The 72,089-nt window shown below is 39.7% G+C and overlaps 2 protein-coding genes and 1 pseudogene across 3 annotated transcripts; all 3 read left to right on the forward strand.

Moving 5' to 3' along the window:
- The first annotated feature begins 3,687 nt into the window (after positions 1-3,687).
- Positions 3,688-21,930, forward strand: LOC143627771 (putative indole-3-acetic acid-amido synthetase GH3.1; annotated as a pseudogene). The gene is made up of 3 exons (XR_013152640.1): positions 3,688-3,995; positions 4,081-4,182; positions 20,564-21,930. The product of XR_013152640.1 is annotated as a putative indole-3-acetic acid-amido synthetase GH3.1 (transcript).
- Positions 21,931-25,826: 3,896 nt separating this feature from the next.
- On the forward strand, positions 25,827-32,579 carry LOC143627824 (uncharacterized). The gene is made up of 8 exons (XM_077097551.1): positions 25,827-25,841; positions 26,975-27,094; positions 27,179-27,286; positions 27,362-27,496; positions 29,114-30,702; positions 30,806-31,683; positions 31,760-31,856; positions 31,955-32,579. The coding sequence occupies exons 1-8, from the start codon at positions 25,827-25,829 to the stop codon at positions 32,577-32,579; spliced, it is 3,567 nt and encodes a 1,188-aa protein (XP_076953666.1).
- Positions 32,580-69,582: 37,003 nt separating this feature from the next.
- LOC143627825 (uncharacterized) lies at positions 69,583-70,857 on the forward strand. Its single transcript, XM_077097552.1, has 3 exons — positions 69,583-70,356; positions 70,457-70,557; positions 70,658-70,857. Exons 1-3 carry the CDS (start codon positions 69,586-69,588, stop codon positions 70,842-70,844), a joined length of 1,059 nt encoding a protein of 352 aa, XP_076953667.1. The 5' UTR covers positions 69,583-69,585; the 3' UTR covers positions 70,845-70,857.
- Positions 70,858-72,089: the final 1,232 nt, after the last annotated feature.

Genomic DNA, 72,089 nt, shown 5'->3' on the forward strand with positions numbered 1-72,089 from the left:
ATCGAATTTAAGTTGGAAACTAGTAAATGGCTCAGCGTTGCGGCGGAAATATTGGTATACATTAACCTCCATGACTCGATGTGACGTTGATAAAACATAAAATTATTAAAGTCTGTCCTTGCGTTATATGTGATTTTAATAAAATTTATATCGAAACGTAGACAGAAATAAAGTTGTATTTATATAAAATTAAGTTGTCATGAAGAAAACATATATATAAATATATTATATCTGACCCTTGTGTTTTGGTTGTGCATCGTGTGAGCTCGGTATTGAATAAAATTTATATCGAGGCGTATGTAGAAAATTGATGTTTGTATTTGAAATTTAGAGTGATGTTATGTCGTGAAAAAAAAAAGTAAAAATATATTATATTAGACCAGGATCATTTTCAAACGAAATATATACCAACACGTATATAAACAAGCGCGACACAATGAACTTAAAACTTATAATATTTTCAGAAGTATAATATTAATTATAGAAACAAAATAGTACATAATCAAACATGTAAATGAAAGTTTCCTACGTAAATAATATTAAAATCAAACACTGAAAATAACTAACTCCAATTACCTACGTTAAAATTGAAAATACTTAGCACACATGTAAAAATCAATTGGTTTATTTCATGAATAGTTAATATTGTGAGATAACCACGATGTGGTTTTAATGTAATCCTTAAGACATTATGTTTTGAACTGGTGAGTTGATAGGTTCAAGTGACAAATTTTGGTCCAAATATACCGATCAGTTATATCTACAATGATGGGCAATGATCCAAGCAATGTGACTTAAACCCGTTTACGAGTCAAATAAGAACTAATGAGTTCACATTCTTTATTAGATAATAATGGGTTGAGATCAAATGAACCCAAACATACTAGTAAACATAATCAGAGATTTTTAGATGTTTAAGTAATAACAGTTAGTGGTTATGCAATTATTCATAACAAAACGTAATAATAGCAGATTTAACTTTTGGAGGTGAGTTCACACCATGTCGCTAAGTGTTAATGTTTTCTTTTGAATATGGTCTGTGTGGACAATATATGCTTAAAAGAATGAAATTATATAATTATGTTTTCTTTTGAATATGATCTATGTGCACAATATTTAAAATGTGACTTTTTTTACTATTTCTGTATAAAATTTGGATGCACATGTAGTTGAATGTAATGAATTTGACTTGAAATGAACATAGTCGATAAATGTGATGCGAAACTTCTATAGCTACTTAATATAGTTTCACAAATCTAACATGAAAGTTCTTAGACAATATAAGGTCGTTGTGGGATGAAAAACGCCAGCTTATGCCAATGTGGCACCCCCTTAATGCTGGTTACACCGCGTCGTGCTATTTAAAAGGGATGATGTTATGGAGGAGGCAACAACCATTAACAAGCATGAATTGGCGCTTTGGTGGCATCCTCAAGGATATGCAGTTAATTTGATACGGATCGAGTGATCACATTTCTTTTTCGATCCGAACCAAAGAATCTCTTAGATATGACGCAAAAAGGATCTTGGCAATTCCGTCAAGATCACTTCGTTAATTTGGAGAAGAATCCCCCTGAATTTGATTGTTTTAATGAACGTCTCGAGGGAATTTGATTTGGTTAGACAATGTGTGACTGGTAAACAAGGATTTTCACAATGTACGTAATGTATTGTCAAATATTCAATATGATTTCACAAGATCTAGTTTCGTTCAAGTAAGGGATTCTATTCTTCTACGGCCAAATCTCAATTTGTGGAAAGCTTTTGATGGCTTCCTTATGAAAACATCTATTTTTATTTGGGTATAGACGGTAACTCTGTGAGCCACTCACTAACAAACAATCAATCAAACGTTTTTTTATGGTTTTTTTCCTTTAATTCATCCATTATCATAACTAGCTAGTTAAAGCTTATTAACCCACAACGTCTTCGTTAAGGAATGAGCTAGTTAAAGTTTCACTATCTACATGACATTAACATTGATGTGATGCTTTAACAAACCCTTACAAATTAAACTACAACATATAAACATATAGCATAACACTTGATATAATATCCCCACGATGGATTTTAAAGAAATCCAATACATCTTGGAAATCTATATCTTTACGTCTAGCTTCACGAGGAGTGATATTTAACACCGTAAGTAGTTAAAGACGTAGTGTTGCCGGATTTTTTTTTTCTTTTTCTTTTTTGAAAGCCCAATCTTATTAAAAAGAAAGTGACCAATTACAAGAAGCAATGTATTGTCCAAACTTACAATACTTTATAAGGGAAAGAAACTCAACCTACCAAAAAAACATACACAGGTAGCAACTCAACCAACCAAGGAACTAGAACTTTAACATTATAAAGGAAAGTTATAAAGTTGAATTTACATCACTTCTTTCAATTCAATTTCTTTCTATGTTTCACCCATAAAAAGATATAACCTTAGTATTGTTTATCACCTTGGTCAACGATAATAACCAAAGAGCTTTATTAACCTTCCCTTATAATGATGCGGATTTTAATTCTACAAAATACTCTAAAAAGAACTATAGTATGAATCGGGTTTATACATATTACATGAAGATTTTCAATTTGTGAGTCTAGCAAGTAGGTGGTGAGAGGCTGAGAGCTAGGAAAAGTAAATTGGTCAAACGCTAATTTTTGAATCCATCTAGATCAAATGGTTAAGGTGGCGAATTTTATTTTATTTTTATCATAAAGTAATATCTTCATCAAATCTACTTGTACTTCAATAAGATATTCGCCTTCATCACCATTTTGAAAATACTGTAATTTGACTACTTCGTTGAGGTTGTGTTTCAAATCATTATTTATTTATATGTTTAGAAAATAATACTCAAAAGGGAAAACTAATCTAAAACGATTTATAAAAGTTTTAGACTATTTTTTAATTATTGTTACGGTTATTCTCTAAAAATTTGATTTATTGCAATACACAAGTAAGATCTTCCTTCTCTAAGTAATTATTATTTTTTCTTTGAAGTTTTAATTTAAAGTTCAAAAAATATGAAACATGTTATTCATTATGAATGACCACAATGAACAAACATAATATCCAGTTACTTTTCTATTTAGAGTCAATATTAGTTAGAAGTAGTATAATTATACAAATGTGTGTAATGGTATTTGATAACATATGAATGAAATGTATTTCTCTTCGATCTCTTTTCTCTCTAGCAAGTGTACAACATTTTCAATTTTTTTGGAGTTGTTTGTAAAATTGTAATACCTTTTGTTTTAATGTTCTAATAAAATAGTATATAAACTGTATAACCTTTTTATTATTATTATTTCCGTTGAAATTGTCGGTTCGCCAGCAACCCATCGTTGTCCGCTAATACATCTCAGGGGAAAAGAGCCGTGTGGTCCGGTGCCCGGACAAACTCCCTATTCCAAACCCTAGCTGACGTGTCATTACCCCGGCCCCACCTGTCACTCTTTGATATACACATGATGACATGAATGGTCCCACCTGCCTCCTCCCCAGCTTACAACGTCAACACCTACGAAAAACATTTTCATGCAAACTCCGTCCACACCCTTCCAAAACAACGTTATTCCTTCGGCCAATTCCACCACTTCTGACGTGGCATCTCATCTCCACCCTATAAAACCCACCACCATCTTTCACTCCTCATAACACACAACCTCTCTCTTCCTATATATATAATTAACATGGCTGTTGATTCTGCAATCTCATCTCCGGCGTGTGAGAAAGATGCCAAGGCTCTTGAATTCATAGAAGAAATGACTAAAAACTGTGATTCTGTTCAAGAGAATGTGTTGTCTGAGATTCTTACTCAGAATGCCGGTACGGAGTACTTGAACAGATGGAATCTCCACGGAGCAACTGACCGGAAAACTTATAAGTCAAAAGTTCCGGTTATTACATATGATGATCTCCAGCCTTATATCCAACGGATCGCTAATGGTGATTGATCTCCCATATTGTCGTCTCATCCCATTTCTGAGTTCCTCACAAGGTTTCATTTTATATTATTATTAGTATATATTAATCAAAAGTTCCGGTTCATGTTGTTGCTAATGTTGAATTGTTTTGTGTGACAGTTCTGGGACTTCTGCTGGTGAAAGAAAGCTCATGCCAACCATTGCTGCTGAAATGGATCGCAGACAGAAGCTCTACAGCCTTCTCATGCCTGTCATGAATCTGTATGTGAAGAAGCGTGGATCGACTCACTGGTAGACGATCTACTTTCCTCGGGTGTGATTATGCAATTTCACCGATGGTTTCTCTTGGATTTGATGGATCTGGGTTCTTCCACCTACAAAACGAACAACACCGTCAACTTACCCCTCAGAAAGGGACAGAGGGTCCTCTTTGGGGTAACCCTCCGGTGTGAGAATAAGTATTTGTGGGTGAAGATAATAATATGTGAGAGTAAGGAATTTAGAGTGTATTGCTTAATAGCTGAATACTCTGTGATTGTATGTTATCAGGTGATATTTGATGATCCTTCCTTGTGGAGTTGATGCTGTATTTATATGCTAGGGTTTCCACTGATTGGGCTCAGACCCAATTAGGGTTTTGTTGGCCTCCTCCAATTGCTTGGCGCCACGTGTCCTTGGGGACACCTGGTGCTTTCTCATTGGTCGTAATCACGTGGTAGCACATGTGTCATGCTGAGTTGTTCACCTTTCATTTGGCAGCTGTCAACATCAGCATATTCTTATTCCTTAAAAAGATACCTTCTGGAAGGTTGTCTGACGTGCACAATCAAGGTTGCCCTAATCCTGATTTGGATAAGGACGAGGTTGATTATGTGCATGTGTGATATGCGCCAATCCTGAGGATGCGCGAGGTCTTCTCTTTATTCTCACGCGCAGATGTTTCATGCGCAGATGTGATATGCGCCGCGCGCTGATGCGCCACGCGCATATGTGATATGCGTGAGCATATGTGTGCCTGGGCATATGATGCCTGAGCATGTGTGGTGCCTGGGCATATGATGCCTGAGCATGTGTGGTGCCTGGGCATATGCTGCCTGAGCATATGTGATATGCGCCATGCGCGTAGGTTTTGGCTTAGTGCCTTCATAATGTCTTGATTTCAAGCTTCTTGTCTTTATCTTGTGGGTTGACCCGCCTTGCTCCGTGTTGAGGCGGGTACATACCTCTTCAAGCCCCCCCAGTCTAATGTGTGTCTTGTCTCGCGCGAGCGAGGCAAGATAGATGTTAGACTTAACAATTTGCTATTTTAGTAGGTGTTTTGTCTTTTTCTTCTTATAGTTCGTCGTTGCGCGAAGTTCTATCCTTTTAGTTGAAAACGAATCGTCCCTGGACGTGGTTGGTTGTTGCTGACGTGGTTCGGTGATGGAGACGTGTCTTGCCTTTCGTGTGCTCGAGGTGCTACAGTTGTCTTTCGTGTCCCCTCACATGCTGTCAGGGACACGTGTTGCGCTCGCGTTGGTCTGTTCCTGCGAGTGGTGGCGCGTGAACTCTGGCAGCAGCCGTATAGTTTCCTTTCATGTCCCCTCACACAGTGTCAGGAACACGTGTCGCGCTCGTAGTGGCTTAAACCTGCGAGTGGGGGCGCGTGAAGTCCGATCAGCACCCATTTTTCTCTCTCCTGGGCCTATAAAAGCCAGCCCTTAGAGGTTTTTGTATCCTTCATCTTCTTGTTTATTATTCTGAACTTTTTCTTTCTTTGTCTTCTGATTATCTTTGTTCTGCTTCCCAAATATCTGTTGTTCAGAAGCATCGTTTTTTGTTTGTCACCGTTGTATGTCTGATAGCTCAGACAACACAATCTCCCCCATCCATTGCTGTAGAAAATCATTAGTAATGTCTACATTGAAGAAGACCGGCAAGGGGAAGAAGGCTGCTGAGGGCTCATCGGAGGAGGTAGGGAGGGCCAAGGCCGTGAAGATGTGGAATGAAATCCCCTGCAAATTGAGGCAGGCTGATCTTGACAGCCTTATTGCCTCTCAGGGTTTTCCCACCCTGTTTGGCTGCATGTTGCCTGGGTCCGGGCAAACGGCGGCGAACCCGCCTAACGGCTATATATCCCTATATAGCCATTTTTTCACCCACTGCAACCTTCGTCTCCCGATGACAAGGTTTGTGGGTGCACTGCTTCAGTTTTATGGGATTCATATATCCCAAGTCCATCCGTTTGGACTTGTGCGCATGACTCACTTTGAGTTCATGTGCAAATCCCAGCGCGAGGAGCCCACCCCTCGGCGCTTTCAGTATTTTTACAAGCCCAAGATCCAAGACAGTTGGTTCCCTTTTATTCCTCGCAGTCAGAAGGTGAAGTGCTCCACTGTTTCATTCAAGAGCCTTCATGACTGGTCTGAAAGGTTCTTTTACATAAGGGCTGGTGTGATCCCCATCCGCATGACCATGCGCGCGATTTCTTCTGCGCCTGCGGATGTGGGTGTCCTCAAGAACCCAACTGGCGCCTGGGTTAATAAGCTGACCGCTGAACCATCCCCCGCCAAGAACATTTGTGAGGAGGCGCTGGTGGGGGTTGGTATGAGCAAGAGGTGGGCGGACAGCGCGCTTGAGCCCGTTATCCAAGTCGACGGGTTGTGTAAGTTTATCTCATTGCTTTACTTCTGCGCGAATATAATTCTTTTTGCTGAACTCATTTGAATTGTTTTTGTGCAGTCACCAAGGAGTATATCCATGCTGCCTATGATGAGCACATGGAGGGTGGCTCCGTCGCGCTTGGCGCTGGGGAGGTTGGTTTCCCTGATCGCTTTGAGGACATGTTCATCCCTGTTGATCTGGGATTTGTCTTCGACAGCGATGCGCCTGGTAAGCCTTTGTACTTATGCATTTTCCTTTATAATACCAACATTTGCTAACACTTCTGTTGCATGTATTGTAGATGCGCTCGAAAACTACGAGCTGGAGCTCGCGGAAGAGGAGGAGGAGGAGGAGGCGCCCCAACTAAAGCGTAAAGCTAAGGGGAAAACTGGCGCAGGGGCCAGTAAGAGACAGAAAAAAGATGTTGCCCCTGTTGTTCAGAACCCTCCTACTCAGGCGGGGGGATTTGGGAAAACCCAAGAGTTTACCACCAAGGTTTCCTTGTCTTCCCTGCCTATAAAAGTGGGCAGGCCTCCTGTCCACCTGAGGCATGGTGCCACCACCTCTTCCCTTCGCGCGGCGGAAACGCCCACGACAGGTAAACTTTGCTTTTTCTTTATGGTTCTATGAGCGCGATCCTTATAGGATTACTAATGAATCTTGTCTTACTCAAATGTTTGTAGAGCCGGCGACAGCGCAACAAGATGCCGAGGCTGCGCCGGAGGTCGCTTCGAAGTCCCCCGTTTTACCCTCAAAGAAGGGTAGAATGGACTTCATGGCGATGTTTGCTGCGCGAACGGAGTTGCGCCAAGGTACGTATTGCGCTCTTATTTTCTGACTCTTTTAGATCAAGTCCTGAAGCATTTCTTGTTGTTGATTTTTTCATAGAAGCCGTAGCTGGTGCACAAGCTTCTGGCGGCGCCCCTGGCGCCGTTGCCAGCGCTGTTGGCTCTGCTCCTGCTCCTGCAAGCGATGAATCTCCCCTCATCGGCATTACTAAGGAGCAGGAGGCCGTTTTGCGCGCTGATTTGGCGGCGTCGAGACCTCCCTCACCTCCTCCTGCGCACAGCCCTCCCCGCGAGACCGCTTTTGATTCTAGGTCGCAGGAGAAGAGGCCTATTTCAGAGGAGGGTGAGGAGTTTGAAGTTGAAGACTCCGCGGGCGCCCGCGCCAGCCCTGCTGCGCCACGAGGCTTCGCGGCGGAGCCTTCTCGTAGGGCTGGCGATGACTTTTCTGCTTCATCCCCGCAGGTATGGGTTATTTTTTGTTCCGCTGCGCGGACTTCCATCTTAGTGTTTTGATAACTTAGATAATTACTTTGCTTTTGCAGGAATCCGATCACATTTACCGCCTGAGATGGAATATTACTGAAGACAGCACCTTTCAGTCCATGGGTGTGTGTGCGGAATTCTAGGCTCATGCTGTGCCTCCAACTGAAAGGAGGTTCCAGGAGGACCGCGCTCGCGACAACCTGCTCAACGACCATATGTTTGCTGGGTCTGCCTTCTTTGCTGCCTCCCAAGAGCTCCGCTCTGATTACGTAAAAGTACGTGATGCTCTTGTGGAAGCCAAGCAAGAGGCTAAGGTGTCTGCTTGGCATCTTTCTGATGCTCGCGAGAGAGCTGAGAAGCTTCAAGCCGAGCTCAGTGAGAACAGAGCCAGTGCCAACAGCGCCTTCGTGAAGCGCGGCCATGAGCTTCAGGCTGCGCGGGAGAAGCTGCAGGCGGCGGAGGCGGACGCGGCCAAGTACTCGCGCCGCGCGCGCGAGTTGGAGCTTGAGGCGGAGGCGCGTGACCAAGCTCTTGTCCAGTCCATAACAGAAAAATCATCACTGGAGAGTGAGGTTGCGCGCCTGAAGAGGGAGCTGGCGGCCGCGCAGGCCGATAAAGATGAAGCCCTGGCGACGGCAGCGTCTAGCCAGGAAGCACTTGATGCTGCGCGGGTGGAAAAAGAAAAAATCTTGGCGGCAGCAGCGTCCGACAAAGAGGAGCTAACAAAGACTAAAGAAACTGTTGAGTTATTAAACTCTCAGGTTCCTGCCCTCGAGACGTCTGTTGCTGGCCTCGCGCAGGATCGCCACTGGCTGATCTCACAGGGCATGACTCGTTGCGCTTACGCGATGAAATACTCAGGCGAGTTTCAGGCCCTGGTGATGGATTGTAACGCTGCCGCGCGCTTGGTGGGCCGAGCTGAAGGGTTCACGGATGGTTACGAATATGGCATGTTGAAGAAGAACCCATCCGAGTACCCTTATCAGAGCAACGCTGCCTGCGCGGAAATGGACGCGATGGGGGAGAAGTATATGAATACTCTCATTCCCATCCTTGCACAGGTATTTTAACCTTAATGAGATTACCTTGACTTATTTTCTAAGTCTTTTTGTACTCATATTTTTGTTTATGATTTGCAGATATCCGCGCTTGCTGACCAGCCCGATCTCGCCGCGCTAAAGAAATTACTTGACGAGTGCGAAGGGGCTGGCGGCGACGTTGGCGCGGAGAATGCTGGCGTTGCTAGCGGGTCTGGCGTGGCCAAAGGATCCGCTCCTGACACTGTTGTGCCAGAAGACTCCATTCAAGATGAAGAACTTGACTATGGTCAGTTTGGAGATGAAGAGGAGCAGGCTGCGCCAGATGCTGAGGGCGATGATGAGGATGATGAAGAGGCTGATGTCAACGTGGAGACTTGAGAAGCCCTTCATGTTTTTATTTTTATTTGTAGTTTGTATCTCATCTTGTAAACTTGTAAATTTCAACGCTTTGGAATGAAATTTTGTTTTTCCTTCTTCGCATCTTGCGCATTCCCATTCATCTCTTTATATCGCATGTTTGCTTGTTGAATATAAGATATGCTTGCACGTTGGAATAAGAACAAGGTTGTAAGAAATTTATTATACTTAACCCTTGTCATATTGTAAGTGATTTTGCCATATCTTGATTATGTTGACACGTGTCTTGGCGCTTTCATTATTCCTTTTTGCGCGACGTTATCGCGCGTTTATGGAATTATGAGTTTTTTATCCTTACGCGTCAATGTGTTACTCAGCTATCCACTACAATTTCGCGCGCGACCCCGACCTGAGACCTTAACAACCATGTTTTGGCATTTGCTTTGCCTTAGTTGTGTTTAGGTGTTTTATGGTCAGGCTGCGCAGCATGCAGGATGGATGTTGTGAGTTGTTTGAGCTAAGGCTCACATTATTGGGCTAAGGCCCTGACGTTTTAGAGTTAAGACTCTTTAACGCGTTTGCGCATGTATGTTTTACTTCGTTTTATTTTGTTTTGATGTCAATACGATGTTGTCATATTGCTCAAAATTAATAAAGGGAAGTGTGAAACATGTATGCAAAAGATAATAGAATTGGGCTAAGGCCCTGACGTTTTAGAGTTAAGACTCGTTAACGCGTTTGAGCTTGTTGCTCGCGCATGTATGTTTTACTTCGTTTTATTTTGTTTTGATGTCAATACGATGTTGTCATATTGCTCAAAACTAATAAAGGGAAGTGTGAAACATGTATGCAAGAGGTAGTAGAATCCACATTAAGAGAAGATAGCGCGTATCATTATTCATAATGGCTTAAAAAGCCTTGATTACAAACTTGATATTTTTTACATGAAACATTTTCTAAGCTGTGCCGCGTTCCATGCGCGCGGGATCTTCTTTCCATTCAAATCTTTTAAAGCATATGCGCCCTTCCCCAATTCTTCTGAGATTTGATACGGTCCCACCCAATTGGGTGACATTTTTCCTAGGGGTATCGCGCGGCTTGCTTCATTGTTTCGAAGGACAAAATCATTTTTCTTGAAGTGGCATTCTTTCACGCGCTGGTTGTAATATTTTTCCAGTTTTTTCTTGTATCTGGCTTCACTGATGATAGCCGCCTCTATGCGCCCTTCAAGTAAGTTGAGATCCAACCTTCTTTCGCGCTCGTTATCAATCTTGCTCATCATGAGCACTCTATGGGATGGGCATCCAATTTCTACTGGAATCATTGCCTCTGTTCCATAGGTTAGGCTGAACGGGGATTCGCCGTTGCTGGTTTTGCTTAATGTCCTGTGTGCCCACAGGACATTAGGTAGCTCTTCGACCCAAGAATGGGATTCTCCCTCCAACCTTTTCTTCAGCCCATTTAACAAGCTTTGATTCGCGCGCTCCACTTGGCCATTCCCCTGAGGGTGGTATACCGAAGTGAAGATTTGGTTGATGCGCAATTCCTTGAGCCAGCTGGATATCTTCTTGTCAGTGAATTGTTTGCCATTATCGCTCACAATTTCCATGGGCAAGCCAAAACGGCATATGATGTGGCTCCAGATAAACTGCTTCATCGCTTCAGCTGTGATTTTTGCTAGTGGCTTGGCTTCAACCCATTTTGTGAAATAGTCTACTGCCACTACCAAAAATTTTACTCGCCCAGGCGCTTGCGGTAGGGGACCCACAATGTCGATTGCCCATTTATGGAAAGGCCATGCGGAGGTCACCGGAATCAAGTTGTTCTTTGGCCGCATGGTGTTTGGCGCATAGCTCTGACATGCTTTGCACTTTTGGATTTCTTTTAAAGTGTCCAAGTACATGCCTGGCCAATAGTAGCCTGCGCTCATTGCCTTGGCAACCACCATGCGCGGGCCAGCATGAATTCCACAGATTCCTTCGTGTATCTCTCTGATCACATAGCTTGCTTCCTCAGCATCTAGGCACTTCATGAGCGGCCCAAGATAAGAGCGTCGATACAATGTACCATCAAGCAGTTCATAGTTCTGCGGCTTATGTCTTATCTTCCTCGCTTGCGCGCGATCATCTGGTACCTTTCCCTCCTTCAAGAATTCCGTTATTGGAGTTATCCATGATGAAGGGGTTGTATGAGTTACCAGGACAGACTTCGCTACCACCGACGGGTTGCTCATTACTTCTACCCTGACATCTTTGCCAAAGTGATCAAAACTGGTTGATGCCATCTTACTCAGCGCGTCTGCAGATTTGTTTTCACTGCGCGGAATATGAATGATTCTGAAGCAGTTAAATTGCTCGCTGAGCTTTTTCGCCTGCTCTAGATATAGAGGCATGGTGTTCTCCTTGGCATCATAAAGGCCATTGACCTGTGCTGCTACCAAGTATGAATCAACATGGGCCTCTAGCTTTTTAACCCCGAATTTGTGCGCGATGCGCAGGCCAGCCAGCAGGGCTTCATACTCAGCCTCATTGTTGGTGCTCTTGAAGTCCAACCTGATGGCGTAAGTATATTCATGATTCTCTGGATCCACCAGTTTGAGACCTGCGCTTGAACCTTCATTGTTTGAAGCTCCGTCAGTGAACAATCTCCAAACATTTTCTTCATCATTGGCTCGCGGAGGGTCTACCTCGCGCTGAGCCTCTTCAATTCTTCCTTCAGGGACCTCGGCAATGAAATCAGCCAAGATTTGTCCCTTTATTGCTGGACGGGGCTTATAGGCGATCGTGTGCTCGCCTAATTCCAGCGCCCACTTTGTCAGCCTTCCCGAGAGCGCGGGGCGCCGTAAAACTTGCTGGATGTTGTAACCAATCAGAACTTCAATGGGATGACCATTGAAATATCTATGAAGCTTGCGCGACGCGTGTGTTAGTGATAAAACTAACTTTTCCATGATGGAGTAGCGCGTCTCAGGATCTGTCAGCACCCGACTCACATAGTATATTGGCGTTTGGATTCCCTTGCGATCCACCAATAATACTGCGCCGATGGCGCGCTCCCCTGCTGATAGGTACAATGTCAAAGTTTCACCAGGAAGTGGAGCTGTGAGCGCGGGCAGATTTATCAAACATTCTTTAATCTCACTGAAAGCTTGCTCGGCCTCAGGAGTCCATTTGAACTGACTTTTCTTTAAGCAGTTTCTCAATGTATTGACAAATGGGGTAGATTTGGTTGCATGGTTCGCTAGGAACCTGTTGATCGATACCAATCTACCATTCAGCTTCTGAACTTCTTTCATGGTGGATGGCGAGGGCATGTCAAGGATGGCCTCCACCTTCTCAGGGTTCACCTTGAAACCATCCTTGGTGACCATTACACCTAGAAATTTTCCCTCTAGTACGCCGAAAGTACATTTGCTCGGATTGAGCTTCATGTTAACTTCCTTTAGGCGCCCAAGGGTTTCTTCGATGTCTTTGAGCATTTGCTTTTCCTCCCTGCTCTTGATCACCATATCATCCACATAGACTTCTAGGTTTCTCCCGATTTGCTCGCTGAAAACGGCATCCATAAGTCTTTGATAGGTGGCGCCCGCATTCTTCAAACCAAAGGGCATTTTTGTGTAGCAAAAAACACCCTTGTCGGTTCTGAAGGCGGTCTTGTCCTCATCTTGTGGTGCCATTTGAATCTGGTGATAGCCTTTGTAGGCATCCAGGAAACATTTTAGCTTGAATGGCGCCACGGAGTCCACCTTTGCGTCGATGTTTGGGAGGGGGTAACAATCCTTTGGGCACGCTTTGTTGAGGTCCTTGAAGTCAATGCACATCCTCCACGACCCGTTACTTTTCTTTACCATCACAGGATTGGATACCCATGTTTGGTATCGTATCGGTCGGATGATGTTTGCGCGCAGTAGATCCTCAACCTGCTCATTCATGGCCCTCGCCTTTTCATCCCCCATGACTCTCTTCTTTTGGGCAATTGGCTCTACAGACTTGAAGGTGTTGAGAGAATGTTGTGCCAGGTCTCGCGGCACCCCAGTCATATCAGAGTGTTGCCACGCGAAAACCAACATATATGTTGTGAGCAATCTTTTCATTCTCACCCTCGTGTCGTCTGATATCGTTGCGCCAATTGTGATCTTCTGCTCCGGGAATTTTGGGTTGAGAATCCATTCCTCTGGCGCGTTGTCTGCCATTGGAAGTTTCATTCTCCCCTCCCGCGGAGTACTTGTGACTGCGCACAAATGATCTCGGTATACGAAAGTTACACCTGTTGGTGTTGGGAACCCCAACGCGCCGTGCGCTGGCGACGGTATGGCGTTGAATTGGGCAATCGTTCCCCTACCCAAGATCATATTGTGGCAAGAAGCGGTGGGCAAGACCAAGAAGTTAACAACTTCGGCTCGCTTGTGTTTCTCATCCCCCATAGTTAGCTCAAATTGTATTTGACCTAGGGGATGAATGATTTCATTGGAAACACCAGAGATCGGCGCATTCACAATTTCAAGCCTTGCTTGGTCTGCCGGATCCAGTTTCCTGAAACATTGCTCATACATTATGTCTGATTCGCTACCAGTGTCCACCAGGACTTTTGACACTTCGTAATTAGCAATGTGTGTAGTGATAACAAGAGGACTGCTGATGGAAGGGCCTCCCCTGATTCTTGGGAAGATTACTTGTTGCTCGCGCCAATCTCCTTGGATTTGCGCGCTTCTTTTTCTTGAAGTTTGCCCTTGCCTTCCTCCCTCGGCTACACAGATTCTTTTGTACTTTTTGCTGGCAGAGGCTCCTTCTGGTTGTTCATTTTCTGGTCTTGAGTTTTTTACCAGGTGAGCCAGCTTGCCTGATTTCACGTCCTTTTCAATTGCATCCTTCAAGTGGTGGCATGCATCAGTGTTATGCCCTGTGGACTTGTGAAATTCACAGTACTTGCCACTGTCTGATGGTCCCTTGTAGTGTAGTGGCTTGGGGCTTTTGAATTGGACATTCTCAGTGCTTAACACCTGTGAAGGCGTTTTAGTGAGGGGAGTCCATATTCTTGGCAGAGGTCTGCTAGGATCTCTGCCGCCTTCCCTCTTGTCACCCTCCCCGCGATTACGAACATCTTTTTGGGGCTGGGGTGAGCTTGGTTGCGCCTGCTTTTCTGCGGAAGAAAAACTGGTTGGTTGCAACCTGGACCATACAGAGTTCTGCTTGCCCCTCTTTTCTTTGCTGCGCGGTGACTCAGCTTGATGCGCTCTTTCTCTTGCCCTATCTTGGGCAATTTGTTTCTCATTTCTCGCGAAAACTCGCGATGCCTCCATTAACTTGGCCCATGTGGTGGGCATGCCATCTCTGCTTACGAGAGCTCGGCGGAGTTGATCACTGCGCGCGCCTTGTATAAAGGCCACGCGCAATAGTTGCTCAGTGATACCTCCGATTGCCAGAGACTCCTGATTGAAACGAGTGATGTAGTCTTCAATCGTTTCATCATTCCTGCGCACGCAGTGCATGATGTCATCAGGGTCGCGCGTGTGTCTGCGCTGCTGTACGAAGTGTGCTTGGAACTTTTCCAAAAGTTCCTCGAACCCATCGATTTGCCCAGTCGGCAAGCTCTCGAACCAGACACGCGCCGCGCCCGTGAGGCAGCGAGCAAACATGTGACACCATGTTGGCATCGTCCAGCTCTCTAGGTTTCCCGTGTTGTAGAAACCTTGCAAGAAATCGTCTGGATCTGTTGTGCCGTCATATTTACCCAAACCACTTGGCATCTTGGTTTTGTGCTGGATGGGAGCCTTCGCGATGCGCTCAGTGAACTTTGAATGTTTTACCAAGATGGCTGGTCTATACGGTGTGGTCACGTCCACCTGCCCTCTAACTGGTGGGCTGTACGGCATGTGCAGATCCAGATCGGCTCTGGCTCCAGGCGCCATGTTCACAGGCGCGCGGAGCTGTGAGCCTCCTGCATGAGTATCTCGCGTCTTCCTCATGCTATGCACCTCTTCATCACTGAACTCAGTGTGTGCAGTGTGAACAGCATGTCCTTCTTCCGGCGCGCGCGGCCTTTTTGTTCCATGAACAGTTTGCTTATCAAGCGCTTGCCGTTGTGTTAAGTCGGCTAGCTTTTTCTGCTTGACCATCTCATTGTACTTGTCCATTAAACGCCGCTGCTCGTTTATGAGCCATTCTTTAGGATCACTTGTTTCATCTTCTGGACCCATTGGTCCTTTTTGTTTCGCGCCGGCAAGATTTTGTAACGTAAGATCGTCTGGAGGAGTTTCAGTCTGGCCGTGAGGAGTTGTGATGAAGGGACGGTTACTGGTGGTGCGTGTAGAATCACGCGGCGCCCTCAGAAACTGTTGTCCCTCATTAACATCCTCACGTTCAATATCCTCCAGAACTTGATCAACGTTATGAACGCCAGAAACCATGGTGATTTTTTTTATGTATAGATCTGATGAGATCTGATTGCCGTTGTAACAGTGGATGGCGCCAATGAAGAAGCGTGGATCGACTCACTGGTAGACGATCTACTTTCCTCGGGTGTGATTATGCAATTTCACCGATGGTTTCTCTTGGATTTGATGGATCTGGGTTCTTCCACCTACAAAACGAACAACACCGTCAACTTACCCCTCAGAAAGGGACAGAGGGTCCTCTTTGGGGTAACCCTCCGGTGTGAGAATAAGTATTTGTGGGTGAAGATAATAATATGTGAGAGTAAGGAATTTAGAGTGTATTGCTTAATAGCTGAATAATCTGTGATTGTATGTTATCAGGTGATATTTGATGATCCTTCCTTGTGGAGTTGATGCTGTATTTATAGTGCTAGGGTTTCCACTGATTGGGCTCAGACCCAATTAGGGTTTTGTTGGCCTCCTCCAATTGCTTGGCGCCACGTGTCCTTGGGGACACCTGGTGCTTTCTCATTGGTCGTAATCACGTGGTAGCACATGTGTCATGCTGAGTTGTCCACCTTTCATTTGGCAGCTGTCAACATCAGCATATTCTTATTCCTTAAAAAGATACCTTCTGGAAGGTTGTCTGACGTGCACAATCAAGGTTGCCCTAATCCTGATTTGGATAAGGACGAGGTTGATTATGTGCATGTGTGATATGCGCCAATCCTGAGGATGCGCGAGGTCTTCTCTTTATTCTCACGCGCAGATGTTTCATGCGTAGATGTGATATGCGCCGCGCGCTGATGCGCCACGCGCATATGTGATATGCGTGAGCATATGTGTGCCTGGGCATATGATGCCTGAGCATGTGTGGTGCCTGGGCATATGATGCCTGAGCATGTGTGGTGCCTGGGCATATGCTGCCTGAGCATATGTGATATGCGCCATGCGCGTAGGTTTTGGCTTAGTGCCTTCATAATGCCTTGATTTCAAGCTTCTTGTCTTTATCTTGTGGGTTGACCCGCCTTGCTCCGTGTTGAGGCGGGTACATACCTCTTCAGTATGCAATTAACCTTAAAAAAGATTCATGCTTTAATGCATGCAAATTGAAAATTCTTTTGTTTCTCATGATATGGCTACTATTATCAATTTTATGAATGATATTAGTTAGTTATTATTTTAATTATATCTACTTTAGGGTTGTAATCGAGCTGACCCAACTTAAATGAGCTGGCTTGAGCTTGGCAAGTTCACTTTTTTGAGCTAAAAAATCAAGCTCGAGGTTGGCTTGTTTAAAGCTCAAGCTGAGCTCGTTAATTTGTTTAATTTTTGTTATTGTATATTTTACTTTTTTTCTGATTTTAATATAAACCAGAAAACTTATAACTTCATATGCTTTACTTTTGTTCTTTTTTATAACGCTTTAAAGCTCGATTGGAATAATATACGTATTATTTTTATTTTTTCTCATTTTGATATGATATTATTATATATTAAAATTAGGGTTTAATATGAACAAGCTAATGAACCGAGCCATGACTAAGCCTCGAGCCGAGCCAAACCTAGCTCGAGCTCAGCTCGTTTAGAAATTGACCCGACCCAAACTGGCTCGTTTAGATTAAAGATTTTTTTTCAAATTATTTCTTAGCGAGCTGCGCAGCCGGACTTTTTGAACAACCCTAATCTTGTTTGAATATTAGGATATTAACGTTTTATAAACTTAAATATTCTCTTAGTTTAAAGAAATATCTGTTTTTTAGCTATGTAGCATACAAATATTATTCAACAATACAAATTATTATTATTATTATTATTATTATTATTATTATTATATGTTTTGAATGTTTTCTTAATGTTGAAAAAATGTTGCTTTGTTGCGGGTATGTGCCTGGTCTAGATATAGGTCTTGGGTCCATACCCTTTTTCTAAAAGAAAAATCTTAATAAGTTTCACATTTTTTAACGTATGCCAAATGAAAATTCATTAATTTTTTTTATGTAATAAATATCTTTTATCTTCTTTTTATGTAATAAATATCTTTTATTTATCATTTTCTCAAATTCATTCATTTATGTACGCGCTAGTAAAGTTTTGTTTCTTTTCTTTTTTAAGTAACTATTATTTTATTTATAATTTATCTTTAATTTTTTTAATTTCTTTGTGAATTATATTTGGATATTAAAAAATTCACGTTTCCTAAGTTGTAGTATTTGAGATCTGGTTTTAGTTTTGAATGGTTTTCTTAAATATTAAAAGTGGTTAAAAGTTGTTGCTTTGTTGCCGCAGGTATGTCTGGTCAAGATAAAGGTCCTGGGTCATACGCCCTTCTTTTTCTGCATAAAGAAAATTTCGAAAAAATCTTCACATATTAATGCATGCAACTTAAAAATTCATTTATGTTCGTGTGTCAGTTGTGTTTTATCTATTTTAGTATTATTAATTTAATATGTAATTAGAATTTCGTGTATTTCAAGGCTTTAATAATAAAAAAACAATATGATTCATTATTAATTTTTAAAGAATATCTTTTGACTGAAATTAATTATTATGTATAAAGATACTAAATGAAAAGTTACCAATTTTGGATTTTTTATTCATAATATTTTAGATCTGGTTTTACTATTGAAAACAGGATACATTCTTTATTGAATTAGGACAGAATACGTGTGATACACGGGTGGTTAAAAGAATATAACAAAAAAATTAAACTTAAGAATATATATAATGGGTTAGATTATAATAGAAAGTATAGTTTTTGTAGGAAAGATAATAAGTAATCTTGTCTATTAATTTTGAACATGGATGGTTGAGATTAGTTTAGGTGGAAAACAAGTGTAAACACAAGGGGAAGGGTATAAAATGAATAACACATTTGTTGATTTTCTCTCTCCACATGCAAGGCACATGTCAAATTCCTCCATCATTTTTAAACTTCCATAACTTTTTTTTACTACGTTTTTATTGAAAAACAAATTCACCATAATAACGATTGTCTTTTTATCTTTAATATGAGTACCATATTGTAATATAAAAAATAAAAAAAAATTAGTGGGTTTTACAAATTGTGTTTTACAAAATTATGTTATACAATAGTATTTTTCATTGTGTTTTTTTTAATTGTGTTTTTTCCACTGTATTTTTTACATTGTGTTATACAATTTTATTTTTTATTGTATTTTTATCATTGTGTTTTTTTTCATAGTGTTTTTTTTCATTATGTTTTTTACATTGTGTTTTTCATTGTGTTTTTTCGAACTTTTCCGGCGATATGGTGGCGGTGGGTGACGGTTGTGGTGGCGGTGGGCGGTGGAGTGGTGGTGGTTGGAGATGAGTGAAGATATAATTGGGTTTTATGTAAGTGGGTTTTAAGATTAAAGTAAATGGGTTTTGATATTTAAGTGTTAGATTAAAATACTCCTTCCTAGCCTTCTTATGAAAATTAAACTTCTTATTTGAACCTAACCCTATGTATAATAACATACGTTATGATAATTTTCTAAAATGCATAGATTATATTAGTAAGAATAATTTGTATTTGTATTTAAAAATAAAGGTGGAAGGTTGTGAATCTTTACCAATTAAGAAAAAGAGAGGGTTACCATCAATTCATTTAGTTGAGTTGGTAAGCCACAAACATTTTAAAAGTAACGTAAGATTCTCACCAACAACATATTTTTTATTTTATCATTCATAAGGCAAAAATTGTAAAAATAAAAACTTGTACATTTGGCAGTTATGTGGAGGATCTAGTTATGTGAAAGTATTGTGTTATTTTAATAGTATAGGTAGATTGAGATATGATTTAATTAATCTAACTCAAGAAATATTATGCATATCACCACACTTTTATAAGTTTAATTTTAATGTTTTCTTAAATATTGAAAATATGTCACTTTCTTAAATATTATGCATATCACCACACTTTTATAAGTTTAACTAGATTTTATCCCTGTATTACGGGGGTTGTTTTACATTATTCGTTTTTAATATTTATATATGTATATTTGGATTTTAATTTTATTCATTGTAAGAAAGTTAATAATTAATATATTTGAGGTTTGATGATAAAATGATTTCACAAATAAATGATATGTTATAATATGGTTTAAAAGCTATATGGGTTTGGTAATACTCATTACTCGTTTATTTTATTTATTATAAAATTGTTTCTTAATTATAAATAGTATCTTTTTTTAAATAAAATAGGATATTAATCTTTAGTATATCCCAATTTTATATGATTTTCATATCAAATATTTTATGAGATTAATTTTTAATATAATGAAATGTTATAACCCGTTTAAGAGCTATCTAGGTTTGGTGAAACGTTTACCCGTGAATTCGGGTCAAATGCGTGAGAAACCTTCATTTATAAATAAAGCAATTTGATGGCTTGAGATAATTGTTGTTTTATATTTTTCGTGTTTTAATATTTATTTTTGGATTTTAATTTTCTTTATTGTAAGAAAGGTAATAATATACTTAGGGTTTGATGATGAAATAGTTTCATAAATAAATGATATGTTATAACCCGTTTAAAAGCTATCTGGATTTGGTGACCCATGACCCGCTTATGTTTTTTACTATAAAATTGTTTATCATTTATAAATAATCTTTTTCTTTTTAAATTGGATATTAAATTTTAGTATATTCCTATTTTATAGGATTTTCACATCAAATAATTGGTAAGATTAATTTTTAATTTAATGAGATGTTATAACCCATTTAAAAGCTATCTGGTTTTGGTAAGACCCATACCCATGAATTTGGGTTAAATCAATGAGAGGCCTCTATTTAAAAATTAAGCAATCTGGTGGCTTCCATAAAATGGGGGAGCGACCACATCACGATACGTAGGATTTTAGGGTTTTCGGTTATATATATTATAGATAGATAGATAGATAGATAGATTTTAATGTTTTCTTAAATATTGAAAATATGTCACTTTCTTTCAGGTACGTGCCTGGTCTAGATAAAGGCAAGGGTCTCTACTTTTTGTTCATCAAGGCCGAAACAAAAACCCTAAGCGGGTTGGTGGCCCGACCCGTTTTAACAAGCTACTACAAAAGCCCGCAATTCAAAACCCGACCCTTCAACCCATACAACGTCTACACCAGCCCGAACGAAACCATTCTATGCGTAGACGCTTTCCAAAGCATGTACTCTCAAATGCTATGCGGCCTCATTTACCGTGAACAAGTCCTCCGATGTGGGGCTGTCTTTGCATCGGGCCTTGTTCGGGCCATCAAGTTTCTCCAAATGAATTGGGAACAACTGGCTCACGATATTGAAACCGGGACCTTGAGCCCGAAAATCACGGACCCCGCAATTCAGGAATGTGTTTCAAAGATTTTGGAACCGAGCCCAGATCAGGCCTGGTTCATTAAAGAAGAATGTTGTGAGGGGAATTGGGAGGGGATTATTACGCGGATTTGGCCCAATACGAAGTACCTAGACGTTATTGTTACCGGGGCCATGGCCCAATACATTCCGATTCTTGATTATTATAGTGGTAATTTACCTAAACATGTACTATGTATGCTTCATCCGAGTGTTATTTTGGGCTCAATTTAACACCAATGGTGAAACCGTCCGAGGTTTGTTACACCATCATGCCTAATATGGGTTACTTTGAGTTCATCCCACACGATGGATCGGAACATGATTCGAGTCACCTTCTTGATCTAGCGGATTTGGAAGTTGGTAAAGAGTATGAGCTCGTGATCTCGACTTACTCGGGCCTCTGTCGGTACCATGTCGGTGACATTCTCCGAGTAACGAGCTTCTATAATTCAGCCCCGCAATTCAAGTTCATAAGACGGAAGAATGTTTTACTAAGCATTGATGCCGACAAAACCGATGAAACCGAGCTGCAAACCGCGGTCGAAATGCATCTAAACTGTTAAACGAGTTTAACACGAACGTGGTCGAGTACACTAGCTATGGCGACACGAAGACGATTCTGGGCCATTATGTTATCTATTGGGAGTTGTTGGTTAAAGATCCAGCGTACGGCCGAGTGATGGCGTGTTGGCTAAATGTTGTTTGGCTATGGAGGAATCTTTAAACTCGGTTTATCGACAAAGTCGGGTGGCGGATAACTCGATCGGGCCGTTGGAGATTCGGGTTGTGAAAAATGGGACGTTTGAAGAGTTAATGGACTATGCGATCTCGAGAGGTGCATCCATTAACCAATATAAGGTTCCACGGTGCGTTAGCTTCACGCCGATCATGGAGCTTCTCGATTCTAGAGTCATGTCGGTGCATTTCAGTCCAGCACCACCGCGCTGGACTACAGAAAGACGGTTTTAAAATATTAAGAGCATTTACAATGAAACGGGCTAAAAAATAAAAGTAGGACAACAATTTGGTTATCCACCGACCAAGCATGCTCCCTGGACTTTGGACTAAGAAAATCTTTTTCTGAAAACTGATGGGTGTAACGTGTAATATATATTTTAGATGGTACGCACGAATAACGTTTTCCGTTAAGTCTTGTTTAACGTAAGCTGTTATATTGTTAAAGGGTCTTTACTGGTATGTATATTAATTTGTGAGCTTTATTGTAAATTAATATAATCTCAGAGGGTTGTTTGCTGTATTCCACGTACTTACATGCATGGTTTCTTACGCACGTGAGACAATATTTAAAAATTTCAGGATTTGATTAAAATAAGAAATTTGATTTTCTTACTAATGATAGGAAGAAAAAGCATTTTGATCCATATTACTTTAATTTTAAAAACCTACTTAACTTAATCACAAAAACTCACTTATATTTTTTACTCATTTTCTACAATCACCACTAATCCACCGCCCACCGGCACCACAATCTTCACCCACCTCCAACACCTCGCCGGAAAAGTTGCCGGAAATTTCACCGGAAAGCCGTCAGAATTTTTGCCGGAAAACACAACTTGATAAAATACAATTATTGTAAAACAAAATTTGTAAAACCCACTAATTTTTTATTTTTTTTATATAGCAATATGATACTTATATAAAAGATAAAAAAACGCATATTATTATGGTAATTTTATTTTTTTAACATAATGTCGTATAAAAAAGTTATGAACGTTTTAAAATTATTGGGGAATTAATATATGTCTTGTATGTGAAGAGAGAAAGTCAATAAATATGTTATCCTTGTTATGTACCTTTCCTTGTATAACACTTGATTTCACCCATAAACTAATCTCAACCATCAATACGAAAAATCAATGGACTAGATTTCTTCTTATCCTTCCTACAAAAATCATACCTCGGCCCAGTCTAAATAAAAAGGTCCGTAGGCCTTAATGAATAATGAAATATATAAGCTATATTTTTTAATGACATTAACGTTGAAACAATTAAAATAGCAAAAATATAGTAATATATCAAATACAATAATAGTTAACCACTACCCAATGATTCGTGAAGATCTCTTAACATTATTGACAGCAAATTGTCTGATAACCTCTTTGCAGTTTATATCTAAGATTTCGCTCTCGATAACTATCATCACAAATTACAAATCACATACAATAATTTCAAATAACACAAATAATAATTAATAAACTAAACCCCTATACTGTTCGTTGGTTACTCGGCAGATGTATCATGTATGTCAATTTTCGTCACTTGTTATTGTTTTACAAACCCTTTAACGTATTTTAATAATAGTTTTCAGGTCCCTGTTAAATATATTAAAAGGCAAAACAAGTTTGTCTCATAGGCAACACAGGTTTGAAAAATTGATGTATGCATGCATAATTTAGTTTCATTCATGAACCTTTTTTCACTCTCGAGTCTTAAGCCCTGTACGTTTCCACTTTAATTGTATAAAAGTGTTTGAAGTGCTTAATATTTATATTGTAACAATAACCATATATTAATCTTGATTCCTTAAAACAATTCATATTGTTTTGAATTATGACAGTAGGTGATGCGTGGAGAAAATTTGTTATGAGTTTCCAATCTTCGCGCACTAATGAAAAAGTATGATATGTATGAAATATCTTTCTTTTGCAACTTATATGTTTTGCTGAATTGTAGTCGATTATATCAATACTTATGATTCTTTGTTGTGGATAAATTGGGCATCTGATTTGACCTTAAGTCGATCTTTCTTTGTTACATTTTTTAAAAAATGAAAATTACAACGGTGTAAAAAATGATTTCGATACAGAGTGTAATAAAGTATAATCATTATCAAGATCATCGTTAAAAGAAAATTTCCCAATATTTACGTTGCTAATTTGGTTACATAATTTTATAAATAGTGAAGTTATACTTAAAAGTTTCGTATACTATGAAGAAATTTTTTTTAACTTTAACACCGACTGTGATTGATCCCTTTTCAAGAAAGCTGCCTGCTCTTTTGCTTGTCACCAGTAACATATATTTTGTTTTTACTTGAGTCTTGAGATCGTATCTAAAACGTTAAATCTTCTAATCTCGAAATTATATGGAACAACTTTAATCATTTCAGTGAACACATCTTTTGAAAACAACTTTTTACTAAGTTATGCTAGAATCTTATTTCATTTTCACATCAGTTATCCTACACAACAATAATGTGATTTGAGTATGACACCTAGTTGTCACAGACTCGTATTGACGAACATCATACTTATATAGTTCTTATATCAATAAAGACCTATTTCCTCGCCCCGTGTGTACATGATCAATGTTCACTGATTTTGTATGATGCCGATATATTGGCGGAGTAATCGTGACTCTCGACTAGTGTGGCTTCGATCTAGATATAAATTAATAACATCTTAATCATTAGGACACTCCAATATAGTATAAACAATGAACTCCCATTTAACACTTTTGGTCGGATGTGGTTAATTTTCATGAAATAAGGAAGTAAGCTTTAATTAACTTTCGGCTTGAAACTAGTAATTGGCAAACAAAACATATTAAAAAAAACATAAAAAGCTATAACAGATTTGATGTTAGTAAAAGAAAGTCATTGTCTTCACTCTGGTCTTGCACTTAAGACAAAAGTCTACAATTACTTATGACGTCTACGACCAATGAAAGCTTTAATTTACTCCTACCATATATTTTACTCTCCTCACGAGATAACTTAAGTTGTAAAGCTTTTACAACTACTTAAGTTAAAGTTGTATATTTGTTGTTTTCATATATTTACAAAAGGTGAGACGATTTCGGTTTTGCTTGTTCACATGATTTATGTTTTAACAATTCATTGATGGTTTTTGTGAGTTTTATAATTTGTAAAGAGGTTGGGTCTTGAAATCGTATAAAGGTGGTTTGCAAATTAAAATATTTCGGTCTTACTCTCAAATATCCAATCACAGAAAAAAAAACACGAATATGCCATTTATTGTTTTGAAAAACCATGAACACGATATGATAGACCAAAGGCTTGTCTTTTTAGCTAGGAACCATCACAACAGTTGAAATGACACGGCAATTATCCATGAAAGAGTGTCGATTGATTGTCATAATCGTGACATTTATTTGTTACATCTGTAATAACACCCATAGCAAGAACTCTTTCAATAATAACTCATTTATTGTTGATTAATGGCCAACCATTATTAACTTTGAATACTGTGATTTCCCAAGTTTGTTGACCATCGTTAATAACCATTTACTACCGGTTGAAATTGTTGTCGATAAGTTACTACTAGTTGGTTGCTACCCATCGGTTACTATAGATCTAAACTACCACTGACGAACCAAGTTGTTGATATAGTTAGCACCGATGATCAATATCAACTTGCTACTAACAATCACTTACAACTAACAACCAGCTTTACACTCATGAACCACACCAAAGTGGCGATGCCTCCTTGGAACCATCTGGGCACTAATAGTCGAGTTCTAGTGGCATCAAAGGAGTAAGCTTGAACCCATGTGCAAAGGATAGTTAGGACCATTGGTGGCCCCAGTTCCCCCAGTTTTTTAGCAGTAACGTAAATTTATTCGTTTTTGTCATTTTTTATAAGTAGTGTGAATTTATCAGTTTTCGTTTGAAAATTTGAGTCCCCCCCCCCCACCTCTCCGTTAATGAAAATTTTTAAATGTGTCAACCCCCCCCCCCCCCCCCCCAACCAGACATTTTCATATAAGTCACAACTGACTGAACCATGAGGTGAATGAATCAAGGATTGTATTAGGAGCATTGTAGTTAGTGATGTGAATCATTATGTTTTCCATCACACTTGGAAGTTGGAACCAGCGTCCTCAAGCGGATACATGTACCCTGGAAAGGTTGGCTCGATGGAGTGATGGGTAATATTGCTTTCTTGTCGGAATGTTTGAACTTTTATGCAACCTTTCAACCATGTATGAAATTTGATAGTGGCCCTTAATTCCATTAATTGAAAATTGTAAATCAAAACGTTGTTCGCAAGGTTCAAGGTATTTGGAATATAGACATAAATTAAAAACCACGATATATGTTTGTATAAAGTAGTTTAAAAGTTAAAAAGTACAAAATCTGATTTGTACAAAGATTTTCTTGATTCTTTTCCAGGTGCAACTGTGCAAGTTGAATAAGGAGAAATTTAAATTTTAATAGCACCCTAATATCTTTAGTCCAAAAGGGTGCATGGTATCATATCCTTCAAAATAACTAAAGTATTTTAGTAGCACTTTCAAAAGTTAATGTAATGCGTCCTATTATAGATGATGGAATTAATTTGTTCATAAAAATGTTAACATGGCGTTACTAAAGGACCCATTACAAACTAAAAATAACCTTTCTGTTAAAAGTGTGGAATTTATAAATAGTGGGAGGTTCTATAATTCAAGTTGGTTTTCCAAAAAATAAATAAACAACTTGATAAGTATTCAATAGATTATATTAGTCGAATCATATAAAATATATTACCATTTAGCTCAATTAAACATAAACAAAATAATTATTGCTAATCCACCCCCCCCCCCCCCTCTTTCCAGATTTTACTGTCAATCAAACATAAACAAACTAATTGCTAAATTACTAGGCCATTTTTTTAGTTTGTTTTGGTCCAATTAAACATAGGCAAACTAATTGCTAAATTACTATGCCCTCCTTGAACTTCGGTCTACTAGAAAATAGGTCTAATGCAACTTATTAGAAGCAACTTTTTTCAAATGAGTTGCGTTTGACTCTAATGCTACTTCGATGAACACAAAGGTTGCACTAGAAGATTTAATGCAACATTTTTCATAAATGTTGCAAAATTATACTGAATTTGCAACCTTTTTATTGAAAGATTGCATATTTTACTAAAAGAGCAACCTTTTTCTTCAAATGTTGCATTAAGAAAAATTAAATGTGACTTTTATTTTAAAAGGTCGCATTGTTAATAGTTGAATGTAATTCTAGTCAAAACGTTTTTGATTTATTACATTACTAGAAAAAAGGCCTTGATCTGTATAGGGATCTTTCTCTTGAAAATGATCTGGGATTGAAACTCGTATATGCTATGAACACACATGTGCATGTAGATCAAGTCACTGGGAGTGGGCTAATTAAGGTATAATAAAACAGACTTCACAATGTTTACTCTTTTTTATCAATAACTAAATTCTGAAGATCATATATGACATGATCATTGAAGTCCAAAGTTCCTGGTGTCAAGTCTATCATTTCCAAAGCAAGCAAAGCATCAGCTGGTATTCTTGTTGAAGCTGGTGACAAGATTCAGTTTGGTGATCTTTATTTGGAGGTATGAAAACATAAAAATTGAAACTTCAACTAAAATATTTACCAACTAATTAATTATTATCATGTTTTACTTCAGGTTCGTGCAACACCGGGGCATACAGTAGGTTGTGTTACTTATGTTACTGGTGATGGACCTGATCAGCCCCAACCTAGAATGGCATTTACTGGCGATGCAGTATTGATATACGGATGTGGAAGAATGGATTTTCAGGTGCGGGAGTATGATACGTAATTAATAGCAACATAAGTAGGCATGTGAACTAACGGAACATTCAATGAACCATTCTAAACCATTCAACAGGAAGTTTGTTTATGCTCGTTTATTTACCTGATGGACGTTGACTCATAAACTAAAAATGAACATTTTGACCCGTTAACTAATATCGACCAATTTATTTTATATTGATTTACCTATTAGTCGGTTTGAATACGTTTATTTGAAAATTTAATTGTTACCAAGGGCTTTTTGGGTAATCTCATTTGTTTTTGAAATCGACCTGTTAAGAAAAACCACTTCCATAATAGATGTTGCCCCGTAAACTAAAAACAAACGTTTTGGCCCGTTAACTATCGTCAACCATCTGTTTTCAAGTTAATTTACCTATTAATAGGTTTGGATTAATTATTTGTAAATCAAACTGTTACCAGGGGCGTTTCGGTAATTTCAGTTTTGTGTGAAACCGACCCGTTAACTAAAATCTACATACGTGATGGAAGTTGACTCAACAAATACCCCTTTGGGACGGGCTTTCATAGTTGGGTTCGGGTTTGGGATTACCTAAACCCGTCCCAAACCCGACCCATTGCCATTGAGTGATGAAAAGTTGCAGCGTCATTGCTATTTTATTCACTTATCATGTTTCTATACACAAAAAAAAGGTAAAAAGTAATACAAATGCAGAGTTTTGAACTTGAGACACTAAATAACAAAGAACCTACCAACTACACTAGCAGCTGACTTTGATTTCGCTCCTAAAAGTTATTTTTAAAGTTAGATATATACTAGCAGGGTCTTAACGGTTTTAACACAACCCCGCCAAACCCTTTAATCCACGATCATCATCCTTAAACTGAATCCTAATTGTTTCTCAATCATTCTAAACCTAATTTGAACTCCAATTACACTAATATATTCAATCACTGTGAAGCCACAAACATTAATTTGGTGATCTTCATACATGTCAATTTCATTATATTTCTCTCTGTAAAAGACATTATCCATTCAAAGGTTCAAATGTAAGTTTCTTTCATCGATAATTGTATTCATGTATTCGATAATTCAAAGATTTTGTGGTATAGGGGTTAATTTCCTTAGAATAGCAGATGTGTTTTTTTTCTCTCTGATAGATCCAATTATCTTTCAGGTGTTTGATTATAACTTTTATTTTCGATTTATAACATAATCATGTGATCGATAATACATGTAATCACATTACATATTTCAAACAGAATATAATCGCATTACATGTAAATACATATTTCTAAGCCCTAATGTTATAAATTTTGTGCATCTTTTTTTAAATAATTACACTAATCATATTGCGATTCACTATGATCATGAACTTTTTCCAAATTTAGTTTCACTGTAATATGTAAGTTTAAGCATCAAAATTTCTTTCCATGTGATTCACTGTTATATAATCAGATCATGAAATCCTTACATATCGTTTGAGCTTATTTATATTAATCATTATCGTGCGGTTAATCATATCATGGTATTGTTAAATGATGGGCTTGTAATAATCAGATTACTCACATTTCATTATGTATTATATAAAGACTGACAATTGTATCTACTTTTGTTTGTTTTTTTTTCTATTAAATTCAGAAAGCAAAAGACATGGGGAATGTCAGAGATTGGATGTATTTTCCTAGACGATTACCGGAATTCGAAGCTGGAGTTATTGAATTCCTTGATGCTTCATTTACTAAGGCAGCAAAAGGATCTCAAATCTGTCGTCCTTGCAAACGATGTAAAAACCGTTATTGGTATCGAAGAGATGAAGTGTTCAATCATTTAAAAGGACACGGATTTATAGAAGACTACTATGTATGGGTTTTTCATGGAGAAAGTCCCTCACAAACAAGATTTAATGCTGGCATAGATGATGATGGTGATGGTATGCATGACAATTTCGATGAATTATTGCATGATTGGTTTAGAGACACGTTAGACGAAACAAGTACGGTACAAGAAGATTTAAATGAAAACACAAAGAAGTTGTATCAGCTGCTAGAAGATGGAAATGAAGAGTTGTTCCCAGGCTGTAAAAGTTTTTCAAAGCTATCTTGCATTGTCAGACTTCTTCTGTACAAGATCGATCATGGGCTTAGTAATATGGCATTTGATGATATGTTACAATTTTTACAAAAGATGATTCCAGAGGCAAAACTTCCAGCTAGTTTTACTCAAGCTAAAAAAATCACAAGGGATTTAGGGCTTGATTATAAGAAGATTCATGCATGTCCAAACGATTGTATGCTTTATTGGAAAGAGTATGAAGATGCTGAAGTGTGCCACATTTGCCACACCTCTAAGTGGAAACAAGTGAACGAGAAACAACAAAACAATCATAACAGTGAACATTATAAAACAACTTCAAGAGTTCCGGCTAAAGTAGTTTGGCATTTTCCTTTAAAACCGAGGCTACAGAGACTTTTCATGTGTTCAGAAATAGCTAAACATATGAGATGGCATGATGAAGGACGTCCTAAAGATGGAAATTTACGACATCCTGCAGATGGGAAAAGCTGGAAAGAATTTGATTCTTTATATCCTCATTTTGCAAAAGAAACAAGAAATGTGAGGTTAGGATTGTCAAGTGATGGATTTAATCCTTTTGGAACAATGAGCATTGCTCATAGCACTTGGCCTGTGGTGTTGGTTAACTACAATTTGCCTCCCTGGATGTCACTAAAACCCGAATACTTTATTTTGTCTTTGTTAATTCCTGGACCCGAATCTCCAGGTAACAACATGGATATTTATTTACAACCATTAGTTGAGGAGCTTAAAGATTTGTGGGTTAATGGGTTGGAGACATATGATAAATCTAAAGATGAGACCTTTAAAATGTATGCAGCTTTAACATGGACAATTAGTGATTTTCCAGGTTACTTAATGTTGTCGGGGTGGAAAACAAAGGGTAATTTTGCATGTCCATGTTGTAATCATGAGACTAGCTCACTTTACTTGAAGCATAGTAAGAAAACATGTTATATGGATCATCGTAGATTTTTAAATGCTCAACATCCATGGCGACGTAATAAGAGTGCTTTCAATGGGAAAAATGAGAATAGGCTTTCTCCAAACCCTCTATCAGGTGTTGAAGCTTTGAGTGAGTTGTCTAGTGTTACAAATATATTTGGAAAGACACAAAAGAAGAAAAATGATAGCACTTGCCCATGGAAGAAAAGGTCAATATTTTTTTACTTGCCATACTGGCAAGCATAATCTTGATGTGATGCATATTGAAAAAAATATATGTGATAATATAGTAGGGACTTTGTTGGATATTAGTGGCAAGTCAAAAGATCACCCAAAAGCTCGATTTGACCTTTTAGATCTCAAAATCAAAGAAAAGTTACAGCCAAAACTTTCTGATGATGGTAAGCATGTTATCATGGAGAAGGCATGTTTTTCGATGTCCTCAAAGGAGAAAGTTAATTTTTGCCGTGTTCTGAAAGAAACAAAATTACCTTACGCGTGCGCGTCTAATATTGCACGTTGTGTTCATTCTTCAGAAAAGAAATTTTCGGGTTACAAGAGTCATGATGCTCACATCTTTTTGCATTACTTGCTCCAAGTTGCTGTTAGAAAATCATTACCAAAGGACGTTGTTATCCCTTTAATTAGGTTGGGTGTCTTTTTTCGAAGCTTGTGTAGCAAGGTAATTAAGCCTGAAGACCTTGACAAATTACAGTTAGAAATTACAGAAACGTTGTGTGAATTTGAGAAAATATTCCCGCCAGCATTTTTTGACATAATGGTGCATTTACCTATCCACTTAGTAAATGAAGTTAGGCTTGGAGGACCTGTTCAATATAGATGGATGTTTTTTATGGAGAGATACTTGTGCAAGTTAAAGTCATATGTGCGGAACAAGAGCCGACCTGAGGGATCCATAGCAGAAGGCTATTTAATTGAAGAATGCTTGAATTTTTGCTCACATTATATGCCTGGAGTAAATGGCAGACTTAATAAGGGTGTAGAAGATAACGATGATTTTAAGGGAGAAAACGAATCGAATGAACCAATGTTCGTGAATGGTGGCCATCCTTTGGGAGGTAAAAAACGAAGACAAGGCAAAGTTACATCTTTCGATGTTCATTTAATTGAACAAGCGCATCGTTATGCCTTATTCAATTCTGATTGTGAACAAGTCAACGATATATCAAGTAAGTGACAATTTCCTTCAGTTTATGTGTCATTATTAATCTCATATTCATGTAATATTTTGTCTAAATGATGCAGTGAGCATGAAGCTTAGATTGAAAATCAACCCCGACAAAGTCGATGGGCATGAGCACAGAACCATAGTCATGAGTTCGCCCACTGGTTCGAAAACAAAGTAATACATAATGATGTTCCGGATCATATTTATTGGCTTGCTAAGGGTCCTAGTCCTACATATAAAACATACTATGGGTATTATGCCAATGGATATAGGTTTCATACCAAATCACGAGATTCCAAATGTATAACTCAAAATAGCGGTGTTTCACTTACAGCTTTAACTCCTAGCTTTGCAAGTTCTCGGGACAAAAATCCAACCGTTGGGAATGTTGACTACTATGGTAGAATTTTGGACATAATTGAACTCGATTATTGGTCAAAGTTTAGAGTTGTATTGTTTCGTTGTGAGTGGTACCAACGTGAGAAAGATGATTATGGTTTAACATGCGTTAATTTGAAGAAGTTATGTTATTCAGATGATCCTTTTGTCATGTCTTCCCAAGTTAAACAGGTGTTCTATGCACCAGACCCTATAATAGATGGTTTGCATTATGTTCTCAACACGATTCCAAGGGATGTTTATGACTTTGATGAAGAAATTAATGAAGCTGATGGTGGCTCCTATTGGTGTGATCCTGATGTAGATAGGTTGGGTTCTTTTGCACAAGCTAGTGATCAAGAGACTTGTTTGTTAAGAGAAGATATCCCTCCTCTTAAGATTGACGCAAATACAAAATTATCTGCAACGGATGTAGTTGATACTGAGAATGGTGACGATTCTGATTATGATGACACATTATGGGATTGGATGCATGCTGATGATGATGACAATAACTGAGTTATTAAGGTACAAAATTAACTTTAAAGTCAGTAATTTCAATTTCATTTTGGTTTTCCTTAAAAGCAGGTCCTCGATGAATGGTTTTTTCTTTCTTTTTCAGTTTTTTTGAAGAACATCTGAAGAACATATCATCAATTTTAGTCTTCTATCCTTAATAGGGGCATTTTAGTAATTTATGTTTTTTAAGTAAATGGTTGCTACTTGTCAATACAAATGATTACACTCTTAAGTTGTGGTTGGTTCATGATTTCCTAAAATATATGCTTGCCTATATATTGGTTAATCGGACCAACAATGCAATAAGAATCCCTAGATAGCACAAAGAGAAGGCCTGTAGAATATAATTTATTGATATGTGAAACAAGGGGCAATTTGGTCATTTGGAATCTGGACATAAGAGATTATAAGGAATTTTTTAGTCAACGTTGACTTTTTTGGAGTCAAATATGAAGTCTGGAAAATGCCAACTTCTTTGGTCAACATTGGCTTTCTCATTTTCTTTTTTACCAATTTTGGGCCAACATTGACTTCTGGTGGAGTCTACGCCTCATAAGCTGGTTTGGTTAAATGGTGGGCTGCACAATTTTTATAACTTTAATATATGTTAAAGCTGACTATTACATGTGACTGTTAACTTTGTAATTTGGTTAAATGGTAGTTAATTCATCTACATGATACCAAAAACTTCTAGTGGAATTTGTTCAACCATGTAACATTTTGTTATCATTTTTATGCAATAAAAAGTATCATTTTTAGTAATAATATTATGACAAATAATAAAGAACATGTATCATGAAAATAAGATCAGTGTCAAACCGGTAATATTTGGAAATAATAGTTAGCCTTTTATTTTCTCGTATTTGAGCCTTTGGTTATTGATCCGATTGGAGAAGGCCCGTAGGATGGAATGAAAGATATGCGATAGAATGGGCATATTAGTCATTTCTAATATCTTGACAGGAGATATTATAATGAGTATTTTGAATTTTTAGTCAACATTGACTTTTTTGGAGTCAAATCTGACGCGTGAACAATTATTAATAAACATGCGGTTTAACCACTGCGTCAATCGACAACTTTGAATTTACTGAGCCCACTTTGCATATATATATTATAAAACAAAATTTTGTATTTGGTTGCCTTGTGATGAAAAGGGTATTAACGCAATTTTGGAAAGGTTGGAAGAAAGAATAGATTTGACTTGAAATCATGTCTAGTTTGACTTTAAATGTGTCAAATTTCATTTCTGGCAAAATAGGGACAGTTAATGGAGAGGTTATATTATGAAGGGTAATTCGGGTATCATTGAAAATCTGAATATGTTACCTTCTCTACAACAGCCTAAAAAACAGGTAAATTGCTGCTGCCACAGGTACCTAATTGCAGATTCACCCCAAGACTCCAAAACATTAGGAAACCAATATGTTAACTTTGACTCTGAGCACAACATTGACTTTTAGTTTCAGCGACGTAGTTACGCCTTTGACCAATTTCTACAACACAATCTGCTAAAATATTATGGTACATGTTTGATCTACCTATAGAATTGAATAAAACTCTTATGTGCAAAAACGAATCAGTTTGACCCCAAAAGTTAATTACCTCACTTGCCACTTCTGCTACTGCATCAATAGCCTCATAAACAGGTAATTTATTGCTGCAAATATACAGTTGACCCGGAAAAAGTCAACTGAAACAGTTGAATTGTTGCTGCCACTGCATTAACAGCCTCAGTCAGCTCACTTAACCTATTAATCGGTTTGAAATTTTGAATACGTTAATTATTTTTAGTTTAAATGTTTACAAGGGCTTGTCAGTAATTTCAGTTTTGTGTGAAATCGACCCGTTAACTACAATATACTTACGTGATGGAAGTTGACTCATAAACTAAAAACGAACGTTTTGACCCGTTAACTAATAGCGACCCATTTATTTTATATTGATTTACCTATTAGTCGGTTTGAATACGTTCATTATTTGAAAATTTAATTGCTACCAGGGGCTTTTTGGTAATCTCATTGGTTTTTGAAATCGATCTGTTAAATAAATCCACTTACATAATAGATGTTGCCCATAAACTAAAAACAGACGTTTTGCCCCATTAACTATCATCAACCATCTGTTTCATGTTGATTTGCCTGTTATAGGTTTGAATTAATTATTTGTAAATTTAACTGTTACTGGGGTTTTTCGGTAATTTCATTTTTGTTTGAAATCGACCAGTTAAATAACATCCACTTACATAATTGAAGTTACCTCTAAACTAAAAACAACCATTTTGGCCCGTTAACTAATATCGACCCATTCATTTTTTAGGGTCCTTACGTAGAAGATTGTTTTGTTCAATGCATTTAGTCATGTTACCGGTTGTGTTATGCTGTTTTGTTTGGAAACTTTTAGACTAGGACAATGATTTTTAGACGCTTTATTAAGAAAGGTTGTATAAGTATGTTTTCTACGATATTGTTGTGAACCAATGTTTACATCGTGATCCTCATTACCGGGGTGTGACACCTTGATAGATAATCATTAACGCTAAAACAACAGTTAATGACCCTTACGGATCCAAAAAAACAAAAGGTAACTCTAGTTGTCCATTGATAATAGGGGTGTGCAATAAACAAAAAAACCCGATCCGAAAAAATCCAAACCCAAAAAACCGAACTAAAACAAAAACCGATGGTTTGGTTTTATGTTTTTGTAAAAAACCGACCTTTTGATTCGGTTTTGGTTTTGCATGTAATAAAAATCGAACCAAACCAAATTTCTATATTTTTATTTTTACCTTTTCATTTTATATAATTTACAAGAATTTAATAATATGTAACTCAGATATTTATTACAAAATATATAATAGTCAGTTAGTTAAAATCAATAAAATTTTTATACCTACATTCTTTATTTTCGGTCTAACTTTTTTTTTTCAGCCAAAAATTTCAAGTTGAAAAGGCAAAAACCGAAACCAAACCGAAGCGAATACCAGAAAACTGAAACCGAAAAAACCGAATTCGAACGGTTTCAAAATTTCAAAAACCGAAGTTTCGGTTTTGGTTTTTAGCCAAAACAGCACTGAATAGCACCACACACACCCCTAGATACCATATTAACCCTAAACGATCATGGGGAATGTTAACGTACAAATTACATTGATGCCTATATTAACCTTAAACCATATTAACTCTAAATGAGTATTAATGACCCTAATGGACCCTCGTTAACCTTGAATGTTATCATTAACTCTAAAACAACAATTAATAACCCTTAACCCAAGTAAAGTGTAGCTGTCCACAAATGCACACACTAACATAATCAGCCGTTAATCACCCGAGTTGCCCATATTAACGCTAAACGACCATTAATCTCCTTACCTGAATGTTAATGACCCTAATGGACCGTCATTAACCATTAAGTTTGTCATTAACCTTAAAACAACAATTGATGACCCTTTTTTATTGTAAGTGACCAAAGTTAAGTCTAGTTGTCTATATATGTCCATATTAACCTTAAACGACCTTCAGTCACTCGAATTACCCATATTTACCCTAAACGACCATCAATTACCTAACTGAATGTAAATGACCCTAATCGATCGTCATTAACCTTAAATGTTCATTATATACTATAGAACAACAGTTAATGACTCTATTGATTCTAAGTGACCAAACTTAAGTCTAGCGGTCCATTGATGCCCATATTAACCTTAAGCAACCATTAATCAGCATAATTGCCCACATTACCATAAACGACCGTCAATCCACCTAATGTCGATGATCCTAATGGACTGCCATTAACCTTGAATGTCTGTCATTAATCCTAAAACAACAATTAATGACCGTTATTGATTGTAAGTGACCAAAGTTGAGTCTAGTTGTCCATAAATGCCCGTTTACCTTAAACGACCATTAATCACCTGAGTTGCCCATATTAACCTTAAACTGTCATCAATCACCCAAACGGACTGTCATTAACCTTAAATGTCTGTTATTAACCATCAATCACTTGGATTATGTTTTTAGTATATCTTTTTCTTTATAAAGTATAGTTCTAAGAAAGTTTTAACAAAAAACTAAACTGAATGCATTAGAAGGGTCAAGTTATTCTACAAAATGGGGGGGGGGGGGAAGAAGAATGAAATGGATTTGTGACAAAAAAAATATCTTAAAAATATTTTAAAAATCATAACTAAAAGTATAAATCAAAAACAAAAAAAAAATAAAAAAACTAAAATGTTTCTCGTTTTAAAAAAAAAAATACAATGTCAAGGCTAAAAAATCATTGTCTTTATTTCTCATTTTTTTACGTCATTGATTGTGTTTATTTTCTTTGAAATTGTGTCTGTTTTTCTTGATACTGTGTTATATTATTCAACATTTTGTTATATTTTGCTCGGCATTATGTTATATTTTGCGATCTATTGTGTCTTTTTTTTATGTTTTTTGTTTATTTTTTGTCATTGTATCTTTTTTCCTTGATACTGTGTCTTTTGTGTGTGCGCGCGTGCTTTTGAATGGGAAAGACGGGTGAAATATTGTTTTCTATTTTTTTAATTATATTTTGAGTTATAATTATTTTTTTTATTATATTTCATGAATTTTTTTAGGGTTTTTTTTTGCCGCAAATCTTTCTCACACTTCTCATTTTTGTCTCCCTTTCTATTTTAACTAGGGTTATTCACAAATCGAGCCTGAGTCGAGCCAAAGTGGGTTTGAGCTCGAGCTCAACTAGGCTCGAGTTCGATTTTGAAGCTAGACGAACCTAAGTTCAAGCCAATGAGCCAAGACATGGCCCGAGCCGAGCTTGGTTCTGGCTCGGTTACAAAATGCCAACTTAGCTCAGGTTGTTTGAAATTAAGTTATTTTAGCTATTTTTATTCGAGCGAGCCATGACTGCCGCAAGCTTTTTGAACATCCTTAATTTTAACTTCTTCTCTATTATAATATACACTGATTTATTATTTATTTCTTAATTTTATAATACATATAACCCAGGGAGTTGTTTTTTTAGGTAAAATAACTCTTTCTAATTTCATAGAAATCCCGCTCCTCCAAAGGTAGTTTAGTATATTCCCGCTTCCCCAAAATTGTGATGTCAAAAAAGAAAAAAACGGTTGCATCCCTCTCAATTTTAGATTTTTGAAACTGAAGCACATCTACGCCTCTTGGAACACATACGAGAGCAAAACTATAAGTACAACTGACCCCTAACTTGAAATTGATTCATGTTAGAACAAAACTGATTCTTATAGTATACATGGTATGCGTTTAATTTGATGTTTATGAGCATTGTATGCTTGAAATTGATTCTTTATGAAATTGCCATTAATTGTATTCGAAATGTGTTTATGGTTTTTCTGGATCGAATTCTGCATTTGTTTATGGACTTCAACTAATTCAAAATGGGTTATGTTTAAGTTATCGAATTGTGAACTGGGATGTGTTGTTTTGATGAAATGATGAGCTCGAGCTCAGCTCAGCTAGGTTTTATGAAATGATGAGTTAATTTTTTGTGTGTAATGTGATATTTGTTGTTCTTTGCTGCTAATATATATGTTATCTCATAACCACCATCATTCTTAGACACATACGTCTTGTCACTTCGCACCAAGGTGAAGATAAATGTGATCATGCATTTTGACCTAATCGCCCTTGGGTTTAACCATTTTAGGCACTGTAGATGTATGCTAAACCTTTTTATATATGATGATGGGCATTAGGAAATTAACATTTTTAGGTTTCTAAATAAACTTTAGATCATTCGTTAAGAGATTGTAATATATGTATAACATTAGGATTGTCTAACATGAAATTTCGTTACAAACCTGATTAAACTAGACGAAAACGTGAGTCAACCCTTTTAGTGGTTATCAAAAATTTCACTATCATGAAGAGCCTTGTATATATGTTGTTAGATTTATGTTTGCTTAGTCATCAATACATACAGTTTTATTTATTTATTTTTTTTAACACATCAGCAATATCTTTTAAACAACAATGAACAAACCAGATTTAAGATTTACTGGTCTAATGGTGAAAAATAGCAAGCAAAATCATACTATACAAAGACCAGTCAATGATTATGAGAGAAGTAGGCTATTAAGGGTTGAAGAAAACCAAAAGATAATGCAAGATTTGGGATTGAAAAGAATGGCAAATTCGATGACCAGTTTGGTAGATTCCCAAAATGTGAAGACAAAGAAAGTCAAACCAACACACAAAAATGTGAGTGACGTAGATTATTTCCCGATGATGGTGATAAGAGTGAAGAAGATGACCAAGAAATTGATACAACTGTTAAAGTATCCAAAAAGGTAATTCAATATGAAATATTTATTTATTTTATTTTGTAAATACCTGTTTTCTAATGAACATGATATTTGTTGTAGCAACGACGTTCCCAATATATTCCACCACTATCCATGAATAGGGTCGCTAGTTTAGCGAAGAACAATCGAGTGACCGCTCCAAAGGCCTCTCAAAAGTTTTCACTGGATTCAAATGCAACGAAAGAGAATCAGTGTAGATTAGCAATTACCATGGGTGAACTAATCTCAAAAAAACAAAGGGAGGTATTGAATAAAAAAATGACGAAGCCTAATTGCATTAAAAGGGGGCCAAAAGAACAATTTATTCTTGTTTATGAGAATTATGGTGAGGATGATGGGCTATTTCAAGGTATTGTTTTGTTAGATCATATATTGTTAAAACTATTTTTTATATTAATTTTTTTATTAATGCTTTACATGTTGACGGATTAGATGCCGAACTAGATGGTTTGGAAAATGATGAGAATGAATGGGATATAATGAGATCTCAAGGTGTGTATGGTTAGTGACTTGTAAGGCCCCGTTACCGGTAGCCCTACTTTCGTGTTGGATTTACTCATAAACACAGTTCTAAATATCAGAGTTAATTAAAACATTTACGCGGAATATAAAACCTTCATAAAACATTACATAATTCATAACTTGTCTCAAAACATCCTTTGTCTTTCAACATTAAAGCATTAAAATTAAAACATCATAAGTCTTCAGATGCCAGACTCTTGTTCAATGCCACGTGTCTCCTCAAGCAAGCCGCCTCATCCTACTCACCTGTGTGCATACTAAAAGTCAGCTACGCTGAGTGAGTTCTAGTTAATCATACACTATACAATACACATAAACTTATATTCTTTCATTCATACTTTCATACTTTCATTCTTTCATACTTTCATTCTTTCCTTTGTATTAACTTACCTTCATATCTTACGTTATAAAGAGCATTACGCCCTACATTCCTCGAGTATTATTAGGGCTCGGTACCCTCCTTCCTCGAGTATTATTAGGGCTCGGTACCCTCCTTCCTCGAGTATTATTAGAGCTCGGTACCCTCCTTCCTCGAGTATTATTAGGGCTCGGTACCCTCCTTCCTCGAGTATTATTAGGGCTCGGTACCCTCTTTCCACGAGTATTATTAGGGCTCGGTTTCCCTCTTTCCACGAGTATTATTAGGGCTCGGTTTCCCTCTTTCCTCGAATATTAGTAGGGTTCGGTTCCCTAGTTCTCGAATATTAGTAGGGTTCGATTCCCTCTTCGTTACCATACAACCATACATCATACCTCGAGTATTATTAGGGCTCGGTACCCTTTTCGTAACCATACAACCATGCAACCGTCATTTCCTTCTTTTATTAACTTTATCACGTTCATACACATAAGCATACATATCATACTTACCTTACACATAGCGTTACAACCTGACAGTACGTGCAATATCCGAAGATCGTTCACGTACCATCAAGGAATCATTCATACATATCATATCATTCACATAAGGCATACACTTATCTCTTAGGATAAGCGTATTAACAAACATATTGAGTATGCACACAGCCCCGAAAACATAACACATAAATGGGGCTAGAAACTCACCTGAACACGGTTACGTTCACCGTTAATCGTAATCCCTTTCTTCAGTTGTGCACGGCTGACTGTATAACAAGTACACGTATCAAACAACTATCACTACTCATATCATCTTTCCAGTCTTAACTACTACCCACAACGAACGGGGGTCCGGGGGCAGCGCCCCTGGCAGCGGGGTCTAGGGGCGGCAGCCCCTAGCAGGGTCCAAAGGGCAGAGCCCCTGGCTGGGGTCGAGCTGCCAGGTCAGCTTGGAAAAATTTTATTTCCATTAACTGTCTTAACACATTTTTCATTAGATTTTTAATTCATTTTCTAATCGAACTTGACTTTAGGCGAAGTTAAACCTTAGGCGAACTTAGCTTTAGGCGAAGTTGTCATCAGGCGAACTTAGCCGTAAGCAAAGTTATCAATTAGGCGAACTTGGCCTCAGGCGAAGTTACCAGTTAGGCGAACTTGGCCTCAGGCGAAGTTATCGCTTTGAAGGCGAAGTTATCGCTTTGAAGGCGAAGTTGCCCAGATGCAGGCGAAGTTGCCCAGATCAGCCGCTGTTTTAGTTTCTAACCAGCATTTCGAGCGATTTTAACACCCTTGCTATGGTTCGACATCACCCCCTACGTTCCCCAACCGTTTCCGGTCGTATATACGCTATAAAGCTCGGATCTTTAAACTTCAAAGATCAAGAATCATACCTTTTTGAGCTTGTTTGGATCTCGTTTACTTGTTATCACAACTAATCGCTCTCTCTCTCTCTCGGATCTGCCCGGTTCTTCCCTGGGCCGGCGGCGAAGTTGTGTGGTGTGTGTGTGTTTTGGAGTGTGTTAGAAAAGTGATAGAATGAAAGATATTTTTGGGTTTAGGGGGGTATTTATATCCCTTAAATCCCATGGACCTAAGGCCCATTCTCATTTAACCCATCTCAATTAATCCAAGTCCATGATCCGCTCCTTACTCGATATCCAATAATTAACGCGAAATCACTAAACATAACTTTCTTTATTCAACATTATAAATTTTAGGATGTTACATGATTTAAGCATATCTTTATTTAATGTTTCAATATATTTGTTGTTATATATTGGCGGTATTTTATTTCAAATAACAAGACGAGGCTGATAAGGATGAAGAGTATGAAGATATGACAATTGCAAATAATGACAATGATATACATATGGATGATCACAGCGAGGAATTAGAAAATGAGGATGATGTGCATCGCCTCGAAGTTGAACTACAATGCCCCGAATTAGAAAAAGCAACAGGTTCGATTTAACTAGCAATGCCACTTTTGGCTTGTTATTGATTAACGATATATATGTACTAATGTATATTGGAGTACAGGAGTTACTAAAACCAAAAAACAGGACCAACGATGTTGCATAATGTGCACACACGAAAAGTTGACAAGCGCGAGGCTATTATATGTAATGAATTTGGACAACCCGTTGGACCAACATCAGAGGAGAAGGATGTAGTCGGAATATTCACTCGATTTTTGGGTACTATAGGTCGTAATTACAGTTACGCACCGTTGATCTATCGTTCATGGCACAAGGTGCCACATAAAGAAAAAATGTGGGAGTATGTCCTGGTAAAGTTTATGGTTGTTTTTCCATTTATTTATTTGTTAGATTTTCATTTTAAACTAAATACTAACTTTTTAAAGGAAAAATACGATGTGCCTGAGGCTGCTAAGAAATGGGTTTTAAAGAGTATTGGACATGCATATAAGATACACAAATCTCGGTTTAAGAAGAAACACTTCTCTCAATTTAAGGACAACAAAACAAGGTGGAAGAATTGACCTAACATTATTCCAGAAGGTGATTTTTTACAACTGTTGCGTTTATGGAATGATAAAGATGAAACGGTATTTTTCTTTACAGTTTTTCCATTAATAGTATTTAGTTTTATAGTTATTATCTATTAGCTGAGTTGTATATTATATATTAATGTGTGTAAAGAAACACTGTTTACGAGCCAAGGAATCACGCAAGTGTCAAAAAAATATGCACACAGCCGGCCCAAAAAGTTTTGCTAGGATTCGTGAGGAGATGGTACAAATAATTTTTTTTTCTCTCGTTATTTGTATCATTTTATTGTTCAATATGCTAATGTTTTTTTATTGATGTTTATTTATCATGATTATAGAAAAATAATGATCCAAACCAAGAATTACCTACTTTAGCCCGGATGTTTGAACGTACATGTCAAAGGACAAAAGGACGTGTATATGCTGACTCATATGATGACACAGCAAGCAAAATTGTAAGTTCTTTCTACTTTTAACCTTATGTAAATATCCATGTTTCATGTGTGCTAGTATGCATAGGATTAATAAAGTTTTGATGAAAGCCCCAATCCCCCACTAACCTATAGTCTATAATTGAGTTTGTTTTTTCTAAGCACCTCTATATGCGACTGGTTCAATGAAATGTACAGGAAACTAATGAAATTCCATTAGTTTTCGGTGCTTATTCGTGTACATATCTAGTTGTAGTATGCTAACAGTCTCGAATTTGGACTGAAAATGGAGACAATGAAACTTGATTCCAAAACTGCCTCTAAAATCAAATCTGACCCGAAATGACCCGTTAACAGAAATTTAATTTGAACAGTAATAAAGTTGGCCCGAAATAAAAAAACCAGCCCTTTTGACCTGTTTTTGACCCGTGCTATGACTTGTAAGCTGACATGTAACAGCAAACAAACTGAAATTTGTGACATCTTTGGTTTGTGTATTTCAGATTACTCTTGGAAACTTTAGCAACGTTCACATCTGAGTAATGATCTAATTTTTTGACCAAAACACCCTTGATAATCAAAATTTGCCCGTAATGTCTCGAAACAAATTGTTGATACCGTGACCTTCAAGTGTTAACCCGCTGCACCAATATTCTAATTTGACTTTGAACAGGCAGTTTGACTATTAAAAGTCAACTGTTCACACAAATGCAATGTTTTCGTAACCGGAGCGAACCGGACGGGTAACCGGTTTACCGGTTCAACTGGTCGAGCCGGTTGGACCGACCGTACAACTTTTGCCCCAAAAATGACGTTAATGCTGAAAAAAGAATTTAAAAAAAAAAATAACTTTTTTCATAGTAAACAAGTTCAACCGGTCCGGTTCCCCAGTCGGACCGGTGAAGCGATTGGAACCGGCCGGTTTTCTGGGAACCGAACGAGCTACAGCAACTACAAGTGTTAACTAATTAAAAGTGCAAGTAGTAATACGAGTTGCATTAACCTTTATTTCACCATTGTATTACATCATCAATAAATTATATAAATAAAGCCTCAATGGCTAACTTGAAATATAAAAGAAACACAACTAGCAGATTAAAAAATTAAACTTATGACTCAACGGTTAACCTGATACTTGAGCCAAGCTCTAACACGCTTGTGCTTGCAAGAATCTTTAAAGTACTTCTTCTTGTAAATGGTCAACTGGTTCTTCGTCCGCCCTATTACAAAATACATTATTAATTTACACAAAAGTTAAACAGAAGCTTAAAATTTTCCTACAAAATGTTATGATAAAAATAAAAATTGCAACACCGCACAAATGTATTCAAAACTTACCTAGTTTCTAAAATACCACCATTTCTTAAAATGTTAACTAAATAATAGCAACAATAATTGTTCTTAAACGAAATAATCCAGTTCTTAAAATGTTAAGTAAATAATAGCAACAATAAGAGTTCTAATCGGTTTTACTTAACGGGCCAAAAATTCCGATTTTAGTAACGGTCAAAGGTTTGACCACCATTTCAACAGATTTTGACAAATTTGTCATTTAGGCAAATGGGTCAAAACCATCGGTTTAGTTATCAGGTTAAAATTCTGAATTTTAGTTAACAGGTTGAAACTTTGACCGCTGTTTTAGCAATTTACAAAATACCCGATTGCATATGCATGTATTAACCTATAAAAAAATTAAGTCATAAAGTATTAACTTTGTAATCACTATGTTATATACATATTACTAGAAAAAAGTGTGCATGGTTTGCTACTGGTTATAAGTTCAAATTCTTGGTTTCGGCTACAGGAGACTAGGATCAAAGTAATCATTATGGCTTCAAATGGCGGTTTCGGTATTTTCAAAAGTTTCAGAAATTCTTGTTGATTCAAAGTCAAATTTTAATACCGGTTCAAAACAAGTCAAAATTCCCTTGACCCGTTTTGAGTTGATGTTATTTTTGTTACTTAAAAATCAACCTTTTTTCTTATATTTTTTAAAATACCAAAATTGCCCTTGGAAGCCAAAACGATCACTTTTGATCTGATGCTCACATGTAACAGGAACCAAGATTTTGAACTTGAAACCCGTAATAAACGATGCACACTTTTGACCGGTAACAACGATGTTAAGCAATTTGCAAACTTGAACCAAAACTTACTTGATTCCTAAGCTGCCTCTAAATACAAACCTGACCGGCTGACCCATTCACAACTTAAGTCTCTAGTTGAGTTTAACAAATCCGGCCCGAAAGGACCTGTTATCAGAAATTTGATCTGAATCTGTAGCCAAAATTACCAAATAAAAGCGCAGCCCTTTTGACCCGTAAACTGACCCGTAACAGCAAACAAACTGAAATTTTTGATGTCTTCAGTTTAGTTTGTGCATTTCAGATTTTTTTTGGAAACTTTAGCAACTTTCAAAACTGTGTAGTTATCTAATGATGTGACCAAAATACCCTTGATGATTTTCATGTAATGTCTCGAAACTAATTGTTGATACTGTGACCCGTTTCAAGTGTTAACCCCCTGAACCAGATATGCAGTTTGACTATTAGAAGTCAACTCTTCACACAAATGTAATCAAAACTTCCCTAGTTCCTAAAATGACCTTGACCCGTAACTAGTTGAAAACATACAGTCTAGTTTAAACCATTAACTAAATAATAGCAAAAGATTAGTACAAAAGCATATTATACCAAATCTGCACCAATTCACTTTTACCCGATAACGAATCAAAGTGAGAAAAATATATATATCCTTTAGTATCCTAAATCGCCCCTTTGGCAAATCTATGAATCTCATGAAACACTTTCACCCGTAACACAACATGTCACTACTTGTTGATGTGTACAAAGAAAACAAAGCAACTGTTGGAGCTAGTTTCCAATATTAGATATTTATCATAATCTTGTTTTCTAGATAATTCAATCAATCAATCAATCAATCAATCAATCATACCCAGTAAAATCCCACCGACAGCAAAGCTATAAGTAGGGTCTGGGGAGGGTGGGATGTAGGCACACCATACCTCTATCCAAAGGAATAAAGAGGTGGCTTCCAGAGAGACCTTCGGCTCTAAGTGTTAGGATTAAACGCACACACGAAACTGAACACGACATGAAAGCAATAAACGAACACGAGGATTTAACGTGGTTCGGTCTAAACTGACCTACGTCCACGGGTGGCAACTAGGTATTTCTTTATTGAGTGACCAATATTACAAGTACATAATGTTGTTTATATAGAGACTGAACCAGGGTTAGTAAATTATTATGCAAGAAATCTAAACCGGGCCGGGCTTGGGCCCGACCGCCCACACCCGTCTCCTCTTTTGACTTCATATAATAAACCAGGCCAACAAGGCCTACGAACCCAACAATCTCCCACTCGGAGGCCTTGAGTACTCTCGTCTGCACTCCTGATTGTACTTCTGTAATCTGAACATTAAACTTCTTCTAGTTGCCACCGCCTTCTTATCAATTAATCTGAAGGCCCGTTGAAGCTCCCCGGAGCTCCAACAAGTCAGTCATGGCTGAAACTGCCCCTGACCCGTTCTCTGTCCCTACCGGCTCCCACTGAAACAAACTACCGGATCCCGAGATACTCTGAGAACAAACACTCTCCATATTTAGCAAGTAATTCACTGGAGAGATTTTAACAGCCAGAATACTGGTTTTCTTAATCCACTGTCGACCTGGAACTGTAACTGAAACACGACCTGTGCTCCCACTGTCACGATGTCCCCCAACTGATTTAACCTTCCTAGCTCGTTCATCCTGAATCTTCACTTTGGCTATGGGTTTATTACTTGTAAAACGAACCTTCTTCTGCCCACGAGATTCTGTGAACCGGATTTTGTCTTTCACCAAAACTGGATCCACTCCTTTCGGTGACATATCGACCATATACAACGAACCCATTTTCTTGCCACGAGCAACCACAAGATTCCCTTTGACTACTTTCCACTGCCCATTCCCGAACTTAACATCGTGCCCTTGGTCATCCAACTGCCCAACTGATATCAAACGTTTCTTCAAACTTGGAATAACCCTCACGTCTTTCAAAGTCCAAGAAGTACCGGCTGAAGTTATCAAATCAACGTCTCCCATACCCGTAACCTCTAAAATATCATCATTCGCTAGTCGAACCTTTCCAAAATCCCCAAATTTAAGATTCTTCATCGTTTCACTACAGTGAGTGGCATGAAACGATGCACCAGAATCCATCACCCAAGCATCAACGCTACTCTCAACACTACAAACCAAAGCCTCATCACCACTGACCCCGTCATCTGTGTCGTCTTCTGTAACGTTCACCTCTTTCTTACCATTCGGACACTGATTCCTGAAGTGTCCTTTCTCTTTACAACCCCAACATTCAATATCCTTACGAGTCTTAGACTGACTCCTCTTCCTGCTCCCACTGCCTCGCTGTTTTCCCCTACCTCTACCTTCTGTGACTAGCATATTGCCTGATGATTCACCTGAACTTCTGCGTCTTGAATCTTCTCCCAGAATCAGATCTCGAATCCCATCGAAAGTAATATTTGTAGACGAACTACAAACTGCAGTCACTGTTTGCGACCAACTGTCGGGCAAAGAGGATAATAACAAGAGGCCTTGAACTTCATCATCAAACTTAATGTCAACTGACACTAAGCGGGACAAGATCGAATTAAGATTATTGATATGAGTTGTAACTGACCCACCCTCTTTCATTCGAGTTGTCACTAGCTCTCGGATAAGATAGACTTTATTCGCTACCGAAGGCTTCTCATACATGTTGGATAGTGCGTCCATCATACCACGGGCTGTGGTTTCTTTCATGACGTTAAACGCCACATCTTCCGACAACGACAATGTAATACAAGCCCTAGCTTTCTTGTCTAACTTCTTCCAATCTGCTTCTGACAACTTTTCTGGTTTTTCATCCTCAAGCACTACATCCAAGTCTTTCTGACAAAGTAGTGCCTCAATCTGCATCTTCCACCAACCGAACTTCTGTCCGTCAAACTTCTGTATCGAAACCTTTCCCTCTTCTGCCATAACAATGACTAAAACGAAAAACTGGATAAAAACAACAGAGACAGACACAGCAACACGAGCCTGAACTTAACGATTGTTCTACTGAACTCTGTTAAAAAATCAACCTATTTTAAACGTGCAGCGGAATAACGAACTGTAAATCAGAAACCGAAACTTTAAACTGAAACGATAAACCTGACAAACGCGGTTGGCACTGGTTCTAAGTTTCTTTAAATTTCTTCTGACTTGAAACTGTTCTTCAACGAAAATAGGATCTTGATTCGTTGTTATTGACTCGTACTTTGCAAAGTAGGATCTCGACTCGCAAAACTTCTGCCTTCTTTTCAACCTTCCGGTCGATCGCTGGATACGTCGGCTAGCTGCCAACACCGAAAACCTAGATCGACAACCTGAATCTGACCTGTGGCAACTGGTGGCAGCGAAACCCTAGCAGCAGTTAGCGGTAACGCGGCGGAACCCTAGCCCCGATCACTGGCGTGACGGCGACGAGCAGGACTGGTTCAAACGTGTTCTTCGTGTGATCCGAACCTAAGCTCTAGATACCACTTGTTAGGATTAAACGCACACACGAAACTGAACACGACACGAAAGCAATAAACGAACACGAGGATTTAACGTGGTTCGGTCTAAACTGACCTACGTCCACGGGTGGCAACTAGGTATTTCTTTATTGAGTGACCAATATTACAAGTACATAATGTTGTTTATATAGAGACTGAACTAGGGTTAGTAAATTATTATGCAAGAAATCTAAACCGGGCCGGGCTTGGGCCCGACCGCCCACACCCGTCTCCTCTTTTGACTTCATATAATAAACCGGGCCAACAAGGCCTACGAACCCAACACTAAGTACATGTGTATGAAGCAAAATAAAGGAAATCAAAGTTTAACAGTTATATAAAAACTACTACTAATTATAATAATATTAATAATAAGATCACAGTTTAACAGCTATACAACGTGTACCACCCCTGGATGCACCTCCAAGTGTAGAAGGTCATCAGGCGGTCAACATAGGGCTCAATGCCCAAAATCCGGCACACCCACTCGAAGTGGCGAATCTTGGCGATCGCCATGGGGTGCAACTCGGTCAAATGAACGCCGTGCCTCTCAAGGACACGGTAAACAAACTTTGTCAATGGGAACCTAAGATTCCCATAGACAAAGAATGCTGCATAAACCCCGATCTTGCCTCTGGGGGCATCGTACACAGTATGATGGGGTTCAGGAAACTCAGGCTCGAGAGACTCGAGCATGAACTTCCTGACGACATACCGGTACATATCGCCAGGCAGAGCACACTGGCACTCGCCAGCAGTACCCTTGTCATCGGCTGTAGACTCGAGATCACGTGAAGACATCTTGCAGAAAGAAGAAAACGATTTCGGGAAAATGCTTGCCTGAAAAGGTGAGTATTCGCCGGAAATCGCTAAGAAGATGAAGAGAAGAGTGAAAGTGTGGATTACAAAGAACCCTCTCCCCCTTTATATACTAATCGCAATTAATGCAATGAAATTAATGCGGAAGAGAGAGAAAACGAAGGTGCAATGAAACTATGACACGTGGCAAAAAGCAAGCTGGCAACAGCTGTTGACAGGACGCATACCATTAATTTTGCGGCCACGCGCCCGAAAAATCGGGCCCACGCGCCTGAAAAAGCGTCTGGAATGACCATGTACTGTCACGTCACCATAACTTCCTGCACGTCCTGACACAGTCAGAAGAAACCGTCGCACGACGTTTCAGAGGTTTGGACTGTTCTTATCCTTCCACCAACTTTTCGAATTTCAAAATTCAAAATTTAAAAATATTAAAAAGTAAGCGGGAAAATACCCCTTACCTTGGCAAACAAGTAACCGTAAGACGGATGCGGGTACAGTGTTAAGGCAAAACCCTTCACATACCTAGCACCCGCAGGGAATTGAAGCCAAGTAAACCTTGGCAAACAAGTAACCGTAAGACGGATGCGGGTACAGTGTTAAGGCCAAACCCTTCACATACCTAGCACCCGCAGGGAATTGAAGCCAAGTAAACCTTGGCAAACAAGTAACCGTAAGACGGATGCGGGTACAGTGTTAAGGCCAAACCCTTCACATACCTAGCACCCGCAGGGAATTGAAGCCAAGTAAACCTCGGCAAACAAGTAACCGTAAGACGGATGCGGGTACAGTGTTAAGGCAAAACCCTTCACATACCTAGCACCCGCAGGGAATTGAAGCCAAGTATACCTCGGCAACCAAGTAACTATAAGACGGGTGCGGGTACAGTGTAAAGGCAAAACCCTTCACATACCTAGCACCCGCAGGGAATTGACGCCAGGAATACCTTGGAAGTAAAGTAACCGTAAGACGAGCGCTGGTACAGTGTTAAGGCAAAACCCTTCACATACCTAGCGCTCCGCTGGGAATTGAAACCAAGAAGGATCTTCTGGGCAATGCTTGCGGAAACGGAAATAACATCCCCGCATAGCGGGAACGTCGAGAACTACGTTGTTTGAAGCTCCAGGATGGAATTGGTGGTTTTAACATAATTGATCACTATGTTCAAAACTACCAAAACCTCATGGAGAATCCACACAAGTGGGACTCAACGCTCCTGACTTGCGAGGAGGTTACAGACCTACCCGCATCATACCCAAAGACCAAGCAGGAAACTCGGGAATTTCTGCAAGTGACAAGGACTTCCGCGGGAAGAATCCCCATGGAAAACCTTAAAAAACCCTTTTCAAAACCCTTTGCTTAAGTCCAAAAGTTCACCTCACTTTATTAAACACGCATGAGAAGAACATTGGACTGGGGGGACTTGAAGAGGTAGGTCCCAGCAGAGCCCAGTTGGACCCGCAAGACTCACCTTGAACAGGGACGTCTGCGCAGAAACCAACTGGATCCGCAGGACCAACCATGCTCAGAGACGTGACGTCCTTACGCGCAGTACGCAAGCTGTTCCCGCAGGAAATGCCTCCCAATGGTGAAGGACTCCGCCTGTCCCCGCAGCCTCGGATACAAGCCATTAGGGAAGGCCACCCGCGCAGCAAGGCTACACGCACAAGGCACTTAGCTCTCGATCATTCAGTGTCACCTGATGGAATGAGCAAAGCCGGGAACAATCCCGCACAAGGGCGGGAGGGGGAATACTCCCGCCCAAATAAGCCAGTCCGTACAATACAGGAAGATCTTCTGTACTGTACCTGACGAGGTATGGGCAAAAGATCTGACTAAAGATATGACAGCTTATTGACAACAGTATGGCGAGCAGCATGCTCCTGCACTGTATGTCACTATTAGCCGCTGCCTACTCACCAACTACTGCCATACCACGTGCGTAGCCGGCAGTTGGTAGAAAAGGAATAGTACACAGCAGGCATGGTCACTATCAGCCGCTGCCTACCCACCAACTACCAGCAGGGCACGTGCGTAGGTCACTGTTGGTGGAACAGGAACACTGTTGCAGCCGGCCACACCTCCTTGGAAACCTACCTTCGGCTATAAATACCACAAATGGTATGATCATCTAATCTTATCATATATCATCATAATATACCTGATATCTGCTCTAGCAATCTCTTAATATACATTTATATTTAAAGAGCAATCTAGTCTGATTCTCACGCCGGAGGGTGGTCACAAGGAGGAACCCCCCCCCCCCCCTTCTCAGTGACAAGCTCACGGTGTCTGTTTTGCAGGTTATCAGAAGAACCATCTTCTCTGGGTCTAACCCCTCGTGGGAAACATCTATTTAACCCCAAGGTTACCCGTAATCTGCCCGGGGTCCGGTTAGTGTTTCTTCACCTAGATAAACCAATAACTAGAATTATAATTAGTTTTGTCAATCAAAATAATGGAATCATCATAATCACATTAATCAGTTTTATATTACACTCAAGCATCTCATATTTTCATAATTGAAAAAGAGCAGTCCATACAACCATATTACACATACAATATGTGTGTGAACGTAGAATAGAGCAGAATAACGATGATGCCATTTTGATCAAACTAGACATGCTTCATCCCCTTATACATGAAAAGGCTTTTAAATTCTATCAGTGAGATATAAATTTTATATATATATATATATATATATTGACACATCCAAGGATCCAAGATGTGACACGTATATATTAGATCATGCGACACTAATATAAGTCCGTATAATTGCAAATGCTCTTAGTTGGACGCACTGCTGTACTTACATGCCGTTCATTTGTCAAACTACGACACTTTGGGCACGCCATTGTAAGTTAGACTTGCCGATGTAAATAATTTAGACACACGTTTTAACTAGTTTATATGCAAGATTGTAACTACTTTAGTTGGTAGTTAGATTAGATGTACCATTGTAACTAGTTTAGATGCATTGTTGTAATAATTTGTCACAGAAGCGTATTAAGGAGAATACAAAAGCCATAAAATTATAAAACCGTATGCAATATTTATATATAATTATTTTTTGTTCAAAGCCAGTGAAAATCACCTTTGCACAACGATCCTTCACACGAATTGATATTAATCAATAAAACATGCAAGTCCAAAATTTGGATAGGATGATATGTACGTGTTTTCTTCAAGTATTTGTTTATAAAATATACCTACCGTTAATTGACGAGTTGTCATAACCAAGCTATTATTTGTGTGGGTGACAATACGCTTTATAAAAACTCTTCCTAGTGTGACCAAACTCCTTATGGGTTTATCAAAAACATTTGCCTAGTTTTTATGAAAGCTCTTAGAAATTGTAACCCCACAATTCTTTTCGATATGACCTACCTTCTTTAACATAGATGATTTTCATATATAACTGGTAAACCTTCTCGTGCGTTACAACGGGAGCGTTAATACACGTAAACTCGTACATTACGACGTGAACGTTAACAAAACATAGAGTTAATAAAATTTTTTCACGTGTTACAACGCCTCGCTTTTGAATAAAATTTATATTAAAACATAGCCATAAATATATAAGAAAAATAAATATTCTTAGACATGTAACTAAAAATTAATTATTGAAGAGGTATGTACCCGCCTCAACACCGAGCGAGGCGGGTCAACCCATAAGATATAGACAAGAGGCTTGAAATCAAGACATTATGAAGGCACAAAGCCAAATCCTATGCGCATGGCGCATATCACATATGCTCATGCATCACATATGCTCACGCATCACATATGCTCACGCATCACATATGCTCACGCGTATCACATGCTCACGCACCATATATGCTCACGCATATCACATCTGCGCGTGACGTATCCGCGCGTGACGCATATCACATGCTCACGCATATCACATCTGCGCGTGGCGCATATCACATGCTTGTGCATATCACATCTGCGCATGAGACATCTGCGCGTGAGAATAAAGAAGACCTCGCGCATCCTCAGGATAGGCGCATATCACACATGCACATAATCAACCTCGTCCTTATCCAAATCAGGATTAGGGCAACCTTGATTGTGCACGTCAGACAACCTTCCAAAAGGTATCTTTTTAAGGAATAAGAATATGCTGATGTTGACAGCTGCCAATGAAAGGTGGACAACTCAGCAAAACCCATGTGCTACCACGTGATTGCACATGGGTCAGAGAATAATCAATGAAAAAGCACCAGGTGTCCCAAGGACACGTGGCGCAAAGCAATTGGAGGAGGCCAAAAAGGCCCTAATTGGGTCTGAGCCCAATCATTGGAAACCCTAGCACTATAAATACCACATCAACTCCACAAGGAGAGGTATGCCCTATTACACAGTATTAAGCTATATTAAGCAATACACTCCAATTTCCTTACTCTCAGATTATTATCTTCTCCTACAAACTCTTATTCTCACACCGAAGGGTTACCCCAAAGAGGACCCCTCTGTCCCTTTCTGAGGGGTAAGTTTACGGTGCTGTTCATTTTGTAGGTGGAAGAATCCAGATTCCAGAGAACCATCGGTGAAATAGCATAATCATACCCGAGGAAAGTTGATCGTCTACCAGTGAGACGATCCACGTTTCTTCATTGGCGCCATCACCTGTTACAACGGCAACAAAATCTCATCAGTTCTCTAAAAAAAAATTTTCACCATGGTTTCTGGTGTTCGTAACAGTGATCAAGTTCTGGAGGATATTGAGCGTGAGGATGTTAATGAGGGACAGCAGTTTCTGAGGGTGCCGCGTGATTCTACGCGCACCACCAGTAACCATCCCTTCATCACAACTCCTCATGGCCAGACTGAAACTCCTCCAGACGATCTCACGTTCCAAAATCTTACCGGCGCGAAACAAAAAGGACCAATGGGTCCAGAAGATGAAACCAATGACCCTAAAGAATGGCTCATAAACGAGCAACGACGTCTAATGGACAAGTACAATGAGCTGGTCAAACACAGAACACAAAGGCTAGCGTTTGATAAGCAAACCATTCAAGGAACAAAAAGGGCGCGCGCGCCGGAAGAGGGTCACTCTGTTCACACTGAACACGCTGAGTTTAGTGATGAAGAAGTGCACAGCATGAGGAAGACGCGAGATACTCATGCAGGAGGCTCACAGCTCCGCGCGCACGTGAACATGGCGCCTGGAGCCAAAGCCGATCTGGATCTGTACACACCATACAGCCCACCAGTGAGAGGGAAAGTGGACGTAACCACACCGTACAGGCCAGCCATCTTGGTGAAACATTCAAAATTCACTGAGCGCATCGCGAAGGCCCCATTCAGCACAAACCAAGATGCCAAGTGGTTTGGGCAAATATGACGGCACAACAAATCCAGACGATTTCTTATAAGGTTTTTACAACACTGGAAACCTAGAAAGCTGGACGATGCCAACATGGTGTCACATGTTTGCTCGCTGCCTCACGGGCGCGGCTCATGTCTGGTTCGAAAGCTTGCCAACCGGGCAAATCGATGGGTTCGAGGAACTATTGGAAAAGTTCCAAGCTCACTTCGTACAACAGCGCAGACACACGCGCGACCCTGATGACATCATGCACTGCGTGCGCAGGAATGATGAAACGATTGAAGACTACATAACTCGTTTCAATCAGGAGTCTCTGGAAATCGGAGGTATCACTGAGCAACTATTGCGCGTGGCCTTTATACAAGGCGCGCGCAGTGATCAACTCCGCCGAGCTCTCGTAAGCAGAGATGGCATGCCAACCACTTGGGCCAAGCTAATGGAAGCATCGCGAGTTTTCGCGAGAAATGAAAAACAAATTGCCCAAGATAGAGCGAGAGAAAGAGGGCATCAAGCAGAGGCACCGCGCAACAACGAAAGAAGGGGCAAACAGAACTCTGTATGGTCCAGGTTGCAACAAACCAGTTTTTCTCCCGCAGAAAAGCAGGCGCAACCAAGCTCACCCCAGCCCCAAAAAGACATGCGTAATCGCGGGGAGGGTGACAAGAGGGAAGGCGGCAGAGATCCTAACAGACCTCTGCCAAGAATATGGACTCCCCTCACTAAAACGCCTTCACAAGTGTTAAGCACTGAGAATGTCCAGTTCAAAAGCCCCAAGCCACTACACTACAAGGGACCATCAAACAGTGGCAAGTACTGTGAGTTTCACAAGTCCACAGGACACAACACTGATACATGCCACCACTTGAAGGATGCAATTGAAAAAGATGTGAAATCAGGCAAGCTGGCTCACCTGGTGAAAAACTCAAGACCAGAAAATGAACAACCAGAAGGGGCCCCTGCCAGCAAAAAGTTCAAAAGAATCTGTGTAGCCGAGGGAGGAAGGCAAGGGCAAAGATCAAGAAAGAGAAGCGCGCAAATCCAAGGAGATTGGCGCTAGCAAAAAGTAATCTTCCCAAGAATCAGGGGAGGCCCTTCTATCAGCAGTCCTCTTGTCATCACTACACACATTGCTCATTATGAAGTGTCAAAAGTCCTGGTGGACACTGGCAGCGAATCAGACATCATGTATGAGCAATGTTTCAGGAAGCTGGATCCAGCAGACCAAGCAAGGCTTGAAATTGTGAATGCACCAATCTCTGGTGTTTCAAATGAAATCATTCACCCCCTAGGTCAAATACAATTTGAACTAACTATGGGGGATGAGAAACACAAGCGAGCCGAAGTTGTCAACTTCTTGGTCTTGCCCGCCACTTCATGCCACAATATGATCTTGGATAGAGGAACGATTGCCCAATTCAACGCCATACCGTCGCCAGCGCACGGCGCGTTGGGGTTCCCAACACCAACAGGTGTAACTTTTGTATACCGAGATCATTTGTGTGCAGTGACAAGTACTCCGCGGGAAGGGAGAATGAAACTTCCAATGGCAGACAACGCGCCAGAGGAATGGATTCTCAACCCAAAATTCCCGGAGCAAACAATCACAATTGGCGCTACGATATCAGACGACACGAGGTTGAGAATGAAAAGATTGCTCACAACATATATGTAGGTCTTCGCGTGGCAACACTCTGATATGACTGGGGTTCCGCGAGACCTGGCGCAACATTCTCTCAACACGTTCAAGTCTGTAGAGCCAATTGCTCAAAAGAAGAGAGTCATGGGGGATGAGAAGGCGAAGGCCATGAATGAGCAGGTTGAGGATCTACTGCGCGCAAACATCATCCGCCCGATACGATACCAGACATGGGTAGCCAATCCTGTGATGGTAAAGAAAAGTAACGGGTCGTGGAGGATGTGCATTGACTTCAAGGACCTCAACAAAGCGTGCCCAAAAGATTGTTACCCCCTCCCAAACATCGACGCAAAAGTGGACTCCGTGGCGCCATTCAAGCTCAAATGTTTCCTGGATGCCTACAAGGGCTATCACCAGATTCAAATGGCACCACAAGACGAGGACAAGACTGCCTTCAGAACCGACAAGGGTGTTTTTTATTACACAAAAATGCCCTTTGGTTTGAAGAATGCGGGAGCCACCTACCAAAGACTTATGGATGCCGTTTTCAACGAGCAAATTGGAAGAAACCTAGAAGTCTACGTGGATGATTTGGTGATCAAAAGCAGGGAGGAAAAACAAATGCTCAAAGACATCGAAGAAACCCTTGGGCGCCTAAAGGAAGTTAACATGAAGCTCAATTCGAGCAAATGCACTTTCGGCGTACAAGAGGGAAAATTTCTAGGTGTAATGGTCACCAAGGATGGTTTCAAGGTGAACCCAGAAAAAATGGAGGCCATCCTTGACATGCCCTCGCCATCCACCATGAAAGAAGTCCAGAAGCTGAATGGTAGATTGGTATCAATCAACAGGTTCCTAGCGAACCATGTAAGCAAATCTACCCCATTTGTCAACACATTGAGAAATTGCTTAAAGAAAAGCCAATTCAAATGGACTCCTGAGGCCGAGCAAGCTTTCAGTGAGATAAAAGAATGTTTGATAAATCTGCCCGCGCTCACAGCTCCACTTCCTGGTGAAATTTTGACATTGTACCTATCAGCAGGAGAGCGCACCATCGGCGCAGTATTGTTGGTGGATCACAAGGGAATCCAAACGCCAATATACTATGTGAGTCGGGTGCTGACAGATCCTGAGACGCGCTACTCCATCATGGAAAAGTTAGTTTTGTTATTAACACACGCGTCGTGCAAGCTTCATAGATACTTCAATGGTCATCCTATTGAAGTTCTGACTGGTTACAACATCCAGCAAGTCTTGCGGCGTCCCGCGCTCTCAGGAAGGCTGACAAAATGGGCGCTGGAATTAGGAGAGCACACGATCGCCTATAAGCCCCGTCCAGCAATAAAGGGACAAGTCTTAGCTGATTTCATCGCAGAAATCCCCGAAGGTAAAATTGAAGAGGCTCAGCGCGAGGTTGATCCTCCGCGAGCCAATGATGAAGAAAATGTTTGGAGATTATTCACTGACGGAGCTTCAAACAACGAAGGATCCGGCGCAGGCCTCAAACTGGTGGATCCAGAGAATCATGAATATACTTACGCCATCAGGTTGGACTTCAAGAGCACCAACAATGAAGCTGAGTATGAAGCCCTGCTGGCTGGCCTGCGCATCGCGCACAAATTCGGAGTTAAAAAGCTAGAGGCCCATGTTGATTCATACTTGGTAGCAGCACAGGTCAATGGCCTTTATGATGCCAAGGAGAACACCATGCCTCTGTATCTAGAGCAGGCGAAAAAACTCATCGAGCAATTTGACTTCTTCAGAATCATTCATATTCCGCGCAGTGAAAACAAATCTGCCGACGCGCTGAGCAAGATGGCATCAACCAGCTTCGATCACTTTGGCAAAGATGTCAGGGTAGAAGTAATGAGCAACCCGTCGGTGGGAGTGAAGTCTGTCCTGGTAACTCATACAACCCCTTCATCATGGATAACTCCAATAATGGAATTCTTGAAGGAGGGAAAGGTACCGGACGATCGCGCAAAAGCGAGGAAGATAAGACACAAGTCGCAGAACTATGAACTGCTTGATGGTACATTATATCGACGCTCTTATCTTGGACCGCTCATGAAATGCCTAGATGCTGAGGAAGCAAGCTATGTGATCAGAGAGATACACGAAGGAATCTGTGGAATACATGCTGGCCCGCGCATGGTGGTTGCCAAGGCAATGAGCGCAGGTTACTATTGGCCAGGCATGTACTTGGACGCTTTAAAAGAGATCCAAAAATGCAAAGCATGTCAGAGCTATGCGCCAAACACCATGCGGCCAAAGAACAACTTGATTCCGGTGACCTCTTCATGGCCTTTCCACAAATGGGCAATCGATATTGTGGGTCCCCTACCGCAAGCGCAAGGCCGAGTAAAATTTTTGGTAGTGGCAGTAGACTATTTCACAAAATGGGTCGAAGCCAAGCCACTAGCAAAAATCACAGCCGAGGCGATGAAGCAGTTTATTTGGAGCCACATCATATGCCGTTTTGGCCTTCCCATGGAAATTGTGAGCGACAATGGCAAACAATTCACTGACAAGAAGATATCCAGCTGGCTCAAGGAATTGCGCATCAACCAAATTTTCACTTCAGTATACCACCCTCAGGGGAATGGCCAAGTGGAGCGCGCGAACCAAAGCTTGCTAAATGGGCTGAAGAAAAGGTTGGAGGGAGAATCCCATTCTTGGGTTGACGAGCTACCTAATGTCCTGTGGGCGCACAGGACATTAAGCAAAACCAGCAATGGCGAATCCCCGTTCAGCCTAACCTATGGAACGGAGGCAATGATTCCAGCAGAAATTGGATGCCCATCCCATAGAGTGCTCACGATGAACAAGATTGATAACGAGCGCGAAAGGAGGTTAGATCTCAACTTACTTGAAGGGCGCAGAGAGGCGGCTATCATCAGTGAAGCCAAATACAAGAAAAAACTGGAAAAATATTACAATCAGCGCGTGAAAGAATGCCACTTCAAGAAGAATGATTTTGTCCTTCGAAACAATGAAGCTAGCCGCGCGATTCCCCCGGGAAAGATGTCCCCCAATTGGGAGGGACCTTATCAAGTCTCGGAGGAATTGGGAAAAGGCGCATACGCTTTAAAAGATTTGAATGGAAAGAAGATCCCGCGCGCATGGAACGCAGCACAGCTTAGAAAATGTTTCATGTAAAAATTGTCAAATTTATAATCAAGGCTCTTTAAGCCATTATGAATAATGATACGCGCTATCTTCTCTTAATGTGGATTCTATTACCTTTTGCATACATGTTTCACACTTCCCTTTATTAATTTTGAGCAATATGACAACATTGTATTGACATCAAAACAAAATAAAACGAAGTCAAACATACATGCGCAAACGCGTTAACGAGTCTTAACTCTAAAACGTCAGGGCCTTAGCCCAATAATATGAGCCTTAGCTCAGGGCCTTAGCCCAATAATGTGAGCCTTAGCTCAAATCACTCACAACATCCATCCTACATGCTGCGCAGCCTGACCATAAAAATACCTAAGCACAACTAAGGCAAAGCAAATGCCAAAACATAGTTGTTAAGGTCTCAGGTCGAGGTCGCGCATGAAATTGTAATGGATATCTGAGTAACACATACTGACACGTAAAGGCTAAAAAACTCATAATTCCCTATAATAAATGCGTGATAACGTCGCGCAAAAGAGGAATAATGAAACGCCAAGGCACGTGTCAACATAATCAAGATATGGCAAAATCACTTACAATATGACAAGGATTAAGTATAATAATTTCCTTACAACCTTGTTCTTATTTCAACGTGCAAGCATATCTTATATTCAACAAGCAAACATGCAACATAAAAAGATGAATGGGGAATGCGCAAGATGCGAATAAGGGAAAAACAAAATTTCATTCCAAAGCATTGAAATTTACAAGTTTACAAGATGATGAGATACAAACTACAAATAAAAAAAAAACATGAAGGGCTTCTCAAGTCTCCACGTCGACGTCAGCCTCTTCATCGTCCTCATCACCGCCCTCAGCATCTGGCGCAGCTCGCTCCTCTCATCTCCAAACTGACCATAGTCAAGATGTTCGTCCTGAATGGAGTCGCTTTCTATCACAATAGTGTCAGGAGCGGGTCCTTTGGCCACGCCAGAGCCGCTAGCAGGGGCAGCATTCCCCGCGTCATCATCGCCGCCACCAGCCCCTTCGCACTCGTCAAGTAATTTCTTTAGCGCGCCGAGATCGGGCTGGTCAGCAAGCGCAGATATCTGCAAATCATAAGGAAAAATATGAGTACAAAAAGACTTGGAAAATAAGTCAAGGTAATCTCTTTAAGGTTAAAATACCTGCGCAAGGATGGGAATGGGAGTATTCAAATACTTCTCCCCCATCTCGGCCATGTCCGCGCAGGCAACGTCGAGCTGATAAGGGTAGTCGGATGGGTTCTTCTTCAGCATGCTATATTCACAGCCATCCGTAAACCCTTCAGCAAGACCCACCAAGCGCGCGGCAGCGTTGCAATCCATCACAAGGGCCTGAAACTCGTCTGAGTATTTCATCGCGTAAGCGCAACGAGTCATACCCTGTGAGATTAGCCATTGGCGATCCTGCGCGAGGGAAGAAACAGACGTCTCAAGAGCAGGAATCTGAGAGTTTAACAACTCAACAGTTTCATTAGTCTGTTTCAGCTCCTCTTTGTCGGACGCTGCTGCCGCCAAGGCTTCTTCCTTTTCCGCTCGCGCAACATCGAGTGCTTCCTGGCTAGACGCTGCCGTCGCCAAGGCCTCATCTTTCTCGGCCCGCGCGGCCGCCAGCTCCTTCTTCAGGCGCTCAACCTCACTCTCCAATGATGGTTTGTCAGTTATAGACTGGACAAGAGCTTGGTCACGCGCCTCTGCGTCCAGCTCCAAGTCGCGCACTCTACGCGCGTACTTGGCCGCGTCCGCCTCGGCCGCCTGTAGCTTCTCCCGCGCAGCCTGTAGCTCATGCCCGCGCTTCACGAAGGCGGTGTTGGCACTTGCTCTGTTCTCGCTGAGCTCTGCTTGGAGTTTCTCAGCTCTCTTTCGAGCATCAGAAAGATTCCAAGCAGACACTTTAGCCGCTTGCTTGGCTTCCGCAAGAGCATCACATACCTTTACGTAATCATAGCGAAGCTCTTGGGAGGCAGCAAAGAAAGCCGACCCAGCAAACAGATGATCGTTGAGCAAGTCCTCGCGAGCGCGGTCTTCCTGAAACCTCCTTTCAGCTGGAGGCACAGAATGAGCCCAGAAGTCCTCACACACACCCATGGACTGAAATGAGCTGTCTTCAGTAATATTCCATCTCGGGCGGTAAATGTGATCGGCTTCCTGCAAACACAAAGTAATGATCTAAGTCATCAAAACACTAAGATGGAAGTCCGCGCAGCGGAGCAAAAACGAACCTATACCTGCGGGGATGAAGCAGAAAAGTCAGCGCCAGCCCCACGAGAAGACTGCGCCGCGAAATCTCGTGGCGCTGCAGGGCTGGCGCGGCCGCTGTCGGAGCCTTCAACTTGAACCTCCTCATCCTCCTCTGAAACAGGCCTTTTCTCCTGCGACCTAGAAGAACCAAAATCAGTCTCGCGAGGAGGGCTGCGCGCAGGAGGAGGTGAGGGAGGTCTCGACGCCGCTAGGTCGGCGCGTAATACGGCCTCCTGCTCCTTAGTAATCCCAATGAGGGGAGATTCAGCGCTTGCAGGAGCAGGAGCAGAACCAACGGCGCTGGCACCGGCGCCAGCAGTGCCGCCAGCAGCTTGTACGCCAGCAATGACTCCTATGAAAAAATCAACAAAAGAAATGGTTCTGACTTGATCTAAAAAGAGAAAAGTCAGAAAATAAAAGTGCAATACATATTTTGGCGCACCGCCGTTCGCGAGTTAAACATCGCCATGAAGTCCATTCTTCCCTTTTCTGAGGGTAAAACAGGGGACTTCGAAGCGACCTCCGGCGCAGCCTTGGCACCTTGTTGCGCCTGAGGTTAATCCACCAAGGTCGCCGGCTCTACAAGCATTTGAGAGAAAAGATTCATTAGTAATCCTATCAGAATAACGCTCATAAAACCATAAAGTAAAAAGTATACCTGTCGAAGAAGAAACGGCAGGCGCAACGCCGCTTCCCTTTTCCGCCGCGCGAAGGGAGGAGGTAGCGGCACCATACCTCGTGTGGACAGGAGGTCTGCCCACATTTTGAGGCAGGGAAGACAAGGAAAACTTGGAGGTAAACTCCCGGGTTTTCTCAAGTCCCCTCGCCTGAGTAGGAGGATCCTGAGCAACAGGGGCAACATCTTTCTTCTGTTTCTTACTGGCCCCTGCGCCAGTTTTCCCCTTAGCTTTACGCTTTAGTTGGGGCACCTCAGCCTCCTCCTCCTCCTCCTCTTCCGCGAGCTCCAGCTCGTAGTTCTCAAGCGCGTCTACAATACACGCAACAGAAAGGTTAGCTAAATCTGGTATTATAAAGGCATAAGCATAAGTACAAAGGCTTACCAGGCGCGTCGCTGTCAAAGCGAAATCCCAGATCAACAGGGATGAACATGTCATCGAAGCGATCGGGGAAGCCAACCTCCCCAGCGCCCAGAGCGACGGAGCCACCCTCCATATGCTCATCATAGGCGGCGTGGACATACTCCTTGCTGACTGCACAAAACAAGTCAAATGATATCAGCAAAACGAATTATATTCGCGCAGAAGTAATGCAATGAGTTAACTTACACAAGCCGTCAACTTGGATAACGGGCTCAGTCGCGCTGTCAGCCCACCTCCTGCTCATACCAACCCCCACCAGCGCCTCCTCGCAAATGTTCTTGGCGGGGGATGGTTCGGCAGTCAACTTTTTAACCCAGGCGCCAGTTGGGTTCTTGAAGACACCCACATCCGCAGGCGCAGAAGAGATCGCGCGCATGGTCATGCGGATGGGGATCACACCAGCCTTAATGTAAAAAATCTCTCAGACCAGTCATGAAGGCTCTTGAAGGAAACAGTGCAGCACTTGACCTTCTGACTGCGAGGAATAAATGAGAACCAAGAATCTTGGATCTTGGGCTTATAAAAAAACTGAAAGCGCCGAGGGGTGGGCTCCTCGCGCTGAGATTTGCACATGAACTCAAAGTGAGTCATGCGCACGAGTCCAAACGGATGGACTTGGGATATATGAATCCCATAAAACCTAAGCAGCGCACCCACAAACCTTGTCATCGGGAGACGAAGGTTGCAGTGGGTGAAAAAATGGCAATACAGGGATATATAGCCGGTGGGCGGGTCCGCCGCCGTTTGCCCGGCCGCCGGCAGCATGCAGCCATACTCAAGGAGAAAACCCTGAGAGGCGATAAGGCTGTCAAAATCGGACTGCCTCAGTTTACAGGGGATCTCATCCCACTTCTTCACTGCCTTGGTCTTCCCTACCTCCTCCGATGAGGCCTCAGCAGCCCTCTTCCCCTTGCCGGTCTTCTTCAACGTAGACATTACTAACGATTTCACGCGGCGATTGCTGGGGGAGATTGTGTTGTCTGGGCTATCAGACATACAACAGAGTCAGGCACAAGTTGCTTCTGAAGAACGGAAATCTGGAAGATAGGCACTTAATCGGAATAGAAAAAAAGGAAAGCTATGAATAAACAACAAAGAAGATGAAGGATAAAAAACTCAAAGGGCTTGCTTTTATAGGCCCAGGAGAGAGAAAAATTGGTACTGATCGGACTTCACGCGCCCCCACTCGCAGGTGTAAGCCAACGCGAGCGCGACACGTGTCCCTGACACTGTGTGAGGGGACACGAAAAGAAACGATACAGGTGCTGCCAGAGTTCACGCGCCACCACTCGCAGGTACGGACCAACGCGAGCGCGACACGTGTTCCTGACACTATGTGAGGGGACATGAAAGGCAACTGTAGCACCTCGAGCACACGAAAAGTCTGACACGTCTCCATCACTGACGCATGTCAGCAACAACCAACCACGTACAGGGACGATTCGTTTTCAACCAAAAGGATAGAATTTCGCGCACCGATGAGTAATAAGAAGAAAAGACAAACCCTATTAAAAGAGCAAACTATTAAGTCTAATATCTATCTTACCTCGCTCGCGCGAGACAAGACACACATTAGACTGGGGGGGCTTGAAGAGGTATGTACCCGCCTCAACACCGAGCGAGGCGGGTCAACCCACAAGATATAGACAAGAGGCTTGAAATCAAGACATTATGAAGGCACAAAGCCAAAACCTATGCGCATGGCGCATATCACATATGCTCATGCATCACATGCTCAGGCATCACATATGCTCATGCATCACATATGCTCACGCATCACATATGCTCACGCATCACATATGCTCACGCGTATCACATGCTCACGCACCATATATGCTCACGCATATCACATCTGCGCGTGACGTATCCGCGCGTGACGCATATCACATGCTCACGCATATCACATCTGCGAGTGGCGCATATCACATGCTTGTGCATATCACATCTGCGCATAAGACATCTGCGCGTGAGAATAAAGAAGACCTCGCGCATCCTCAGGATAGGCGCATATCACACATGCACATAATCAACCTCGTCCTTATCCAAATCAGGATTAGGGCAACCTTGATTGTGCACGTCAGACAACCTTCCAGAAGGTATCTTTTTAAGGAATAAGAATATGCTGATGTTGACAGCTGCCAATGAAAGGTGGACAACTCAGCAAAACCCATGTGCTACCACGTGATTGCACATGGGTCAGAGAATAATCAATGAAAAAGCACCAGGTGTCCCAAGGACACGTGGCGCAAAGCAATTGGAGGAGGCCAAAAAGGCCCTAATTGGGTCTGAGCCAAATCATTGGAAACCCTAGCACTATAAATACCACATCAACTCCACAAGGAGAGGTATGCCCTATTACACAGTATTAAGCTATATTAAGCAATACACTCCAATTTCCTTACTCTCAGATTATTATCTTCTCCTACAAACTCTTATTCTCACACCGGAGGGTTACCCCAAAGAGGACCCCTCTGTCCCTTTCTGAGGGGTAAGTTTACGGTGCTGTTCATTTTGTAGGTGGAAGAATCCAGATTCCAGAGAACCATCGGTGAAATAGCATAATCATACCCGAGGAAAGTTGATCGTCTACCAGTGAGACGATCCACGTTTCTTCAATTATAAAAATAAGTAATAAAATAATTATATTAAGAAAAACAAATATTCTTAGATACGTAACTAAAAATTAATTATAAAAGTAAGTAATAATGTAAAAAAAATCATATTAATGTCAAACTGGTAAATAATTTTATAATTAATCATCACATAATGAATTGAGTTGAAAAGTCCTATGCGGAAATCTTTTTAACTATCTTGTACATATATGTAAACGCAAGTGGTTTATTCTACTACTATAGCATGAATAGTATTACTTGTGAGATAACCACTATTTAGGTTTTAATATAAAGAAACATGATCAAATACATTTTATTTTTAACATGAAAATAGTGAGAATTAATTTGCTGTTATTATTAGGTTTATTTTTATATGTATTTGCTGTTATTTTTTGTTCGTATTTGCTAATTTTGATTATGAGACGTTATAAGCATTTGCTTATTTATATTTTGTTGTTATTATTATATTTTTTCTTTTGCTGATATAAATATTTGTTGGTATTTACTGTTATTATTTTGTTCTTGATTTTTGATTCTTTTGTTGTAATTTTTAGGTTTTTTTCTTCGTTATTATAAATAATTGTTTATGTAGATTGGTATTGTAGTTGGTATTGTTTCTTACGTTCTTATTTTTTAATAAATTGTATTTTTTCCTACATTCTCATGTTAAATCTAAAATACACATGAACCCATATATAATTAAAAGTCCATGCTTAGCCTTATAAATCATAATATAGTCACCCTTACTCGTAATGGACACCTTGATTTGTATTTTATATAACTAGGCTATTCTATTAAGTTAATTAAACATATCTTGGAATCTTCGGTCATCTAGGTCAAGTTTCATATATGTTACCTTCTCCATTAATAGACTCTGGTTTGGTGCCATTAATTCCTCTTGGCATTTGTTAACTCTCGGCTTAGACTTTTGGTAAGCAGATTCCGAATATTATCTTTTGACTTTAATCAATAGGGCTAACTCGAATTAATAGTGTTTCGATTATATATATTCTACTTTGTGGTTTGCTAAATGTTGATCGACTAACATAAATTGTGAACATCAACTTCGAACATTTTATAATATCTTCCACAAATTTATGTGGTCACTCTCTTGCTCCGTTTTCACATTTATCTAAGCAAGAACTCAAATTTCATTGTGTATCTAGCTTTAAATGTATGGTTAGATTCGATCTTACAAAATATTTTGAGAGAGTTGTAAATTATAGGATGAGATTTTGAGTGGTTGTGAGTGTAAATTATAGGGTGGAGAGAGAAAATGTAGTGATTTTTTGTAAATTTGGAGAAAATCTAGTAATTTTTTGTAAATTTTAGGATGGAGAGAGAAAACAGTAATAATTAAAGTAAAAAAAATATTATTTAATTAAACATGAGAGATAAATGTAGTGTTTGTTAGTGTAATTAAAGAAAAAAAATTAAGAGTGGCCATGGTATATGTGATCTAGTCTAGGAACACCACTTTATTAGTGGCCATTGGAAAAAAAGGGGGGGGAGGGAGGTGGTTAATGACACGCGTGCAACCTCAACACCACTAGTGGTGCTAAGTAAACCATACCTCATAACCTAAAGAGATCGAAGCAGGTTAAAAGAGAGAATATACAATAATCTTGAATTGAATTAGACTTTATTAGAACTAGTGATAGGAAAAGAAAACAAAACGTAAAAGAAGCGGAAGGGAATGGACATAGCGGATGGCTGCAACTCACCATACTCTTTAAGTTTGTTGCCAAGTGACGGCAGCTAGGGTTTGTATATTTGATGAAGAAGAAGAGAGAGGTCCAGAAACCTATGGCTCTGATACCATGTAAGAATGTGAAAGACTGATTGTATTCCGTTCAATAAAACGTTACAATGTATAGAGATAAACCGGACTCATGCCAAACTAAAATCCTAGATGCTAAAGGTTTCAACTTTTAATGGTACAATTACTCTTTTGATTCTTCTATCCTAGAGGGGTATTGTTCGGGGCTGATGGCCCGGGTCTGTCAAGGTTTCGGTTTCGGTTTCAGTTTCTGGATTGTCGGGCTGAATTTTGGGGTTGTTGATTTGTGTTTACTGGTGGCAACTGGTCATTATTGGGTGGATTTTGGTTATTCGGTGGGTTTGGTTCGGGTTGGAAAACATTTATCTCAGGGGGTGGGTTTTGGTTTTGATTTTGGTTCTGGTTCTGGTTCTGACCTTCCATATCTGACTGTCTGATCTGAGCTCGGTTCTGCCGAGCTAACCGTTCGATTTCTGGCTCGTAAATCAGTGGAGACTTTCTTCTTGAATGGCGGGTGTGCATAAACCTGTTACCTGCACAAATAACACACCTCGCGTAAAATGGGAAAATAAAACTAAACTAAAAATAAAAATAACAACTAAATTAACTAAGAAATCAATTAATCACAAAAAAACTAAGCGCACTAACTCCCCGGAAACGGCGCCATTTTGATGACCGTCGTTTGAGTCATGCAAAAACCTAATTAACCTAAGCAGTTAGGGTAAGTCAGGTATCGTATCCACCAGGAGTATGTGGTCAGTGTGGAGTGAAATCAATTTCTAAACTTATGAAGTAATTCAATTAAAGTGCTGATCACACTAGCAAACGGTTTATATGATGTAACAAACAAACAAGTAATCCCGTGTTCAATCAATTAACAAAGACAAATCACACCCGGGAATCCAAGTAATTAACCTAACAGCAAACTCATGTGACTTAACAGATTAACAATCACTGATTAACACCGATTGAGTAACTAGACAAACCTTAGGCATCAAGGCTTACTAACACACGGAACTGGTTATCAAACAGTCACTGCCAGTGTGACTCAACTAAGGGAAAGCGTATGCTTCATCAAATTCAACTAGTCAAAACAATCCTATAAGCAATTATCATAGCAACTGGCACAATAATCGTTCTGATCGAAATAAACCTAAACCGACTGAGTGCACAATCATACTAGACATCAATACTCATAGATTAATCAAAGATAGTTACAATCAATTCGTTCTAAATACATGAGAAAAACTGAAAGATACAATACTCTCATCCCGGGTATGACTCGAAGAAACTAGCCGCGCATCGGCATCTCTCGGGCCTCGGTTATGATGTGGTAGGCCATGTAGGACACGTAGAGATGATTAGGGATGATCGGGACTTGCTCTTCTGCTCTGGAAATCGCCTGGAAGGTGAAGAATGGCGTTTAGGGTCGTCAAGAACGTAATATAAAACAAACCCTAACTTTCACGATTCTAGGGACCATCGCGTAGCGCGATGGCCTCCTCTCCTGGTCCATCGTGCTATGCGATGGACCAAAGTCAACTCTGCCACTTTACAGGGCATCGCGTATCGCGATGCCCCACCTTCAACACCCATCGCGCTACGCGATGGGCCTCTTTTCTCAGCAAATTTGTTTAACTGCATCGGTAAGCGTGCTGGACATCCTGGGTCTTCATTCCATTCTCGTACAGGTCCAAATTAAGCGCGTTAAGTACCTGTGACCTGAAATACAATAAACATGTATGAAGTACCAAAGTTCCTACAATAAACGAGTAAAACAAGTATGCTAACACTAAAAAATATGTACAAATAAATCGAACATCAAGAAGCCTAACTCATCTTTAACCATGTGTAGGAAATCTAACGTGACTTTGACGACGGGTTAGCGTCTTTAACCATGTGTTAGGAAATCCAACGCGTCTTTGACGACGTGTTATGCTAACATGTCATCAAAGACGCGTTAGATTTTCTAATACATGGTCAAAGATGAGTTAGAGAAGACCATATTTGAAAATATTAAGTTTAGGGGACAAAGTTGAAATCTCATTTTATAGATAGGCTATTTTGGGGATTTTCCCAAAAAAAACTAATTCCAATTCATTTGTCAAACGAACACATCAAGAATAGAATGAGATTCCAATTTCTATTGAAATGTTTAAATTCCAAATACAATTCTTTCTAATTTTAAATCCCGTACAAATTCCAATTTCAATTCCATTTAATTCGGTGAAACGAATACGGCCTTAGTTACTATTTATTTTGTATTCGGCACTAGTAATCCCTAAATATAATAAGAAATCAAGGCAGGCAACAGCCCGTATTACTTATATGCCAAGTAAATATTTTTCGGCATATGAATAAACCAACGATTCCATCCACGTGGACAGAGCACTACACGTGTCTCACTTCAAACAACAACGTGGCGTCCAATGATGATACATCGTCACAGTTACACCACCTGTCCCCACATCTAGAAATTTCATCTCCTCTCCTAAACCACCCTATATATATTCTCATAACATTGAGCATATTACGAAATCAAACCAAACACTCGATTCATTATAATGGCTTCACAACAAGATCAAGATGTTAGGCGAAGGGAATTGAGGGCGGAGGCGGCTGCCCGAACCGCAGCCAATGAGCTACAAGACATCAACAAACAAAGAAGTGATCAAACACGACCAGATGAGACCCGTCCCGGTCTCATCGGAAGCATATTCCAAACCGTTACGGGAACTCTCGGTGGTGCTAAAGATGTTGTTACCGGGAAAACTCACGAAGCCACCGACAAGGTGACTATTGTCAGCAGAGACGCCGCGGAACGTGAAAGACAAAACGCAGAAGCCGCAACCAAGAAAGCGGACGAGTGGAAACCTTATACGAGTGAAAAGGCTAATGAAGCCGCCAAAAAAGCGGTTGAATCCAAAGATTCGGCCGCTCAGAAAACAAGCGAAGTAGCTAACAAAACCTCACAAAAAGCTAAGGAGGCTAAGGATGCGACAATGGGGAAAATGGGCGAGTACAAAGATTATGCTCTTGAGAAATCTAAGGAAGCTGCGGATGCAACTGCTGGGAAAGCCAGAGAAGCAAAAGATTACACAGTTGATAAGGCGACGGAGGCGAAAGATTACACGGCTAATAAGGCGAATGAAGCTAAGGAGAAGATGGGGGAGTATAAAGATTACACTGCTGATAGAGCCAAAGAAGCCAAGGATTACACAGCTGATAAGTCAAAAGAAGGCAAGGATAATGCTGTTGGTAAATTAAGTGAACTCAAGGATAAGGCTATGGACTTTTTATCTAGTGGCAAGAAAGAGAGTGATCATCCTGCCATGGTTGGTCTGCTAATTCAATGATATATATATATATATATATATATATATATATATATATTCTAACAAAATTTATATTGAAAACCACTATAATTGAATGTAGGAGACATCGGAGGAAGAGGCGAGAAGGACTTTGGAGACGATTCATTTAAAAAATAAAGGGTATGAGGCAAAGGGTACTAACTTGGATGCTACTACCCTAGGGTATGATATAATTTGGTTTTTGTTGTTGCATAGTAATTGTTGTTATATATTTTTTATTATTAATGTACTATGTTAATAATAATATTGTGGGCAGTGGAAGGGCTGGTGAGGATGTGATGGCATCCGTTTTGAAGGTGGATCCGGTGAAGGAGACGGCGGAGGCATTCAGGAAAGCGGATCAGTTTAGTGGGCAGTCTTTTAATGATGTTGGAGGTATGGATGATGATGCTGATAAAAGAAGCCGTGGTGGTGTGTACCGTGTGCAGCTCCAGCGTGAAAAGAAATGAAGATCGGTGTGATTGTTGGTAGTGTGTTGGGCTGGTTTTTTTTTTGTAGTCGATTGCGCACTTGAAAGGTTTTTATGTTGATGTATGCTTTTTAATAATATTACTAAACTTTCTTTTAAAAACACTTGTTACACGTTATAATTTAAATTATAAATTTATTACAAATAATAATCACTACAAATGAGGCCGGTTAAAAACTCCAACCTAACCCAATCCTAACCCTAATTTTAAAAAGTAATATCTTTGCTAATGCTAAATTTAATTGTAAATATTGTCGAACAACCTAAAATAGGTTTGGTATTATTTACTTAGACCTAGTTTTCTCTTTCTCTTTCGATTTATGTCTTTTCTTTTAATAGAAAATCTATTAGGATTGGATTCTAATACTAATAAAAATTAAAGTAGTATACCAAGACCCTTCTATTCTAAAAAAAATTCCTTTACATTCTCTTACATCTCACTACATAAAATTTCTTTACATTCTCTTACATCTCACTATATGTGACTATTTGTTCTATTCTAAACCAACTATTTGTTCTATTCTAAACCACTAATTAAAAGAGAAAAGAACAAATATAATCACTACAAATATAATTTAAAAAAGAGAAAAGGTCAAATATAATCACTTTATATTATGCATTTGAATTTTAAATCAAGAATGAAGCAATTTTACATCATACATATACAATAATGAAGCAATGCTAGTGAAAGTAATATTTAAAACAATGAGGCATTTAATTCTTAAAACAATGAGACATTTAGATCTAAAGATGTAGACGTAGTTAAAAGTCTTTCACAAAAATATTTTTCATTCTATACCTTAAACCAAAAACAACACCAGATTTTTGTTTCATGATGTCTCTTATACCTATAAAATAATGAAAAATTGTCTATAATTTTTAAGACTTATTAAAACATTGAATATTTGTAAAAAATAAACAAAATTATTATATTTTTCCTTCAATATGAAGATGTCTTAAAAATTAAATGTTAGTGTACATAAATTTTTTATATGCATTTCAATTTAAAAAAAAAAGATTTTTCTGACACGTACTTATTATATATTAATTAATATATTTTTATATTAAGTATGTTTACAATATAATTTATACCATTAATAATTCAATAAATGAAGATTGACCGATTAATACAGTATGTTGAATTTATAATCAATACTATATTAGAACAAATATTTTTTTTTTCTTTTCATTAATAGAAGAGAAGTGATTTATACGGGAATTTGAT

This window comes from Bidens hawaiensis, unplaced genomic scaffold (assembly GCF_021521415.1).
Source record: "Bidens hawaiensis isolate Kalapana, Puna unplaced genomic scaffold, B.hawaiensis_p1.1 tig00004743_1, whole genome shotgun sequence".
Lineage (NCBI taxonomy): Eukaryota > Viridiplantae > Streptophyta > Magnoliopsida > Asterales > Asteraceae > Bidens > Bidens hawaiensis.

What these genes read in the sequence shown, in the direction of transcription:
- LOC143627825 (XM_077097552.1), top strand. Translation starts at nt 69,586, where the DNA reads ATGGCTTCACAACAAGATCAAGATGTTAGGCGAAGGGAATTGAGGGCG. An exon ending in AGAGTGATCATCCTGCCATG is followed by an intron (nt 70,357 to 70,456) that starts GTTGGTCTGCTA and finishes AATTGAATGTAG; the next exon opens with GAGACATCGGAGGAAGAGGC. An exon ending in TTGGATGCTACTACCCTAGG is followed by an intron (nt 70,558 to 70,657) that starts GTATGATATAAT and finishes GGGCAGTGGAAG; the next exon opens with GGCTGGTGAGGATGTGATGG.
- LOC143627824 (XM_077097551.1), top strand. An exon ending in TTGGTGATCTTTATTTGGAG is followed by an intron (nt 27,287 to 27,361) that starts GTATGAAAACAT and finishes GTTTTACTTCAG; the next exon opens with GTTCGTGCAACACCGGGGCA. An exon ending in ACAAGTCAACGATATATCAA is followed by an intron (nt 31,684 to 31,759) that starts GTAAGTGACAAT and finishes TAAATGATGCAG; the next exon opens with TGAGCATGAAGCTTAGATTG.